Consider the following 72,089-nt stretch of genomic DNA (forward strand, 5'->3'; position numbering starts at 1 on the left):
CAAATCACATCCATGCTGCTGTAATTCAAACAATTTTGTTTCTTTTACTATTCTACAGGAATATATCCTGTAATTTATCAGATGAGATTCTACAGTGAATAAAGATAAAGATAAAGACGCGACTTGATTTGTAATGTGTCATAGGTAATCCTCGACCCAAAGTAACATGGTCAAGAATGGTGAAAGAAATTGGTCGTGTTATAATCCACAAATTGTAGAAACGTAAGTTCCTAACTATTACTTAGAATAATGGAACAACTCTTATTATTTGGGCGTTGATATTTCACATTCAGGAAACTACAATGCTGCAAAAACCAGTTAAGAAACGTCACCTTGGCTGTTTATCTTAGTGTTACTGATTGGTTGACAATGTTTACATATTTTACAATGTTTACACGAACCATCAACACAATAGATGAGAGTCTTTTTGCCAATGTAAAAAACGTTTGGTTGTGTAGCAAGCGGTAATCCTATACCTTGGGTACAATGGATTTCTATCGATAGTGATGTAAACTCGTAGCTATATGAAGCGAAATAGTTTGACAGTTGAAAAAATGAATAAATCTTACATCGGAATTATTCTTGTAAGGTGGAACTCGTTTGGTATTACAGAGAAGCGTTTGTTATCACTAAGACTTCGACCTCAAGGTTAGTTGGAGACAAATATTATTTTTATGATTTAGGGATTTGCAGATTTTCATTTAAGGATGTTATTAGTATTGACTTTGCACTTATGAATATTTTTCTTCATGCAGCGAAGTTTTGTATTAAAATATGAATTTTACAATTAGCACCTTGTGTCTCAAATTTAGTAGTTCCAGCTGATTAAAATCATTGATTTAGAATGCGTTTTCAAACTCTAGACAAGAACATGGGCCATGCACATACCTAAATATTTTTAACATCTTCTGTTTTTGTGTAAGATCCTACATGACGATCAAAACGACGATGGTACATCCCAGGAACCATTGCAGGATAGTTATTGTGTTTCCATATTCATCATATTAATTATCATCATTATTCTCTATAGAAAACAAAAACAAAATTATCATTCATACAAACATCAATGTTTCTACGTACACAAATTATTCAGTTTGAGTTTTACACGTCAGTCGTCTTTTACAAGCATCTGTTTTACACATACGCATTGTAACAAATGTTGCAACATTTTCTTTTAGTTTAACGGTAATCGTTTCATTGTTTTTCTTCTGACTTTTGTTTCAAGATCGACCCCAGTATAGCAATGAGCAAAGTATGATTTACCGTCAATGACTCTGATTGGGAATTTCCTTTTAAAGACTCGTTATGGGTGATCGTCTTTGCAGAGCCTTTGGAGAAGTTTAAAGCTGAAGCAATGGGTACCTAGCTTTAAATCCCTCGCGATAAAGCAGCATTGTTGGTAAGAGAAGATCGAATACTCGTACTTTAAGGGCAAGTCAAGACCTAAAAAGAAAGACCATTTTACAGCCTAATTCATATTGACAATGCCATTGTTGCTGTAAAAACATTAAAGGTAAACTTTCTTTTAAGAGCATATCATTTACAAATCTTTTGAGTTTTTGTTGTTCTCTTTGAAAAAAGTTTGTTCTTCCCTAACTCATGCAACAGAAATAAAATGCGTGATTTAGAGAGGAACTGAAACTAATGATTCACATTGAATTGAAAATAAAATATCGTTAATTTACTCGGCAGCTTGTGCCAAGGGACATGCAACTTTATGTAATCTTAGATTTTGTCCCTCATGGAAACTTTTGTTTTTCAAAAGAGATTTTTATGAAATCCAGAATTTGTGATCAAGAAGAGTTTACTTTAATTGATATTTTGTTGTGCTGCTTTTCAAATTAGCAAAGATGGAGTTCTTGTACGAAGGTAAAATTATCAATAAGCATTTTATGAAATACATTTCTTACATGAAGTTTATGAATTTAAAAACAATTTCTAATCCTATAATAACTATTCATTAAGTAACTAACGCTATTTAGCTTACAATAGTTTGTAATAAAACTAGAACATTGATAGAAGATTTATGAAAATCTTTAATTATTTCAGTTAATACATCGTGATCTTGCCCTTGTAACATTTTGTTGCTGAAAGAATACGTCATGAAAATATCAGATTTTGGTCTGGCACGGATATATATAAAAGCATATTTATGTAAAAGACATCAGTGTTATGTTACCTATGAAATGGATGGCTGAGAATCTTTTATTTATCATATATACTCATCAAAGTGATTGTAAGTTATAAATATGTTATTTTTGACATGCAGGTTTTCTCAACTTTGTTCATAGAATATTTTTTTATTCCATTTATTCCTAACGTATGTTGAGTGACACAGATTTGTTTACTAACTTTAGTTGGTCCTTCGGTGTTCTACTGGCAGGAGATGATGACTCTTGGAGGTGCATGTATCCTGATCTACCAGCTGAACAATTGCTGGATTTTTAAACCAAGGAAAACGTATACCCACACTAAATGTCTGCATTGGAAATCATGTCTAATCCTTGAGAGATGATTTGGCAGGAACAACCACAAAATGAACCAACATTTTCAATTTGAGTAGAGCATTTTGAAGAATATTAGGAACGACATTTGGAAAGAATTGTAGTTCTAACAATTGAATTGGAATATTTCACCATCATGGATTTCATCACATTGGCTTCTCAGTAAAATTGGATTTGTGTCCTAAATATACATGCTAAAACAGATTTAAGATGGAGAATTAGAAAATCTAGTTCTTTTCATGTCGACATAATCTACGCTATTTAATATTACTTAGTATACGTTACAATAATTAGAATACTTCCCCTTACCACCTGAATTCATTTGATTCTTGTGCTCAAATTGAACCTGCATATGTTTGCAATTCTTGATTGTATTCTCTAGTGAACATTGCTGTTTATACAATGTCTGGTCAACCATTTACCATACTGCCTTTATATAACACAGTTGATGTTTCAATGTTATTTAAAATTTTTTAGACGAATGCATATTTACACATTAAAGGCAAGTGCTGAGGAGATTAGGCAACCAAAGGGAGAAAGATGAATTATTGGAAAAAAATCAACTAATCCTGGCAATTGCTCATTTCCAATAAATTACATGGTGTTTGTACTTCTTTATGTACAGTTCTCTCTTACTATTTACAATAAGCATGTTTATTGAAGATATTTACTGTATAGTTAACTGCATTATAATACGTTCATTTTTTGGTTGCGAGTCCAATGCACCACATTACCTACCCTACACAGATGCATATACGGCACCTACAGTTTCCTTTATAAGGGTTGCTGTTGAACCATCAACACAGAAATTAAAAGATGCTGTAGTTCTTACGAGGCGCCATAAATACCTCATCCACGGGCATCTTTCAGGGCGAAACGCAATAAGATTAGAAAATGATTGTGACAAATCATGACTTTTAAAAGATGAAAGCTGGGAAGATGAGAACAGTAATCGAGAGCATATTGTTTATTGTTTGGTGCGATCGAGGTAGGAACTGCAATTCAAGAAGAGATTTTAAGGTGCAAAACATCCTTCTTATGTAATTTTGTTGAAGATAAACGTTTGTACTTTCTGAAATCCGTGTACAAAGTGAAGGAAAGCTAGGATTATTTGGACGGACTTACCCTTTGAAACCCATGTAAATCTCAAACTTCCATGGTTGGCTTTGTGCAATCTATCATCTTGATTGTACCATATAAATTTCTACCTGAACCATGGATTGGCTGATATAGTTTCTACGCCATGGATTTGGCGCAGTATATGAGTTTCACCATGGTTGGCACAATGTAAGTTTCTACCTTCATAGTTTGGCTGATGTAGTTTCTGCCATAGTTGGCTGAAATTACAGGTTATTCACCGCCATGGTTGGCACAGTGATGCTGAAGTATCACGCTTGTGAACGAGACGTAGAAGTGCCACACGGTTTCCGAAACTTTTCTCCCAACACACCATGGTTAGTATGAGATCTCACAATGAAAGCAACTGACATTTTACATTGTTTGCTAGAATAGTTTTGGCTTAATTAGAAACTGATTCCTGTGTAATATAAGGAGCAACCCTATAAAATTTATGTGTTGTGATAATTATAGTTTAGAAATCATTAATTGTTACATACCTAATGATTTCATGTTATAAAATTATCCCCAAACATTACATGTTTCATAATGTCCCTCTAGGTCCCTCTCATGTTTTTATGTACCACTGAAATCCATCAACGATTTCAATGCGACTTTAAGGTTTGAGTTAGTTACGATAACAAGTAAAAGTTTTTTTCAATTGAAATTTAAGCCTTGTACTTGGATGATTATTTGGGCGTAATCATTTTTGATCCAAACTACAGATAAATCATCTCTAAAAAATAAATTTAATTTTAAACTGGAATCTGAAGGAGGAAGCGTTTGTTTATTTCTCAGAATCGTGATCTGCATTGATCTTATATATTTTGCAAAGATGCAGATTTTAGGTTAAATTTTTAAATTTTAGGCGAAGGACAATGAACACTTATTGCAATATAAACTAGAATTATATCATAAAGTACTTTCTTTCAAACAACTAACTTCTGAACTTCAAACATGTGGATGTTTAAGAGGTTTTATGAAATTACATTAAATTTACTTGTTATATGCTCTTAGTTTTATTTTATAAATTGAAACCGATTTTAAAATTAATTTGTTTTTAATTTTCATTCGAACCTAGATTCTTTATATTGCATTTATTTGTAACACATTTTCCCAGGAGACCAATTTATAGGAGTCAAAATATCACCAAATGGAATTATTGTGTGCCAGTTTTTCTTTAACTCATTTAACAGTTTTAGGTATACTGTTGTCATCAGAGTATGTTTCATTCTTTTTGTCCATTACCTGAAGCTTGAATAATGAAATTGAAATTTCCATTCAATAATCAGCAAATAACCTTCGAATTTAAATTGTACTTTTTATTGGTATCCAGTGAGCCATTGACCAAGAATTTATGAATTATGTTCAAACGGTCCATTCTCTTCATGTATTTATTCTTAGAAGAGGGCATCTCGATGAAGATGCTTAAAGTTTGATTTGAGTTTATGCTTCTTCTAACTTAACGAGATATTGAATGGCAGCTGTCTGAGCTAAGAGTTTATTTAGTATTAGAAAAGATTACTGGGAATAACATGAATGAGTTTAATTCGAAAGATTGGATTCAGCAAGGTATCGTTGGAGTGATTTAATATTTGTGACATTTTCGTAGTATTTCAAGTTTTCCTTTTATAATGTAAAATGATAATTGGTAATATGATTGCTCAATTTATATTGTTTCATTAGAATTTAAAATAAAATTTTCATTCTAGCAAAATTTAGCGTAAAATTGGAAAAAGTCATTTGCCTGCATATATATTTCAAATATCCAAAGTCCTGAGGAGCCACGTTTGCAAAGTAACTTGTTAGTCAAAATAGATTTAATCTTGTGTTGCTGCTAAGATTTCCACCAAATTTATTGCTCATACATCAAGTTTATATGAAATGTAAAACTGTATAGGAACGAAGATGTAGTTGCAATGGCGCAGCTGTCAATTTTTATTGGAGGGGAGGTGGGGGTCGCAAAAACCAATATGGGTAAAGAATTTTTGAATAGAGGACAGAAAATTTTCATACTTGTAACATTTCATCAAGTTATAGGTGTTGATTGAGAGAAAATGTAGAAAACTAAAGTTACATCGTGGATCCATATTTGTAAAATTCTCCTTTATTAGTTGAAAATATTTACCTAAAATTGAATTGCAATGAACTATATCAACAGAACAGATGGAAACACATGCTCTAAGATTAATATTGAGCAACACCATATTATTGGTGTATAATTTCATCAGACACAAAATACTCATAAAGAAGTATACCTACAGCATAGTTTACTCTAAAAGTTTCCTTGTATTTTAAATGTTTAATGAGATTATTGAGTGTATCACCGAATCGTTAAATTGGCTTTGTTTCGTTGGGAAATTGTCTGAAACAAAAGGTAAGTAGATATTAAGATAGTATTTGTGATTAGATTTCCAGTTTAGATGAAATGCTTAATGCAGCTTGCTTAACTAGAAATTCATGATAAGTTAAATTGCTAAACTCTTATTCTGTTTCATGTTAGTTTTTTGTGAGCTTTACCGAATTAAATTTAGAAAACTATATAAAGCTCGTGGATCGTTTTTTGTAAAATTCTCCTTTATTAGTTGAAATGTTACTTTCTAAAATTGAATTGCAATGAACATATCAACGGAACAGATGGAAGCACATGCTGCAAGATTAATATTGAACGCTTGCTTTTCAACATAATTGGTGTATAATTTCGTAGGAGCACAATACTCATAAAGTATGCCTAAACATAATTATATATAAAGAAATTTGTCGTGTATGTTAAATGTTTAATGATTATTGGTGTATCACCTAATCGTTAAATTAGCTTCATTATCGTTGGGAAATTGTCTGAGAGACAAAAGGTAAGTAGATATTAAGATATGATAATTTATGATTAGATTTCCAGTTTAGATGAAACATTAATGCTTTAGCATTGAAATTCATGATGGTTAAATTGCTATAAGCTCTATATTCTGTTTCTGCATCTTACGTTTTTGCTTGAAGCTGAAGGCATCGACATGGATTTTTGTAAACAATGAGAAAAATGTAAGGTGCAGTCGTTTAAAGAGAATCATTCACCTAGAAGACATTATTTGGGCTTGTTTCTTATAAGGACAGAACATTTTATGATCAAACTTAAGATTAAAGCATAGGCAAATGTAATTCTACTTCAGTTGTTATTTTGCAGATCCATTGCTACTTTTTTGTTTGTAATTAGATATTTGTATTCGAAATTTTCGACGGAATAAACAGTTTTAAAACGTTTATGAAAAAAACTCGTTTCTATCTAAAATTTAGAAAATATGTTTGTTACTCCTATTCATACATAAGATTTAGAAATAGATAAATATTTAGTAAGCAAAGTATAAAAAAAAGCTTTAAGCTGACTGGTTAATTTTCTTCATGTTGTCCCTCGTTAAAAGACACGGCGGACGACTTATAAAAAAAATAAATAACAACATCAATTTTTTGATATTTTTCCTATATAATAGATGATACTGTATGCATAAACAAACATGATCTACAGCAAAAAATTCATGAAGAATATGATTCATTACCAAAAATGTTTACTACCAAATTTCTTATTCATTTCAAGAACAATTTCCTAATCCACTTTGTTGTGCTGTAAAACCAATAAATTCTAAAAGAGGCTTAATTTCCACGCTTGTATAGAGATACAAGGAGATGTGTATGGAGTGACGTATATAATTTCTGCGTTGCGGTTTGCATTTAAAGTTTTCGCTATCAACAAATATAAAACAGATAAACCAAATATAAACCAAATGTTTCGATATTTTGATATTTACGATAATAATAGTTGTAATTTCAGTGTTCTATCATCGAACTTGTGCAGCTATGATTTTCATACAATTGCAGTTTTTAAGGATAAAAAATGATGCGTTTTGTTGTCATCTTGTGGTTGATGCTGGCCGTGACTCTTAAATGTGCCGTTAAATGGGGATGGAACAAAAAGTTTGAATTTTGTGAACATAAATGGAATGTGTTTGTTCAGGAAAAAAATCAATCGGAAGAAAGGTGCGGAAATTTGTCTTTAACTAATGGTTGCATCGAGAGAAAAATTATCTTTTGGAACGATTCAGGATGTTCAGTGAATTTTGTCCACTTGAAGGTAATCTATATATTTTACATTTGCCTTTACATACGTATTTTCATAAAAAGTTTACTTACTGTTGAAGAAGAGTTAATTTGCAAAAGCCTAAGGTAGAAAAAGGTATACTTGTATTTTTACATATCTATTGCGTATGCAAAACTGCAGAGACCTACGTACATTGGTAACATGCTGTATCAGAAACATGGATTTCCTCACTAAAGACAAGTTTAGCAAGATCAAATGATTAAGTCGTTGGCTTTTTAGTCTAAAAATAGAAATTAAACTGTTTTCAGTTTTATTCCGTAGCTACGTTCATCGTTAATGGATGTAGCTTGTCATAGTCTGTTTCTTATGCAGATCGAATGACTTTGTTATACATCACTCTCCTGCTACATATAGTAATACGACCCTGCATGTCTATTTTTATTTATTAAATAAAATTTTTCAGGTAAATGTTGGTGTGCAAAAAATGTCGTGAGCAAAGGGATCAAAACAATTCGTGGAATTGTGGCAAATATATCTTTAAGTGAACCGGAAAACTTCACTTGTCCTCATAAATACATATAAAAGAAGGAGAAAAAAGCCGAACATTAGTTCTCCACAGTCGTTCTCAATAGGACAGCACGAAATTCCGTACAAGCACTTTCTGTATGGTTGAAAAACTTCAACATGCTATGTTCGTATTAACGTTGGAAGTAAGTATAACCATGTTTGGAAATTGGTATGAACATATCGATCATATATATAGGACTGTTTTGGGAAAGATACAACTCGCGGTTTTCGTCAATTATGCACTCATACTTTGGAATTTTAATTACACATAAAGAGAGAGTCCCGATAAGCACACTAGACATCGTTTTGGCTTCAATATAAAGTTGAATTATGTCATGCATGTCAAAACGTTGATCTACCTGAAAAATGAATTCATCAATTTAAGTTGAACTAGGAATGCGGTACAAAATTTCAATGTAAGAAGTCGAAGTTCATTCGTAAAATCATAGTAAAATGTAGCTTTAGCTCAATTATAGTTAAATTATCGTTTTGTTACAAACAAATTTTATCAGCTCAAAATTGTGATCATTTCGCAATTGTTATATTTTTAAGCAAACATTACAACTAAAAGCATGGCGTGGTCTCATAAAGTTAACGCAGCAATTCTCGGTTATTTCTTACTAAAGTGAAGCTAGATGAACATGATTGCGCTCAGCTACTTTAGTCTCATATTCTGTTTTGTTGCTTTGTCCTCAGCTTCGTCTTGAAATCCGTGAGTAAATGAAATGCTATAGTCTTTCCACCACTGTATTACTAATTTGTTATGCAGTTAAGAGCATGTCTTACTAATAGAGATGTTTTAAATTTCAAATTTATATTGAATATTTTTGAAATTCCGGCAGTGCTGAATATGTAAATATTCACCCCCAATTAACGTTTTAGTTTCGGCTCTGGGTACTGCCTTGAGAAACACCTGTTTATAGTAATATGCCGTCTGCTTTGGAAGTACCTAGTGCATCACCACATGTATAATATGTGTATTGACCACATCCGGATCGGATGCAACTGCACAGTATCCACCTATTTGTTTATGCAAAACATGCATGATCAATTTTGACATACGTTCAGCAACTATTATTATATTATGCTATCATTACTTAACAATTTCAGTTGCAACTTTGTGTTGTATGTTTGGTATTTTGAGACAGGTTATGAACTCGATTTTGGCCTTTTAAATTTCATTGGCCTTTCAAAACAAATTGGCTATTTAAATTTGGTCTCTTGTCAAGTCGTGAGTGTTGCTTGATAAAAAGCTTTTTCGTTTTAATTCAACTGCTAATAGACTTCAAAAACATATATTTACCATTTTATACCGTAAAATGGAGTTGTAAAAACAGAATACGGAAGAACGACATATGTTTTCATCGCTTATAGTTTAATGAAAACATATGATCAAGAATACAGGCCATTAAAACACATAATTATTATGTAACAGATATATACTAACTCTTTAAATTGATAAAATTTCTTGATTTTAAGACAAAAGAAAAAAACAAGAAACACTTACACTCGAGATTGGAAAAAAATCCGAAACTCAGAAACAGATGGCAAAAGTTTATTTGGGTCCTTCGTGTTTACTAAGCGATACACTGATGGGACCTAAACATACACCCACCCTACCCCCAACTCTGCATCCTCCTAATTCTTCAGCAATGCAGCCTCTTGTATTATGCATAATCTGTATGGTTCATAAACGTCTGTGTCATAAACATTCAGTTGTGGTCAGTGATGATCATTTTGTAAAACTTTGCTAAACCCTCTTAGCTAAACCCACATTTTGCAAAACCTAAGTGGGTTTTCTTATTAGTAATAGGTTGATTCATGTTACCAATTTTTTCAGTGCCACCATCCATCAGCAGCAGAAAATAGTGAATATTTACAGCACGACACAACACTGAAGGCGAGATTAAATGTATGATAAGATGGTCTATTCCAAGACCAAATATAACTTGGGATCAACAGATTGTTAGCAACAATGAACCTGTCTCGAATAACTGGATCTCTTCACAGTATAAGTCTTCGTTTAAAAGGAAAACACAACTACAATATGAAAGTGTTTAAAGATACCCGCGACTGCTAAACAAGCTTCAATGTTGTTCAGATGTTTTGCTCAAAACATTCATGGAAATGACAGTAGAATGTTTAGGTTTATGCGATTCGGTAAGATTTTCTTTTGTTTACATGGTAAATATTGTTTATTATTATTACATTGATTGATGGTGAAACGTTTCGTTTCTTTCTTTAGGAGATGATCCTTTAATGTTTTTCCTTCTGGGATGTAATTTTAAATGAAAACGAGGACTTTATGGTAATTTGCAGAGTAGATGTTTCGATTCGTGCTAATATTGCGTTTTACAAACAAAATCCTGGTCGTGAAGTGATAAATAATGAAAGAACAAACATCACCATAAGTAGAAATCCTCAATATCGTAGTGTTACAATGAAAATACGAAATATCAACATCATTGATTCTGGAACTTACAGATGTAGTGAAAAAAATGCTCTCAGTAATGAATATGCTGCTGTAACGTTGAATGTACGAGGTTAGTTGCTTTGAAATTTTTATCACCAAAAACATAAAAAAAAGTTCGTAAAAAATATTGCGAATTCTCGCTGTTTAACACAAGGAACATACTTTTATCTTAGCATGAACTATCTAAACGTGTGAAATTTTGATATTATTTTTCTTTGACTTTGAAAGGTTATTCAGTAACCACTTATGTATCTTTTTTGCATAGGTTTTCTTTGATTGCGATATAAATACAGTATGACAGTTGACCTTTTAAAACGAAAGTAAGACTTAATAATTTTTGTAAAACATTGAGTTGAAATTTTAACGAACGATTATCTTAAACGATTATATATAAATTATACTTTATAGTTAAAAACGTTCACAATAAGTACGACTAGCTCTTCCTTACGTAGGTTTGATAGAAAATGTCGATGTGTTTGGCTACCTACAGTAATTGTTTGTTTGCAAATCACATCCATGCTGCTTGTAATTCAAACAATTTTGTTTCTTTACTATTCTACAGGAATATATCCTCCTGTAATTTATCAGATGAGAGATTCTACAGTGAATAAAGATAAAGATAAAGACGCAGACTTGATTTGTAATGTGTCAGGTAATCCTCGACCCAAAGTAACATGGTCAAGAAATGGTGAAGAAATTGGTCGTGTTATAATCACAAATTGTAAAACGTAAGTTCCTAACTATTACTTGAAGAATAATGGAACAACTCTTATTATTTGTGGCGTTGATATTTCACATTCGGGAAACTACACATGCTTTGCAAAAAACCAGTTAGGAAACGTCACAGCAACTGTTTATCTTAGTGTTACTGATTGGTTGACAATGTTTACACTGTTTACAATGTTTACACGAACCATCAACTTTAATAGATGAAAGTCTTTTGCCAATGAAAAGAAACGTTTAGTTGTGTAGCAAGCGGTAATCCTATACCTTGGGTACAATGGATTTCTATCGATAGTGATGTGAAGCTCGTAGCTATAGCAAAGAAGGAAATAGTTTTGACAGTTGAAAAATGAATAAATCTTACATCGGAAATTATTCTTGTAAGGCATGGAACTCGTTTGGTATTACAGAGAAGCGTTTGTTGTCACTAAGACTTCGACCTCAAGGTTGGTTGGAGATATTATTTTATGATTTAGCAGGATTTGCAGATTTTCATTTAAGGATGTTTTATATTGACTTTTGCACTTATGAATATTTTTCTTCATGCGGCGAAGTTTTGTATTAAAATATGAATTTTACAATTAGCACCTTTGTCTCAAATTTAGTAGTTCCAGCTGCATTAAAATCATTGATTTAGAATGCGTTTTTCAAACTCCTAGACAGAACATGGGCCATGCACATACCTAAATATTTTTAACGTCTTCTGTTTTTTGTGTAGATCCTACACCGACGATCCAAAACGACGATGGTACATCACCAGGAACCATTGCAGGGATAGTTATTGGTGTTTCCATAGTCATCATATTAATTATCATCATTGTTCTCTATAGAAAACAAAAACAAAAATTATCATTCTACAAACATCAGTATTTTCTACGTACTGGAAATTATTCAGTGAGTTTTTACACGTCAGTCGTCTTTTACAAGCATCTGTTTTTACATACACGCACTGTAACAAATGTTGCAACTTTTTTTCTTTTTTAGTTTAACGGTAAGCTCGTTTCATTGTGTTTTCTTCTGACTTTGTTTCAGATCGACCCCAGTATAACGCTTAATGAGCAAAGTATGAATTTACCGTACGACTCTGATTGGGAATTTCCTTTTGAAAGACTCGTTATGGGTGATCGTCTTGGTGCAGGAGCCTTTGGAGAAGTTTACAAAGCTGAAGCAATGGGAATTTTAGCTTTAAATCCTCGCGATAAAAGCAGCATTGTTGGTAAGAGAAGATCGAAAATACGTCGTACTTTAAGGGCAAGTCAAAGACCTAAAAAAGAAAGACCATTTACAGCCTAATTCAACCAATGCCATTGTTGCTGTAAAAACTGTTAAAGGTAAAACTTTCTTTTAAGGAAACTTACATATCATTTTACAAATCTTGAGTTTTTGTTGTTCTCTTTTGAAAAAAAAACTTTGTTCTTCCTGTAGCTCATGCAACAGAAAGCGAAATACGTGATTTAGCAGAGGAACTGAAACTAATGATTCACATTGGTGAAAATAAAAATATCGTTAATTTACTCGGCGCTTGTACCAAGGGACGGCAACTTTATGTAATCTTGGAATTTTGTCCTCATGGAAACTTGCTGACATTTTAAGATCCAAAGATCTTTTATGAAAGCACCTGGGAAAAGAAAATTTGTGATCCAGAGAAAGAGTTTACTTTAATTGATATTGTTGGTGCTGCTTTTCAAATTGCCAAAGGAATGGAGTTTCTTGCTTCACGAAAGGTAAAAATTATCACGTAAACATTTTATAAAATACATTTTTAACAGATCTTACATGAAGTTTATGAATTTAAAACAATTTCTAATCCTATAATAACTATTCATAAGTAACTAACGCTCATTGCTTTCACAATAGTTTGTATTAAAACTAGAACATTGATAGAAGATTTATAATCTTTAATTATTTTCAGTTAATACATCGTGATCTTGCTGCCCGTAACATTCTTGTTGCTGAAGAATACGTCATGAAAATATCAGATTTTGGTCTGGCACGAGATATATATAAAAGCGATGTTTATGTAAAGACATCCAGTGGTATGTTACCTGTAAAATGGATGGCTGTAGAATCTTTATTTATCGCGTATATACTCATCAAAGTGATGTGTAAGTTATAAATATGTTATTTTGACATGCAGGTTTTCTCAACTTTATTCATAGAATGTTTTTTATTCCATTTATTCCTAACGTATGTTAATTGACACATTTTGTTTACTAACTTTAGTTGGTCCTTCGGTGTTCTACTGTGGGAGATGATGACTCTTGGAGGTACGCCTTATCCTGATCTACCAGCTGAACAATTGCTGGATTTTTTAAACCAAGGAAAACGTATGCCACAACCCACTAAATGTCCGTTGGAAATCTATACAATCATGAGAGATTGTTGGCAGGAACAACCACAAAATAGACCAACATTTTCCAATTTGGTAGAGCATTTTGGAAGAATATTGGAACGACATTTGGAAAAGGTATGGTTCTAACTTCAATTGAATTGAAATTTATTTCACCATCATGGATTTCATCATTGACTTCTCAGTAAATTAGTTGTGTCTAAATATACATGCTAAAACAGTTTAAGATGGAAATTGAAAATCTAGTTCTTTTATGTCGACATAATCTGCGCTATTTAATATTACTTAAGTATACGTTACAATAATTGAAGATACTTCCCCTTACCCTGAATTCATTTGATTCTTGTGCTCAAGTGAACCTGCATATGTTTGCAATTCTTGATTGTATTCTCTAGTGAACATTGCTGTTTATACAATGTCTTTGGTCAGCCATTTACCATACTGCCTTTATAACACAGTCCCTGTTTTCAATGTTATTTCATCATTTTTAGACGAATCCATATTTACACATTGAAGCAAGTGCTGAGGAGATTGAGGCAGCAAGGGAGAAAGATGAATTATTGGAAAAAAAATCTGACTATTACTTACAACCATTGCTCATTTCCAATAAATTACATGGGTTAGTACTCTCTTTATGTACAGTTCTCTTACTATTTACAACGTAAGCATGTTTTTATTGAAGAATATTTACTGTATAGTTAACTTTAACAATATATTACGTTCATTTTTAGCTATGACTCCAATGCACCATTACCTACCCCTCCCACAGATGCATACACGGCACCTACAGTTCCTTTACCTGAGGTTGCTGTTGAACCATCAACACAGAAATTAAAAGATGCTGGTTCTTACGAAAGGCTAGCAGACAATACCTCTCCACGAAAAGGAGCATCTTATAAGAATGAAGACGCAATAAGATTAGAAAATATGACAGCGACAAATCACAACGACACTAAAGATGTTCAAAAGCCTGAGAAGATAGAGTCCATTGTTCGAAGCATATTGTTTACATTATTTTGTGAATTGGAAACGAAGATACGTAGGAACTGCCAATTGAAGAATTTTAAGAATTGCAAAACATCACCTTCTTATATTTTGTTGAAAATCAACAATTTGGTAAACTTTCTGAAATCGTTAATACCACAGGTGAAGGAAAGCTAAGTTATTTGGACGGACTTACCTTTCTTAAAACCCATGTAAATCTCAAACTTCCATGGTTGGCACAATGCAAGTCTATACATCATGATTAACACCATGTAAATTTCTACACCATGGTTGGCACAATGTAAGTTTCTACACCATGGTTGGCACAATGTAAGTTTCTACACCATGGTTGGCACAATGTAAGTTTCTACACCATGGTTGGCACAATGTAAGTTTCTACACCATGGTTGGCACAATGCAAGTTTCTTCTACACCATGGTTGGCACAATGCAAGTATCCACACCATAGTCAACAACATATAAGTCTCCACACCATGGTTAGCAACATGAAAGTCTCCACACCATGGTTAGCAACATGAAAGTCTCCACACCATGTGAAAACAGCATTTTACACATTGTTTGCTTCAAATAGTTATAAGCCAATTTAAACTGATTTCACCAATGTAGTATAAGGAGCAACCCCTATAAAATTTATGTGTTGTGATAATTATAGTTTAGAAATCATTAATTGTTACGTACTAATGATTTCATGTTATAAATTATCCCCAAACGTACATGTTTCATAATGTCCCTCTAGGTCCTCATGTTTTGTATGCCACTGATATCCATCAACGATTGAAATTTAAGCTGACTAACTTGGATGATTATTTGTAGTCGCGTAATCATTTTTGATCAAGCTACAGATAAGAAATCATCTCTAAAAAATAAATCTTAATTTTAAACTGAAACGCTGAAGGAGAAATTATTTGGTTTATTTCTCAGAATCGTGATCTGCATTGATCTTATATATTTTGCAAAGATACGAATTTTTTAGGTTAAATTTTTAAATTTTAGGCGAAGGACAATGAACACTTATTGCAATATAAACTAAATTATATCATAAAAAATTGCACTACTTTCAAACAACTAACTTCTGAACTTCAAACATGGATGTTTAGAGGTTTTATGAAGTACATTAAATTTACTTGTTATGTCTTAGTTTATTTTATAAATTAAAACCGATTTTAAAGTAATTTGTTTTTTAATTTTCATTCGGACCTAGATTCTTTATATTGCATTTGTTGTTAACATTTCCCAGGAGACAATTTATAGAGTCAAAATATCACCAAATGAATTATTGTGTCTTGATTTTTCCATGGAACTCATAGCTATGTTGAGTTTGCAAGATGTCTTTGTTTGTCGTAGTATGTTTCATTCTTTTTGTCCATTACCTGAAGCAGATAATGAAATTGAAATTTCCATTCAATAATCAGCAAATAACCTCCGAATTTAAATTATTGCTTTTGCTATTGTCAGTGAGCCATTGACCAAGAATTTATGAATTGTATTTCAAACGGTCCAATTCTCTTCATGTATTCTTAGAAGAGAGGCATCTCCGATGAAGATGCTTAAAGTTTGATTTGAGTTTATGCTTCTTCTAACTTAACGAGATGTTAGATGAGTTGTCTGAGCTAAGAGTTTATTTAGTGAAAAGATTACTGGAATAACATGAATGAGTTTAATTCGAAAGATTGTAGCGTTCCTTTTCAAGCAGGTATCCGTTTGGATAGATTTAATATTTGACATTTTCGTAGTATTTAAAAGTTTTCCTTTTATAATGTAAACATGATAATTGGTAATATGATTATGATTTGTATTATTTCATTAACAAAAATAAAAGTGCTCATTTCTAGCAAAATTTAGCGTAAAATAGGAAAAATTGTTGCCATATATATTTAAATATCCAAAGTCCTGAGAGGCACACGTTTGCAGTAACGACAGTCAAAATAAGATTTATAATGATAATATTTATATATTTTCACTAAAAGACTTTCTCCATTGTGCTCTTATCGTTTATTGTAGAAGCTATCATTCATCACTAGGGCAAGCATATGGTGCAATGGCGCGCTGTCAATTTTTGTTGGAGGAGGGGTCGCAAAACCAATATAGGTAAAATTTTGAATAGAGGACAGAAAATTTTTCTATACTTGTAACATTTCATCAAGTTATAGGTGATTGAGAAAATGTGAAAACTATAAAAGTTACACATCGTGGATCATATTTGTAAAATTCTCCTTTATTAGTTGAGAAATATTTTACTAAAATTGAATTGCAATGGACATATCAACGGAACAGATGGAAGCACATGCTGCAAGATTAATATTGAACGCTTGCTTTTCAACATTATTGGTGTATAATTTCGTAGGAGCACAATACTCATAAAGTATGCCTAAACATAATTGCTCTATAAAGAAATTTGTCGTGTATGTTAAATGTTTAATGATTATTGGTGTATCACCTAATCGTTAAATTGGCTTCATTATCGTTGGGAAATTGTCTGAAGACAAAAGGTAAGTAGATATTAAGATATGATAATTTATGATTAGATTTCCAGTTTAGATGAAACATTAATGCTGTAGCATTGAAATTCATGATGGTTAAATTGCTATAAGCTCTATATTCTGTTTCTGCATCTTACGTTTTGCTTGAAGCTACGAAGGCAACATCGACATGGATTTTTGTAAACAATGAAAGAATGTAAGGGTGCAGTCGTTTAAAGAGAATCATTCACCTAGAAGACATTATTTGGGCTTGTTTCTTATAAGGACAGAACATTTTATGATCAAACTTAAGATTAAAGCATAGGCAAATGTAATTCTACTTCAGTTGTTATCAGCAGATCCGTGCTACTTTTTTGTTTTTGTAATTAGATATTTGTATTCGTAATTTTTCGACGGAATAAACAGTTTTAAAACGTTTATGAAAAAAAACTCCGTTTCTATCTAAAATTTAGAAAATATGTTTTGTTACTCCTATTCATACATAAGATTTAGAAATAGATAAATATTTAGTAAGCAAAGTATAAAAAAAAGCTTTAAGCTGACTGGTTAATTTTCTTCATGTTGTCCCTCGTTAAAAGACACGGCGGACGACTTATAAAAAAAATAAATAACAACATCAATTTTTTGATATTTTTCCTACCATATAATAGATGATACTGTATGCATAAACAAACATGATCTACAGCAAAAAAATTCATGACGAAGATATGATTCATTACCAAAATGTTTACTACCCAAATTTCTTATTCATTTCCAAGAACAATTTCCTAATCCACTTTTGTGTGTGCTGTAAAACCAATAAATTCTAAAAAAGAGGCTTAATTTCCACGCTTGTAAGAGAGATACAAGGAGATGTGTATGGAGTGACGTATATAATTTCTGCGTTGCGGTTTGCATTTAAAGTTTTCGTCTATCAGCAAATAAAAAACAGATAAACCAAATATAAACCAAATGCTTCGATATTTTGATATTTACGATAATAATAGTTGTATGTTTTCAGTGTTCTATCATCGAACTTGTGCAGCTATGATTTTTCATACAATTGCAGTTTTAAGGATAAAAAATGATGCGTTTTGTTGTCATCTTGTGGTTGATGCTGGCCGTGACTCTTAAATGTGCCGTTAAATGGGGATGGAACAAAAAGTTTGAATTTTGTGAACATAAATGGAATGTGTTTGTTCAAGAAAAAAATCAATCGGAAGAAAGGTGCGGAAATTTGTCTTTAACTAATGGTTGCATCGAAGAGAAAAATTATCTTTGGAACGATTCAGGATGTTCAGTGAATTTTGTCCACTTGAAGGTAATCTATATATTTTACATTTGCCTTTACATACGTATTTTCATAAAAAAGTTTACTGTTGAAGAAGAGTTAATTTGCAAAAGCCTAAGGTAGAAAAAGGTATACTTGTATTTTTTTACATATCTATTGCGTATGCAAAACTGCAGACCTACGTACATTGGTAACATTGCTGTATCAGAAACATGGATTTCCTCACTAAAGAGTCAAGTTTAGCAAGATCAAATGATTAAGTCGTTGGCTTTTTAGTCTAAAAAATAGAAATTAAACTGTTTTTCAGTTTTATTCCGTGGCTACGTTCATCGTTAATGGATGTAGCTTGTCATGGTCTGTTTCTTATGCAGATCGAATGACTTTGTTATACATCACTCTCCTGCTACATATAGTAATACGACCCTGCATGTCTATTTTTATTTATTAAATAAAATTTTTCAGGTAAATGTTGGTGTGCAAAAAATGTCGTGAGCAAAGGGATCAAAACAATTCGTGTGAAACGAGTGGCAAATATATCTTGGAGTGAACCGGAAAACTTCACTTGTCCTCATAAATACATAAAAGAAGGAGAGGAAAAGCCGAACATTAGTTCTCCACAGTCGTTCTCAATAGGACAGCACGAAATTCCGTACAAGCACTTTCTGTATGGTGGAAAAACTTCAACATGCTATGTTCGTATTAACGTTGGAAGTAAGTATAACCATGTTTGGAAATTGGTATGAACATATCGATCATATATATAGAATAAGTTGTTTGGGAAAGATACAACTCGCGGTTTTTCGTCAATTATGCACTCATATTACTTTGGAATTTTAATTACATAAAGAAGAGGAGTCCCGATAAGCACACTAGACATCGTTTTGACTTCAATATAAAGTTGAATTATGTCATGCATGTCAAAACGTTGATCTACCTGAAAAATGAATTCATCAATTTAAGTTGAACTAGGAATGCGAGTACAAAATTTCAATGTAAGAAGTCGAAGTTCATTCGTAAAATCATAGTAAAATGTAGCTTTAGCTCAATTATAGTTGAAATTATCGTTTTGTTACAAACAAATTTTATCAGCTCAAAATTGTGATCATTTCGCAATTGTTATATTTTTTAAGCAAACATTACAACTAAAGCATTGGCGTGGTCTCCTTAAAGTTAACGCAGCAATTCTCGGTTATTTCTTACTAAAGTGAAGCTAGATGAACATGATTGCGCTCAGCTACTTTAGTCTCATATTCTGTTTTGTTGCTTTGTCCTCAGCTTCGTCTTGAAATCCGTGAGTAAATGAAATGCTATAGTCTTTCCACCACTGTATTACTAATTTGTTATGCAGTTAAGAGCATGTCTTACTAATAGAGATGTTTTAAATTTCAAATTTATATTGAATATTTTTGAAATTCCGGCAGTGCTGAATATGTAAATATTCACCCCCAATTAACGTTTTAGTTTCGGCTCTGGGCTAGGGTACTGCCTTGAGAAACACCTGTTTATAGTAATATGCCGTCTGCTTTGGAAGTACCTAGTGCATCACCACATGTATAATATGTGTATTGACCACATCCGGATCGGATGCAACTGCACAGTATCCACCTATTTGTTTATGCAAAACATGCATGATCAATTTTGACATACGTTCAGCAACTATTATTATATTATGCTATCATTACTTAACAATTTCAGTTGCAACTTTGTGTTGTATGTTTGGTATTTTTGAGACAGGTTATGAACTCGATTTTGGCCTTTTTAAATTTCATTGGCCTTTGAAAAACAAATTGGCTATTTAAATTTGGTCTCTTGTCAAGTCGTGAGTGTTGCTTGATAAAAAAGCTTTTTTCGTTTTAATTCAACTGCTAATAGACTTCAAAAAACATATATTTACCATTTATACCGTAAAAATGGAGTTGTAAAAACAGAAGAATACGGAAGAACGACATATGTTTTCATCGCTTATAGTTTAATGAAAACATATAAAGAATACGGAGGCCATAAAAAACACATAATTATTATGTAACAGATATATACTAACTCTTTAAATTGATAAAATTTCTTGATTTTAAGACAAAAGAAAAAACAAGAAAACACTTACACTCGAGATTGGAAAAAAATCCGAAACTCGAAACAGATGGCAAAAGTTTATTTGGGTCCTTCGTGTTTACTAAGCGATACATGCGGGACCTAAATTTGCCACACCCGCCCCTACCCCCCAACTCTGCATCCTCCTAATTCTTCAGCAATGCAGCCTCTTGTATTATGCATAATCTGTATGGTTCATAAACGTCTGTGTCATAAACATTCAGTTGTGGTCAGTGATGATCATTTTGTAAAACTTTGCTAAACCCTCTTAGCTAAACCCACATTTTGCAAAACCTAAGTGGGTTTTTCTTATTAGTAATGAGTTGATTCATGTTACCAATTTTTTCAGTGCCACCATCCATCAGCAGAAGAAATAGTGAATATTTTACAGCACGACACAACACTGAAGGCGAGATTAAATGTATGATAAGATGGTCTATTCCAAGACCAAATATAACTTGGGATCAACAGATTGTTAGCAACAATGAACCTGTCTCGAATAACTGGATCTCTTCACAGTATAAGTCTTCGTTTAAAAAAGGAAAACACAAACTACAATATGAAAGTGTTTTAAAGATACCCGCGACTGCTAAACAAGCTTCAATGTTGTTCAGATGTTTTGCTCAAAACATTCATGGAAATGACAGTAGAATGTTTAGGTTTATGCGATTCGGTAAGATTTTCTTTTTGTTTACATGGTAAATATTGTTTATTATTATTACATTGATTGATGGTGAAACGTTTCGTTTCTTTCTTTAGGAGATGATCCTTTAATGTTTTTCCTTCTGGGGATGTAATTTTAAATGAAAACGAGGACTTTATGGTAATTTGCAGAGTAGATGTTTCGATTCGTGCTAATATTGCGTTTTACAAACAAAATCCTGGTCGTGAAGTGATAAATAATGAAAGAACAAACATCACCATAAGTAGAAATCCTCAATATCGTAATGTTACAATGAAAATACGAAATATCAACATCAATGATTCTGGAACTTACAGATGTAGTGAAAAAAATGCTCTCAGTAATGAATATGCTGCTGTAACGTTGAATGTACGAGGTTAGTTGCTTTGAAATTTTATCACCAAAACATAAAAAAGTTCGTAAAAATATTGCGAATTCTCGCTGTTTAACACAAGGAACATACTTTTATCTTAGCATGAACTATCTAAACGTGTGAAATTTTGATATTATTTTTCTTTGACTTTGAAAGGTTATTCAGTAACCACTTATGTATCTTTTGCATAGGTTTTCTTTGATTGCGATATAAATACAGTATGACAGTTGACCTTTTAAAACGAAAGTAAGACTTAATAATTTTGTAAAACATTGAGTTGAAATTTTAACGAACGATTATCTTAAACGATTATATATAAATTATACTTTGTAGTTAAAACGTTCACAATAAGTACGACTAGCTCTTCCTTACGTAGGTTTGATAGAAAATGTCGATGTGTTTGGCTACCTACAGTAATTGTTTGTTTGCAAATCACATCCATGCTGCTTGTAATTCAAACAATTTTGTTTCTTTTACTATTCTACAGGAATATATCCTCCTGTAATTTATCAGATGAAGAGATTCTACAGTGAATAAAGATAAAGATAAAGACGCAGAGTTGATTTGTAATGTGTCAGGTAATCCTCGACCCAAAGTAACATGGTCAAGAAATGGTGAAGAAATTGGTCGTGTTATAATCACAAATTGTAAAACGTAAGTTCCTAACTATTACTTGAAGAATGATGGAACAACTCTTATTATTTGTGGCGTTGATATTTCACATTCGGGAAACTACACATGCTTTGCAAAAAACCAGTTAGGAAACGTCACAGCAACTGTTTATCTTAGTGTTACTGATTGGTTGACAATGTTTACACTGTTTACAATGTTTACACGAACCATCAACTTTAATAGATGAAAGTCTTTTGCCAATGAAAAGAAAACGTTTAGTTGTGTAGCAAGCGGTAATCCTATACCTTGGGTACAATGGATTTCTATCGATAGTGATGTGAAGCTCACAGCTATAGCAAAGAAGGAAATAGTTTTGACAGTTGAAAAAATGAATAAATCTTACATCGGAAATTATTCTTGTAAGGCATGGAACTCGTTTGGTATTACAGAGAAGCGTTTGTTGTCACTAAGACTTCGACCTCAAGGTTGGTTGGAGATATTATTTTATGATTTAGCAGGATTTGCAGATTTTCATTTAAGGATGTTTTATATTGACTTTTGCACTTATGAATATTTTTCTTCATGCGGCGAAGTTTTGTATTAGAATATGAATTTTACAATTAGCACCTTTGTCTCAAATTTAGTAGTTCCAGCCGCATTAAAATCATTGATTTAGAATGCGTTTTTCAAACTCCTAGACAGAACATGGGCCATGCACATACCTAAATATTTTTAACGTCTTCTGTTTTTTGTGTAGATCCTACACCGACGATCCAAAACGACGATGGTACATCACCAGGAACCATTGCAGGGATAGTTATTGGTGTTTCCATAGTCATCATATTAATTATCATCATTGTTCTCTATAGAAAACAAAAACAAAAATTATCATTCTACAAACATCAGTATTTTCTACGTACTGGAAATTATTCAGTGAGTTTTTACACGTCAGTCGTCTTTTACAAGCATCTGTTTTTACATACACGCACTGTAACAAATGTTGCAACTTTTTTTCTTTTTTAGTTTAACGGTAAGCTCGTTTCATTGTGTTTTCTTCTGACTTTGTTTCAGATCGACCCCAGTATAACGCTTAATGAGCAAAGTATGAATTTACCGTACGACTCTGATTGGGAATTTCCTTTTGAAAGACTCGTTATGGGTGATCGTCTTGGTGCAGGAGCCTTTGGAGAAGTTTACAAAGCTGAAGCAATGGGAATTTTAGCTTTAAATCCTCGCGATAAAAGCAGCATTGTTGGTAAGAGAAGATCGAAAATACGTCGTACTTTAAGGGCAAGTCAAAGACCTAAAAAGAAAGACCATTTACAGCCTAATTCAACCAATGCCATTGTTGCTGTAAAAACTGTTAAAGGTAAAACTTTCTTTTAAGGAAACTTACATATCATTTTACAAATCTTGAGTTTTTGTTGTTCTCTTTTGAAAAAAACTTTGTTCTTCCTGTAGCTCATGCAACAGAAAGCGAAATACGTGATTTAGCAGAGGAACTGAAACTAATGATTCACATTGGTGAAAATAAAAATATCGTTAATTTACTCGGCGCTTGTACCAAGGGACGGCAACTTTATGTAATCTTGGAATTTTGTCCTCATGGAAACTTGCTGACATTTTTAAGATCCAAAAGATCTTTTTATGAAAGCACCTGGGAAAAGAAAATTTGTGATCCAGAGAAAGAGTTTACTTTAATTGATATTGTTGGTGCTGCTTTTCAAATTGCCAAAGGAATGGAGTTTCTTGCTTCACGAAAGGTAAAAATTATCACGTAAACATTTTATAAAATACATTTTTTAACAGATCTTACATGAAGTTTATGAATTTAAAAACAATTTCTAATCCTATAATAACTATTCATAAGTAACTAACGCTCATTGCTTTCACAATAGTTTGTATTAAAAACTAGAACATTGATAGAAGATTTATGATCTTTAATTATTTTCAGTTAATACATCGTGATCTTGCTGCCCGTAACATTCTTGTTGCTGAAGAATACGTCATGAAAATATCAGATTTTGGTCTGGCACGAGATATATATAAAAGCGATGTTTATGTAAAGACATCCAGTGGTATGTTACCTGTAAAATGGATGGCTGTAGAATCTTTATTTATCGCGTATATACTCATCAAAGTGATGTGTAAGTTATAAATATGTTATTTTGACATGCAGGTTTTCTCAACTTTATTCATAGAATGTTTTTTATTCCATTTATTCCTAACGTATGTTAATTGACACATTTTGTTTACTAACTTTAGTTGGTCCTTCGGTGTTCTACTGTGGGAGATGATGACTCTTGGAGGTACGCCTTATCCTGATCTACCAGCTGAACAATTGCTGGATTTTTTAAACCAAGGAAAACGTATGCCACAACCCACTAAATGTCCGTTGGAAATCTATACAATCATGAGAGATTGTTGGCAGGAACAACCACAAAATAGACCAACATTTTCCAATTTGGTAGAGCATTTTGGAAGAATATTGGAACGACATTTGGAAAAGGTATGGTTCTAACTTCAATTGAATTGAAATTTATTTCACCATCATGGATTTCATCATTGACTTCTCAGTAAATTAGTTGTGTCTAAATATACATGCTAAAACAGTTTAAGATGGAAATTGAAAAATCTAGTTCTTTTATGTCGACATAATCTGCGCTATTTAATATTACTTAAGTATACGTTACAATAATTGAAGATACTTCCCCTTACCCTGAATTCATTTGATTCTTGTGCTCAAGTGAACCTGCATATGTTTGCAATTCTTGATTGTATTCTCTAGTGAACATTGCTGTTTATACAATGTCTTTGGTCAGCCATTTACCATACTGCCTTTATAACACAGTCCCTGTTTTCAATGTTATTTCATCATTTTTAGACGAATCCATATTTACACATTGAAGCAAGTGCTGAGGAGATTGAGGCAGCAAGGGAGAAAGATGAATTATTGGAAAAAAAATCTGACTATTACTTACAACCATTGCTCATTTCCAATAAATTACATGGGTTAGTACTCTCTTTATGTACAGTTCTCTTACTATTTACAACGTAAGCATGTTTTATTGAAGAATATTTACTCTATAGTTAACTTTAACAATATATTATGTTCATTTTAGCTATGACTCCAATGCACCATTACCTACCCTCCCACAGATGCATACACGGCACCTACAGTTCCTTTACCTGAGGTTGCTGTTGAACCATCAACACAGAAATTAAAAGATGCTGGTTCTTACGAAAGGCTAGCAGACAATACCTCTCCACGAAAAGGAGCATCTTATAAGAATGAAGACGCAATAAGATTAGAAAATATGACAGCGACAAATCACAACGACACTAAAGATGTTCAAAAGCCTGAGAAGATAGAGTCCATTGTTCGAAGCATATTGTTTACATTATTTTGTGAATTGGAAACGAAGATACGTAGGAACTGCCAATTGAAGAATTTTAAGAATTGCAAAACATCACCTTCTTATATTTTGTTGAAAATCAACAATTTGGTAAACTTTCTGAAATCGTTAATACCACAGGTGAAGGAAAGCTAAGTTATTTGGACGGACTTACCTTTCTTAAAACCCATGTAAATCTCAAACTTCCATGGTTGGCACAATGCAAGTCTATACATCATGATTAACACCATGTAAATTTCTACACCATGGTTGGCACAATGTAAGTTTCTACACCATGGTTGGCACAATGTAAGTTTCTACACCATGGTTGGCACAATGTAAGTTTCTACACCATGGTTGGCACAATGTAAGTTTCTACACCATGGTTGGCACAATGCAAGTTTCTTCTACACCATGGTTGGCACAATGCAAGTATCCACACCATAGTCAACAACATATAAGTCTCCACACCATGGTTAGCAACATGAAAGTCTCCACACCATGGTTAGCAACATGAAAGTCTCCACACCATGTGAAAACAGCATTTTACACATTGTTTGCTTCAAATAGTTATAAGCCAATTTAAACTGATTTCACCAATGTAGTATAAGGAGCAACCCCTATAAAATTTATGTGTTGTGATAATTATAGTTTAGAAATCATTAATTGTTACGTACTAATGATTTCATGTTATAAATTATCCCCAAACGTACATGTTTCATAATGTCCCTCTAGGTCCTCATGTTTTGTATGCCACTGATATCCATCAACGATTTAAGGCGACTTTAGGATTTTGAGTTAGTTACAAATAACAAAGTAAAAGTTTTTTTCAATTGAAATTTAAGCTGACTAACTTGGATGATTATTTGTAGTCGCGTAATCATTTTTGATCAAGCTACAGATAAGAAATCATCTCTAAAAAATAAATCTTAATTTTAAACTGAAACGCTGAAGGAGAAATTATTTGGTTTATTTCTCAGAATCGTGATCTGCATTGATCTTATATATTTTGCAAAGATACGAATTTTTTAGGTTAAATTTTTAAATTTTAGGCGAAGGACAATGAACACTTATTGCAATATAAACTAAATTATATCATAAAAAATTGCACTACTTTCAAACAACTAACTTCTGAACTTCAAACATGGATGTTTAGAGGTTTTATGAAGTACATTAAATTTACTTGTTATGTCTTAGTTTATTTTATAAATTAAAACCGATTTTAAAGTAATTTGTTTTTTAATTTTCATTCGGACCTAGATTCTTTATATTGCATTTGTTGTTAACATTTCCCAGGAGACAATTTATAGAGTCAAAATATCACCAAATGAATTATTGTGTCTTGATTTTTTCCATGGAACTCATAGCTATGTTGAGTTTGCAAGATGTCTTTGTTTGTCGTAGTATGTTTCATTCTTTTTGTCCATTACCTGAAGCAGATAATGAAATTGAAATTTCCATTCAATAATCAGCAAATAACCTCCGAATTTAAATTATTGCTTTTGCTATTGTCAGTGAGCCATTGACCAAGAATTTATGAATTGTATTTCAAACGGTCCAATTCTCTTCATGTATTCTTAGAAGAGAGGCATCTCCGATGAAGATGCTTAAAGTTTGATTTGAGTTTATGCTTCTTCTAACTTAACGAGATGTTAGATGAGCTGTCTGAGCTAAGAGTTTATTTAGTGAAAAGATTACTGGAATAACATGAATGAGTTTAATTCGAAAGATTGTAGCGTTCCTTTTCAAGCAGGTATCCGTTTGGATAGATTTAATATTTGACATTTTCGTAGTATTTAAAAGTTTTCCTTTTATAATGTAAACATGATAATTGGTAATATGATTATAATTTGTATTATTTCATTAACAAAAATAAAAGTGCTCATTTCTAGCAAAAATTTAGCGTAAAATAGGAAAAATTGTTGCCATATATATTTAAATATCCAAAGTCCTGAGAGGCCACACGTTTGCAGTAACGACAGTCAAAATAAGATTTATAATGATAATATTTATATATTTTCACTAAAAAGACTTTCTCCATTGTGCTCTTATCGTTTATCGTAGAAGCTATCATTCATCACTAGGGCAAGCATATGGTGCAATGGCGCGCTGTCAATTTTTTTTGTTGGAGGAGGGCGGGGGGGTCGCAAAAACCAATATAGGTAAAGAATTTTGAATAGAGGACAGAAAATTTTTCTATACTTGTAACATTTCATCAAGTTATAGGTGATTGAGAAAATGTGAAAACTATAAAAGTTACATCGTGGATCATATTTGTAAAATTCTCCTTTATTAGTTGAGAAATATTTTACTAAAATTGAATTGCAATGGACATATCAACGGAACAGATGGAAGCACATGCTGCAAGATTAATATTGAACGCTTGCTTTTCAACATTATTGGTGTATAATTTCGTAGGAGCACAATACTCATAAAGTATGCCTACACATGTTTGCTCTAAAGAAATTTGTCTTGTATTTTAAATGTTTAATGATTATTGGTGTATCACCGAATCGTTAAATTGGCTTCATTATCGTTGGGAAATTGTCTGAAGACAAAAGGTAAGTAGATATTAAGATATGATAATTTATGATTAGATTTCCAGTTTAGATGAAATATTAATGCTGTAGCATTGAAATTCATGATGGTTAAATTGCTATAAGCTCTATATTCTGTTTCTGCATCTTAAGTTTTTGCTTGAAGCTACGAACTAAATTTGAAAACTATAAAAGCTACACATCGTGGATCGTTTTTGTAAAATTCTCCTTTATTAGTTGAGAAATATTTTTCTAAAATTGAATTGCAATGAACATATCAACGGAACAGATGGAAGCACATGCTGCAAGATTAATATTGAACGCTTGCTTTTCAACATAATTGGTGTATAATTTCGTAGGAGCACAATACTCATAAAGTATGCCTAAACATAATTGCTCTATAAAGAAATTTGTCGTGTATGTTAAATGTTTAATGATTATTGGTGTATCACCTAATCGTTAAATTAGCTTCATTATCGTTGGGAAATTGTCTGAAGACAAAAGGTAAGTAGATATTAAGATATGATAATTTATGATTAGATTTCCAGTTTAGATGAAACATTAATGCTGTAGCATTGAAATTCATGATGGTTAAATTGCTATAAGCTCTATATTCTGTTTCTGCATCTTACGTTTTTGCTTGAAGCTACGAAGGCAACATCGACATGGATTTTTTGTAAACAATGAAAGAATGTAAGGGTGCAGTCGTTTAAAGAGAATCATTCACCTAGAAGACATTATTTGGGCTTGTTTCTTATAAGGACAGAACATTTTTATGATCAAACTTAAGATTAAAGCATAGGCAAATGTAATTCTACTTCAGTTGTTATCAGCAGATCCGTGCTACTTTTTTGTTTTTGTAATTAGATATTTGTATTCGTAATTTTTCGACGGAATAAACAGTTTTAAAACGTTTATGAAAAAAAACTCCGTTTCTATCTAAAATTTAGAAAATATGTTTTGTTACTCCTATTCATACATAAGATTTAGAAATAGATAAATATTTAGTAAGCAAAGTATAAAAAAAAGCTTTAAGCTGACTGGTTAATTTTCTTCATGTTGTCCCTCGTTAAAAGACACGGCGGACGACTTATAAAAAATAAATAACAACATCAATTTTTGATATTTTCCTACCATATAATAGATGATACTGTATGCATAAACAAACATGATCTACAGCAAAAAATTCATGACGAAGATATGATTCATTACAAAAATGTTTACTACCCAAATTTCTTATTCATTTCCAAGAACAATTTCCTAATCCACTTTTTTGTGTGCTGTAAAACCAATAAATTCTAAAAAAGAGGCTTAATTTCCACGCTTGTAAGAGAGATACAAGGAGATGTGTATGGATTGACGTATATAATTTCTGCGTTGCGGTTTGCATTTAAAGTTTTCGTCTATCAGCAAATAAAAAACAGATAAACCAAATATAAACCAAATGCTTCGATATTTTGATATTTACGATAATAATAGTTGTATGTTTTCAGTGTTCTATCATCGAACTTGTGCAGCTATGATTTTTCATACAATTGCAGTTTTAAGGATAAAAAATGATGCGTTTTGTTGTCATCTTGTGGTTGATGCTGGCCGTGACTCTTAAATGTGCCGTTAAATGGGGATGGAACAAAAAGTTTGAATTTTGTGAACATAAATGGAATGTGTTTGTTCAAGAAAAAAATCAATCGGAAGAAAGGTGCGGAAATTTGTCTTTAACTAATGGTTGCATCGAAGAGAAAAATTATCTTTTGGAACGATTCAGGATGTTCAGTGAATTTTGTCCACTTGAAGGTAATCTATATATTTTACATTTGCCTTTACATACGTATTTTCATAAAAAAGTTTACTGTTGAAGAAGAGTTAATTTGCAAAAGCCTAAGGTAGAAAAAGGTATACTTGTATTTTTTTACATATCTATTGCGTATGCAAAACTGCAGACCTACGTACATTGGTAACATTGCTGTATCAGAAACATGGATTTCCTCACTAAAGAGTCAAGTTTAGCAAGATCAAATGATTAAGTCGTTGGCTTTTTAGTCTAAAAAAATAGAAATTAAACTGTTTTTCAGTTTTATTCCGTGGCTACGTTCATCGTTAATGGATGTAGCTTGTCATGGTCTGTTTCTTATGCAGATCGAATGACTTTGTTATACATCACTCTCCTGCTACATATAGTAATACGACCCTGCATGTCTATTTTTATTTATTAAATAAAATTTTTCAGGTAAATGTTGGTGTGCAAAAAATGTCGTGAGCAAAGGGATCAAAACAATTCGTGTGAAACGAGTGGCAAATATATCTTGGAGTGAACCGGAAAACTTCACTTGTCCTCATAAATACATAAAAGAAGGAGAGGAAAAGCCGAACATTAGTTCTCCACAGTCGTTCTCAATAGGACAGCACGAAATTCCGTACAAGCACTTTCTGTATGGTGGAAAAACTTCAACATGCTATGTTCGTATTAACGTTGGAAGTAAGTATAACCATGTTTGGAAATTGGTATGAACATATCGATCATATATATAGAATAAGTTGTTTGGGAAAGATACAACTCGCGGTTTTTCGTCAATTATGCACTCATATTACTTTGGAATTTTAATTACATAAAGAAGAGGAGTCCCGATAAGCACACTAGACATCGTTTTGACTTCAATATAAAGTTGAATTATGTCATGCATGTCAAAACGTTGATCTACCTGAAAAATGAATTCATCAATTTAAGTTGAACTAGGAATGCGAGTACAAAATTTCAATGTAAGAAGTCGAAGTTCATTCGTAAAAATCATAGTAAAAATGTAGCTTTAGCTCAATTATAGTTGAAATTATCGTTTTGTTACAAACAAATTTTATCAGCTCAAAATTGTGATCATTTCGCAATTGTTATATTTTTTAAGCAAACATTACAACTAAAGCATTGGCGTGGTCTCCTTAAAGTTAACGCAGCAATTCTCGGTTATTTCTTACTAAAGTGAAGCTAGATGAACATGATTGCGCTCAGCTACTTTAGTCTCATATTCTGTTTTGTTGCTTTGTCCTCAGCTTCGTCTTGAAATCCGTGAGTAAATGAAATGCTATAGTCTTTCCACCACTGTATTACTAATTTGTTATGCAGTTAAGAGCATGTCTTACTAATAGAGATGTTTTAAATTTCAAATTTATATTGAATATTTTTGAAATTCCGGCAGTGCTGAATATGTAAATATTCACCCCCAATTAACGTTTTAGTTTCGGCTCTGGGCTAGGGTACTGCCTTGAGAAACACCTGTTTATAGTAATATGCCGTCTGCTTTGGAAGTACCTAGTGCATCACCACATGTATAATATGTGTATTGACCACATCCGGATCGGATGCAACTGCACAGTATCCACCTATTTGTTTATGCAAAACATGCATGATCAATTTTGACATACGTTCAGCAACTATTATTATATTATGCTATCATTACTTAACAATTTCAGTTGCAACTTTGTGTTGTATGTTTGGTATTTTTGAGACAGGTTATGAACTCGATTTTGGCCTTTTTAAATTTCATTGGCCTTTGAAAAACAAATTGGCTATTTAAATTTGGTCTCTTGTCAAGTCGTGAGTGTTGCTTGATAAAAAAGCTTTTTTCGTTTTAATTCAACTGCTAATAGACTTCAAAAAACATATATTTACCATTTATACCGTAAAAATGGAGTTGTAAAAACAGAAGAATACGGAAGAACGACATATGTTTTCATCGCTTATAGTTTAATGAAAACATATAAAGAATACGGAGGCCATAAAAAACACATAATTATTATGTAACAGATATATACTAACTCTTTAAATTGATAAAATTTCTTGATTTTAAGACAAAAGAAAAAAAACAAGAAAACACTTACACTCGAGATTGGAAAAAAATCCGAAACTCGAAACAGATGGCAAAAGTTTATTTGGGTCCTTCGTGTTTACTAAGCGATACATGCGGGACCTAAATTTGCCACACCCCTACCCCCAACTCTGCATCCTCCTAATTCTTCAGCAATGCAGCCTCTTGTATTATGCATAATCTGTATGGTTCATAAACGTCTGTGTCATAAACATTCAGTTGTGGTCAGTGATGATCATTTTGTAAAACTTTGCTAAACCCTCTTAGCTAAACCCACATTTTGCAAAACCTAAGTGGGTTTTTCTTATTAGTAATGAGTTGATTCATGTTACCAATTTTTTCAGTGCCACCATCCATCAGCAGAAGAAATAGTGAATATTTTACAGCACGACACAACACTGAAGGCGAGATTAAATGTATGATAAGATGGTCTATTCCAAGACCAAATATAACTTGGGATCAACAGATTGTTAGCAACAATGAACCTGTCTCGAATAACTGGATCTCTTCACAGTATAAGTCTTCGTTTAAAAAAGGAAAACACAAACTACAATATGAAAGTGTTTTAAAGATACCCGCGACTGCTAAACAAGCTTCAATGTTGTTCAGATGTTTTGCTCAAAACATTCATGGAAATGACAGTAGAATGTTTAGGTTTATGCGATTCGGTAAGATTTTCTTTTTGTTTACATGGTAAATATTGTTTATTATTATTACATTGATTGATGGTGAAACGTTTCGTTTCTTTCTTTTAGGAGATGATCCCTTTAATGTTTTTCCTTCTGGGGATGTAATTTTAAATGAAAACGAGGACTTTATGGTAATTTGCAGAGTAGATGTTTCGATTCGTGCTAATATTGCGTTTTACAAACAAAATCCTGGTCGTGAAGTGATAAATAATGAAAGAACAAACATCACCATAAGTAGAAATCCTCAATATCGTAGTGTTACAATGAAAATACGAAATATCAACATCATTGATTCTGGAACTTACAGATGTAGTGAAAAAAATGCTCTCAGTAATGAATATGCTGCTGTAACGTTGAATGTACGAGGTTAGTTGCTTTGAAATTTTATCACCAAAACATAAAAAAGTTCGTAAAAAATATTGCGAATTCTCGCTGTTTAACACAAGGAACATACTTTTATCTTAGCATGAACTATCTAAACGTGTGAAATTTTGATATTATTTTTCTTTGAATTTAAAAGGTTATTAACCACTTATGTATCTTTTTTGCATAGGTTTTCTTTGATTGCCATATAAATACAGTATGACAGTTGACCTTTTAAAATGTCTTCAAAATGAAACTAAAACTTAATAATTTTTGTAAAACATTGAGTTGAAATTTTAACAAACGATTATCCTAAGCGATTATATATAAATTATACTTTGTGGTTAAAAACGTTCGCAATAAGTACGATTAACTCTTATTTACTTAGGTTTGATAGAAAATGTCGATGTGTTTGGCTACCTACAGTAAATGTTTGTTTGCGAATCACATCCATACTGTTTGCAATTCAAACAAATTTTTCGTTTTACTATTCTACAGGAATATATCCTCCTGTAATTTATCAGATGAAAGATTCTACAGTGAATAAGGATAAAGATAAAGACGCAGAGTTGATTTGTTATGTGTCAGGTAATCCTCGACCCACAGTAACATGGTCAAGAAATGGTGAAGAAATTGGTCGTGTTATAATCACAAATTGTAAAACCCAAGTTCCTAACTATTACTTGAAGAATGATGGAACAACTCTTATTATTTGTGGCGTTGATATTTCACATTCGGGAAACTACACATGCTTTGCAAAAAACCAGTTAGGAAACGTCACAGCAACTGTTTATCTTAATGTTACTGGTAGGTTGACAATGTTTACACTGTTAGATTTTCTAAATGATAAAGTTTCATTGTGTTGCAATGAAAGTATATACGTCCTTCAACAAGGTTCATATGAAAATGTTGTAAGAATAGTTGTGCAATTTTTATTTAGGTAAACCAAAGATCGACGAACCATCAACTTTAAGAGATGAAAGTCTTTTTGCCAATGAAAAGAAAACGTTTAGTTGTGTGGCTAGCGGTAATCCTACACCTTGGGTACAATGGATTTCTATCGATAGTGATGTGAAGCTCACAGCTATAGCAAAGAAGGAAATAGTTATGACAGTTGAAAAAATGAATAAATCTTACATCGGAAATTATTCTTGTAAGGCATGGAACTCGTTTGGTATTACAGAGAAGCGTTTGTTGTCACTAAGACTTCGACCTCAAGGTTGGTTGGAGATTTTGTTTTATGATTTAGCAGGATTTGCAGATTTTCATTTAGGGATGTGTTATATTGACTTTTGCACTTATGAGTATTTTTCTTCATGCGGCGAAGTTGTGTATTAGAATATGAATTTTACAATTAGCACCTTTGTCTCAAATTTAGTAGTTCCAGCTGCATTAAAATCATTGATTTAGAATGCGTATTTCAAATTCCTAGACAGAACATGGGCCATGGGCCATGCAAATACCTAAATATTTTTAACTTCTGTTTTTTGTGTAGATCCTACACCGACGATCCAAAACGACGATGGTACAACACCAGGAACCATTGCAGGGTGAACAGAATTCATTACGAAATTTAAATATACGTAAATGTAAATAAGTATGCCCATTATTTAAGGAGCCTTTGCATTGAACTCCAGCAGTGTTGTGTAAAACCTCCTTAGGTTAGTATATAGAAGATTTAATAAATATTTAATAAAACTTTTACATCAATTTACACAACACTCAGAATCTTGGTGCTCCCACTAGTCAATCCTATCAAGTGTCTTCCGCATCTTATGCTGTGATGGAGAAAGTTATAAGACCACAACGTTTTGACACCAATCCTAACGCTCAAGACGCTGCTAGATCGTGGTTGCACTGGTTTGCTACTTTCCAAAATTTTGTAGCTGCTATACCTAACGAAGAAGTGAACAAATTAATGGTTCTAGTCAATTATGTTTCTGCCGACGTTTATCAACTTTTCTGTGAAGCGACAACCTACGAGGAAGCTATAGAATTGTTAAAAAATCTCTATGTTAAGGTTCCTAATGAGATATTTTCGCGACATAAGTTAGCTACTCGTAAACAACAATCTGGCGAGAGCCTGGATGAGTATTTGCAAGAATTAAAATCGCTAAGCAAAGATTGTAATTTTCGTAGCGTGACATCCAATCAATATCGAGACGAAGCTGTACGAGACGCGTTTATAGCAGGTCTTTTCAACTAACATCCGCCAACGTCTTCTTGAGAATAAAACATTAGACCTTCAGACAGCTTTTGATCAAGCCCGAGCCTTAGATACAGCACAGAGAACTTCTGAAACTTATGCAGACGGAATTCCAATAACAGCGGCTGCTCTATCAAACAAGGACGGGGAGAATTCGTTTATTAATCAACGGGCATTCGAAAACCAAGATAAAACTGATCAATCTGACGGACATCGAGAGAACAACGGCATAGAAAGGTACGTTGCCGCCTCTTCTAGATCAGCGAAATGTTTCTTCTGCGATAATCGACCACACCATCGTTCCGCATGCCCGGCTAAAGACGCCTATTGTTATAAATGTAAAAAGAAAGGACATTTCCAAAGAGTATGTAAATCGGTCGCTCCTCAGGCCTCGTATATAGCATTAGCATCAACTAAACATACAGTAGCAAAGTCACTAAAGAAAGCCTGTATTGATGTCTTGATTAATGGAAAATCTTGCGAAGCTCTAATTGATTCGGGAAGTACGCATAATTTTATACATCCTAAAGTTGCAAGTAATCTGGGATTGAACGTTTATACAACTCAAGAGAAAGTAACAATGGCTGCATCCTCGTTTTCTTCTAAAATTCAAGGCTATTGTCTTGCCGATATTATACTTAAAGAGCGAGAGTATGCGAAAGTAAAACTGTTTGTCTTAACAAATTTATGTACGAACGTGATATTAGGACAAAATTGGCAGGAAAAACATGAAAGCATAATTGTTGAGTATGGGAGAAAATCGCCCTCTTTAACGATATGTGGTTTATCAACTATAAATATAGGGCCACCGCCGTTGTTTCAATTTTTGTCTGAAGATTGTAGACCTGTAGCTGCAAAATCACGAAGATACAGTGCCGAGGACAGAGCGTTCATCGCAACGGAAGTGTCGAAATTGCTTGAAGAAGGGATTATTGAAGAAAGTGACTCTCCCTGGAGAGCCCAAGTCGTTGTAACCAAGAACGAAAGACAAAAGAAAAGACTAGTAATCGATTACTCTGAAACAATTAATAAGTTTACTCAGTTGGACGCTTATCCGATGCCAAGAATAGATGACACAGTAAACGCAGTTGCCCAATATAGTGTCTTTAGCACTGTAGATCTTAAAAGTGCATACCGTCAAGTACCTATCAAAAATAAAGAGAGAAAGTACACGGCTTTTGAAGCTAACCATCGACTTTATCAGTTCCGTAAAATCCCATTTGGTGTAACTAATGGAGCGGCGGCCTTTCAACGATCAATGGATACTTTCATATCCGAAGAAGCTTTAGAAGATACTTTCGCGTATTTAGACAATATTACTATATGCGGTTACAATCAGGAGCATCATGATAAAAATTTGGAACTTTTTATGAAAGCAGCGAGGAAGCGTAACCTAACATTTAATGAAAGCAAGTGCGTTTTTTCGGTAACTTCAATTAGTATACTCGGAAGTGTTGTATCTCAAGGAGAGATTAAGCCAGATCCGGAGAGACTAAAACCTTTGCGGGAGCTGCCAGCCCCACGTGATGCAAAAGCTCAAAGGCGTGTCATTGGTTTGTTTTCATATTACTCCCAATGGATTAAAGATTTTTCAACTAAAATTAGACCTTTGTCTCACAATTTAGCTTTTCCATTATCAAATGATGCGTTGCAAGCGTTTGATTTACTGAAAAATGATATTGAGAATGCTGTAGTAGGATCAATTGATGAATCTTATCCTTTCCAAATAGAGACCGATGCATCAGAATTTGCACTTTCAGCGACATTAAATCAACAAGGACGACCAGTAGCATTCTTCTCAAGAGCACTAAATGGTTCAGAACTAAAACACTCGTCAGTAGAAAAGGAAGCAGCTGCTATCGTGGAGGCCGTTCGTAGGTGGAAACATTATCTAACAGGTAAACATTTCAAACTAGTAACGGATCAGAGGTCAGTAGCTTATATGTTCAATTTGAAACGTCATGGTAAGATTAAGAACGATAAAATAATGCGGTGGAGATTGGAACTTTCTATGTATGATTTTGACATAGTATATAGAACAGGAGAAGAAAATATACCAGCGGATACCTTATCGAGAGTGAAGGTTATGTCGCTTACACTGGATAAACTTTTCGAACTTCATAAAGCACTGTGTCATCCTGGAGTATCTCGCATGACTCACTTTGTAAAAAAGCCGAAATTTACCATTTTCGATAGAAGAAATTAAGCGCATGACCGAATCATGTAGAGACTGCCGAGAATGTAAACCCCAATACTATCGACCTGCACAGTCACATCTGATAAAAGCAACACAGCCGTTTGAAAGACTGAACCTAGATTTTAAAGGTCCGCTGCCTAGTACGGACAAGAAACGATATATATTGACTATCATAGATGAGTATTCTAGATTCCCATTTGCGTTCCCATGTGAAGATGTTAGCGCTCGGACTATTGTTGCTTGTCTATCAGAATTATTCTCGGTTTTTGGTATGCCTACGTACATTCATTCTGACCGAGGGTCAGGATTTATGAGTGCTGAACTAAAGAGTTTTCTCTTACAGAAGGGTATTTCAAGTAGTAGAACAACAAGTTATAATCCTGCAGGAAATGGCCAAGTAGAAAAATTCAATGGAACGTTGTGGAAAACAGTTTGCCTCGCTTTACGATCGAAAAATCTACCCATTAACCACTGGCAAGAGGTGATGCTGGATGCACTCCATTCGATTAGGTCCTTGTTATGTACGGCTACAAACGCTACTCCTCATGAACGATTATTTTCTTTTCAACGTAAGTCAACGAGCGGGGTGTCTGTCCCTTCATGGTTAGCTACACCAGGAAAGGTTCTATTAAAACGTCAAGCGCGAAATTCAAAGTTTGAACCATTAGTGGACGAAGTACATCTAATACAAGCAAACCCTCAATATGCTCACATTCGACACGCTGATGGAAGAGAGGATACCGTATCAACAAAATACTTAACACCTCAAGGAGACCTAGGATTTCAAGACGGTACAACAACTTCTGCCCCTCCAATAGAAGTTCAAGACACTACAATACGTCCCACAGAAGACGCAAAAATAGAGATATCTACGCCAACGGAAGAAGCGAGAGGAACAAATTCATATGATGAGAGTGTTGAACAGCAGTCGTCGCAATTACGACGTTCGGAAAGAAGAAGAAGAGCACCAGATCGATTAACTTATGATTAAAATAAAATAAAACAGAACGAATCAACTAACATTTATTAAAGTCATTCTATTACCTTGAGTTAGTTAAGGACAATTATATTAAATTTAGCTACATATATGTTTAGGAATTTTTTTGTTGTTAGGGTGAATGAACAGAATTCATTACGAAATTTAAATATACGTAAATGTAAATAAGTATGCCCATTATTTAAGGAGCCTTTGCATTGAACTCCAGCAGTGTTGTGTAAAACCTCCTTAGGTTAGTATATAGAAGATTTAATAAATATTTAATAAAACTTTTACATCCCAGGGATAGTTATTGGTGTTTCCATAGTCATCATATTAATTATCATCATTGTTCTCTATAGAAAACAAAAACAAAAATTATCATTCTACAAACGTCAGTATTTTCTACGTACTGGAAATTATTCAGTGAGTTTTTAACATCTCAGTCGTAAGTCCTATACAAGCATCTATTTTTACATACACGAACTGTAACAAATGTCACAACTTTTTTTTCTTTTTTAGTTTAACGGTAAGCTCGTTTCATTGTGTTTTCTTCTAACTTTGTTTCAGATAGACCCCAGTATAACGCTTAATGAGCAAAGTATGAATTTACCGTACGACTCTGATTGGGAATTTCCTTTTGAAAGACTCGTTATGGGTGATCGTCTTGGTGCAGGAGCCTTTGGAGAAGTTTACAAAGCTGAAGCAATGGGAATTTTTGCTTTAAATCCACGCGATAAAAGCAGCATTGCTGGTAAGAGAAGATCGAAAATACGTCGTGCTTTAAGGGCAAGTCAAAGACCTAAAAAGAAAGACCATTTACAGCCTAATTCAACCCATGCCATTGTTGCTGTAAAAACTGTTAAAGGTGAAAATTACTATTGAGAAAATTATGTGTTATTTTACAAACATTGAAATTTTGAGTTTTTGTTGTTCTCTTTTGAAAAAAAACTTTGTTGTTCCTGTAGCTCATGCAACAGAAAGCGAAATACGTGATTTAGCAGAGGAACTGAAAATAATGATTCACATTGGTGAAAATAAAAATATCGTTAATTTACTCGGCGCTTGTACGAAGGGACGGCAACTTTATGTAATCTTAGAATTTTGTCCTCATGGAAACTTGCTGACATTTTTAAGATCCAAAAGATCTTTTATGAAAGTACCTGGGAAAGAAAATTTATGATCCAGAGAAAGAGTTTACTTTAATTGATATTGTTGGTGCTGCTTTTCAAATTGCCAAAGGAATGGAGTTTCTTGCTTTACGCAAGGTAAAAATTATCATGTAAACATTTCATAAAATACATTTATTTAACCGATCTTACATGAAGTTTATGAATTTAAAAACAATTTCTAATCCTATAATAACTATTCATAAGTAACTAACGCTCATTGCTTTCACAATAGTTTGTATTAAAAACTAGAACATTGATAGAAGATTTATAATCTTTAATTATTTTCAGTTAATACATCGTGATCTTGCTGCCCGTAATATTCTTGTTGCTGAAGAATACGTCATGAAAATATCAGATTTTGGTCTCGCACGAGATATATATAAAAGCGATGTTTATGTAAAGACATCCAGTGATATGTTACCTGTAAAATGGATGGCTGTAGAATCTTTATTTGATCGCGTATATACTCATCAAAGTGATGTGTAAGTTATAAATATGTTATTTTGACATGCAGGTTTTTTCAACTTTATTCATAGAATGTTTTTTATTCCATTTATTCCTAACGTATGTTAGTTGACACATTTTGGTTCACTATCTTTAGTTGGTCGTTCGGTGTTCTACTGTGGGAGATGATGACTCTTGGAGGTACGCTTTATCCTGATCTACCAGCTGAACAATTGCTGGATTTTTTAAACCAAGAAAAACGTATGCCACAACCCAATAAATGTCCGTTGGAAATCTATACAATCATGAGAGATTGTTGGCAGGAACAACCACAAAATAGACCAACATTTTCCAATTTGGTAGAGCATTTTGGAAGAATATTGGAACGACATATGGAAAAGGTATGGTTCTAACTTCAATTGAATTGAAATTTATTACACCATCATTCTCCTCTCTGCAAGATGTAGTGCTTTAAACATATATAGAGGACATTGTTGTACATGTACATATACGTATTTATATTTGTTGTATGTATGATTAAGACTCTATTGAGTTCTCCGTAAATTATTTGTGTCTAAATATACATGCTAAAACAGTTTAAGATTGAAATTGAAAAATCTAGTTTTTTATGTCGACATAATCTGCGCTATTTAATATTACTTAAGTATACGTTACAATAATTGAAGATACTTCCCCTTACCCTGAATTCATTTGATTCTTGTGCTCAAGTGAACCTGCATATGTTTGCAATTCTTGATTGTATTCTCTAGTGATCATTGCTGTTTATACAATGTCTTTGGTCAGCTATTTATCATACTGCCTTTATTACACAGCTCCTGTTTTCAATGTTATTTCATCATTTTTAGACGAATCCATATTTACACATTGAAGCAAGTGCTGAGGAGATTGAGGCGGCAAGGGAGAAAGATGAATTATTGAAAAAAAAATCTGATTATTACTTACAACCATTGCTCATTTCCAATAAATTACATGGGTTAGTACTCTCTTTATGTACAGTTCTCTTACTATTTACAACGTAAGCATGTTTTTATTGAAGAATATTTACTCTATAGTTAACTTTCACAATATATTATGTTCATTTTTAGCTATGACTCCTATGCACCATTACCCACCCCTCCCACAGATGCATACACGGCATCTACAGTTCCTTTACCTGAAGTTGCTGTTGAACCATCAACACAGAAATTAAAAGATGCTGGTTCTTACGAAAGGCTAGCAGACGATACCTCTCCACGAAAAGGAGCATCTTATAAGAATGAAGACGCAATAAGATTAGAAAATATGACAGCGACAAATCACAACGACACTAAAGATGTTCAAAAGCCTGAGAAGATAGAGTCCATTGTTTGAAGCATATTGTTTACATTATTTTGTGAATTGGAAACGAAGATACGTATGAACTGCCAATTGAAGAATTTTAAGTATTGCAAAATATCACCTTCTTATATTTTGTTGAAAATCAACAATTTGGTAAACTTTCTGAAATCGTTAATACCACAGGTGAAGGAAAGCTAAGTTATTTGGACGGACTTACCTTTCTTAAAACCCATGTAAATCACAAACTTCCATGGTTGGCACAATGCAAGTCTATACATCATGATTAACACCATGTAAATTTCTACACCATGGTTGGCACAATGCAAGTTTCTTCTACACCATGGTTGGCACAATGCAAGTTTCTTCTACACCATGGTTGGCATAATGCAAGTTTCTTCTACACCATGGTTGGCACAATGCAGGTTTCTACATCATGGTTGGCACAATGCAAGTTTCTACATCATGGTTGGCACAATGCAAGTTTCTTCTACACCATGGTTGGCACAATGCAAGTTCCTTCTACATCATGGTTGGCACAATGCAAGTTTCTTCTACACCATGGTTGGCAATGCAAGTTTCTACACCATGGTTGGCACAATGCAAGTTTCTTCTACACCATGGTTGGCACAATGCAGGTTTCTACATCATGGTTGGCACAATGCAAGTTTCTACATCATGGTTGGCACAATGCAAGTTTCTTCTACACCATGGTTGGCACAATGCAAGTTCCTTCTACATCATGGTTGGCACAATGCAAGTTTCTTCTACACCATGGTTGGCACAATGCAAGTCTATACATCATGATTAACACAATGCAAGTTTCTTCTACACCATGGTTGGCGCAATGCAAGTTTCTACACCATGGTTGGCACAATGCAAGTCTATACATCATGATTAACACAATGCAAGTTTCTACACCATGGTTGGCACAATGCAAGTTTCTTCTACACACCATGTTTGGCACAATACAAGTTTCTACACCATGGTTGGCACAATGCAAGTTTCTACACCATGGTTGGCACAATGCTTACCATTCACAATACAAGTTTCTACACCATTTGGCAATTCAATTTCTACAATGGTTTCACACCAGTTTCTAACAAGTTTCTACATCATGTTGCTTCTACACCATGGTTGGCACAATGCAAGTTTCTACACCATGGTTGGCACAATGCAAGTTTCTTCTACACCATGGTTGGCACAATGCAATTCTTCATCATGGTTGGCACAAGTGTTTCTTCTACACCATGGTTGGCGCAATGCAAGTTTCTTCTACACCATGGTTGGCACAATGCAAGTTCCTTCTACATCATGGTTGGCAATGCAAGTTTCTTCTACACCATGGTTGGCGCAATGCAAGTTTTCTACACCATGGTTGGCTTCTACAATGCAGTTTCTTCTACACCATGGTTGGCAATGCAAGTTACTACACCATGGTTGGCACAATGCCATGGTTGGCACACCATGGTTGGCACAATGCAAGTTTCTTCTACACCATGGTTGGCACAATGCAAGTTTTCCATGGTTGGCAATTCTACACCATGGTTGGCACAATGCAGTTTCTTCTACACCATGGTTGGCACAATGCAAGTTTCTTCTACACCATGGTTGGCACAATGCAAGTTTCTTCTACACCATGGTTGGCACAATGCAAGTCTATACATCATGATTAACACCATGTAAATTTCTACACCATGGTTGGCACAATGCAAGTTTCTTCTACACCATGGTTGGCACAATGCAAGTTTCTTCTACACCATGGTTGGCACAATGCAAGTTTCTTCTACACCATGGTTGGCGCAATGCAAGTTTCTACACCATGGTTGGCACAATGCAAGTTTCTTCTACACCATGGTTGGCACAATGCAAGTTTCTTCTACACCATGGTTGGCACAATGCAAGTTTCTTCTACACCATGGTTGGCACAATGCAAGTTTCTTCTACACCATGGTTGGCACAATGCAAGTTTCTACTCCATGTCTGGCACAATGTAAGTTTCTACACCATGGTTGGCTCAATGCAAGTTTCTACACCATGGTTGGCAACATGAAAGTCTCTACACCATGGGAAAACAGCATTTTACACTTTGTTTGTTTCAAATAGTTATAAGCCAATTTAAACTAATTTCACCAATGTAGTATAAGGAGCAACCCCTATAAAATTTATGTGTTGTGATAATTATAGTTTAGAAATCATTAATTGTTACGTACTAATGATTTCATGTTATGAATTATTGCCAAACGTACATGTTTCATAATGTCTCTCTAGGTCCTCATGTTTTGTATTCCACTGATATCCATCAACGATTTGAGGCGACTTTAGGATTTTGAGTTAGTTACAAATCACAAAGTAAACGTTTTTTTTAATTGAAGTTTAAGCTGACTAACTTGGATGATTATTTGTAGTCGCGTAATCATTTTTGATCAAGCTACAGATAAGAAATCATCTCTAAAAAATAAATCTTAATTTTAAACTGAAACGCTGAAGGGAAATATTTGGTTTATTTCTCAGAATCGTGATCTGCATTGATCTTATATATTTTGAAAATATACGAATTTTTTAGGTTAAATTTTTAAATTTTAGGCAAAGGACAATGAACACTTATTGCAATATAAACTAAATTATATCATAAAAAATTGCAGTACTTTCAAACAACTAACTTCTGAACTTCAAACATGGATGTTTAGAGGTTTTATGAAGTACATTAAATTTACTTGTTATGTCTTAGTTTATTTTATAAACTAAAACCGATTTTAAAGTAATTTGTTTTTTAATTTTCATTCGGACCTAGATTCTTTATATTGCATTTGTTGTTAACATTTCCCAGGAGACAATTTATAGAGTCAAAATATCACCAAATGAATTATTGTGTCTTGATTTTTTCCATGGAACTCATAGCTATGTTGAGTTTGCAAGATGTCTTTGTTTGTCGTAGTATGTTTCATCCTTTTTGTCCGTTACTTGAAGCAGATAATAAAAAGTAAAAATTCCATTCATTAATCAGCAAATAACCTAAGGATTTTTAAATTATTGCTTTTGCCAGTTGTCAGTGAGCCAATGACCAAGAATTTATGAATTGTATTTCAAACGGTCCAATTCTCTTCATGTATTCTTAGAAGAGAGGCATCTCCGATGAAGATGCTTAAAGTTTGATTTGAGTTTATGCTTCTTCTAACTTAACGAGATAGTAGATGAGTTGTCTGAGCTAAGAGTTTATTTAGTGAAAAGATTACTGGAATAACATGAATGAGTTTTAATTCGAAAGATTGTAGCGTTCCTTTTCAAGCAGGTATCCGTTTGGATATATTTAATATTTGACATTTTCGTAGTATTTAAAAGTTTTCCTTTTATAATATAAACATGATAATTGGTAATATGACTATGATTTGTATTATTTCATTAACAGAAATAAAAGTGCTCATTTCTAGCAAAAAGTAAGTAGCGTAAAATAGGAAAAATTGTTGCCATATATATTTAAATATCCAAAGTCCCAAGAAGTCACACGTTTGCAGTAACGACAGTCAAAATAAGATTTATAATGATAATATTTATATGTTTTCACTCATAAGACTTTCTCCATAGTGCTCTTTTATCGTTTATTGTATAAGTTATCATTCATCACTAGGGCAAGCATATGGTACAATGGCGCGCTGTCAATTTTTTTTGTTGGAGGAGGGCGGGGGGGTCGCAGAAACCAATATCGGTAACGAATTTTGAATAGAGGACAGAAAATTTTTCTATACTTGTAACATTTCATCAAGTTATAGGTGGTTGAGAAAATGTGAAAAGTATAAAAGTTATACATCGTGGATCATTTTTGTAAAATTCTCCTTTATTAGTTGAGAAATATTTTACTAAAATTGAATTGCAATGGACATATCAACGGAACAGATGGAAGCACATGCTGCAAGATTAATATTGAACGCTTGCTTTTCAACATAATTGGTGTATAATTTCGTAGGAGCACAATACTCATAAAGTATGCCTAAACATGTTTGCTCTAAAGAAATTTGTCGTGTATTTTAAATGTTTAATGATTATTGGTGTATCACCGAATCGTTAAATTGGCTTCATTATCGTTGGGAAATTGTCTGAAGACAAAAGGTAAGTAGATATTAAGATATGATAATTTATGATTAGATTTCCAGTTTAGATGAAACATTAATGCAGTAGCATTGAAATTCATGATGGTTAAATTGCTATAAGCTCTATATTCTGTTTTTGCATCTTAAGTTTTTGCTTGAAGCTACGAACTTAATTTGAAAACTATAAAAGTTACACATCGTGGATCATTTTTGTAAAATTCTCCTTTATTAGTTGAGAAATATTTTTCTAAAATTGAATTGCAATGAACATATCAACGGAACAGATGGAAGCACATGCTGCAAGATTAATATTGAACGCTTGCTTTTCAACATAATTGGTGTATAATTTCGTAGGAGCACAATACTCATAAAGTATGCCTAAACATAATTGCTCTATAAAGAAATTTGTCGTGTATGTTAAATGTTTAATGATTATTGGTGTATCACCTAATCGTTAAATTGGCTTCATTATCGTTGGGAAATTGTCTGAAGACAAAAGGTAAGTAGATATTAAGATATGATAATTTATGATTAGATTTCCAGTTTAGATGAAACATTAATGCTGTAGCATTGAAATTCATGATGGTTAAATTGCTATAAGCTCTATATTCTGTTTCTGCATCTTACGTTTTGCTTGAAGCTACGAAGGCAACATCGACATGGATTTTTGTAAACAATGAAAGAATGTAAGGGTGCAGTCGTTTAAAGAGAATCATTCACCTAGAAGACATTATTTTGGCTTGTTTCTTATAAGGACAGAACATTTTATGATCAAACTTAAGATTGAAGCATAGGCAAATGTAATTCTAATTTAGTTGTTATCAGCAGATCCGTGCTACTTTTTTGTTTTTGTAATTAGATATTTGTATTCGTAATTTTCGACGGAATAAACAGTTTTAAAAAGTTTATGAAAAAAAACTCCGTTTCTATCTAAAATTTAGAAAATATGTTTTGGTATTCCTATTCATACACAAGATTTAGAAATAGATAAATATTTAGTAAGCAAAGTATAAAAAAAGCTTTAAGCTGACTGGTTGATTTTCTTCATGTTGTCCCTCGTTAAAAGACACGGCGGACGACTTATAAAAAAAATAAATAACAACATCAATTTTTTGATATTTTTCCTACCATATAATAGATGATACTGTATGCATAAACAAACATGATCTACAGCAAAAAATTCATGACGAGATATGATTCATTACCAAAATGTTTACTACCCAAATTTCTTATTCATTTCCAAGAACAATTTCCTAATCCACTTTTTGTGTGCTGTAAAACCAATAAATTCTAAAAAAGGCTTAATTTCCACGCTTGTAAAGAGATACAAGGAGATGTGTATGGATTGACGTATATAATTTCTGCGTTTGCGGTTTGCATTTAAAGTTTTCGTCTATCAGCAAATAAAAAACAGATAAACCAAATATAAACCAAATGCTTCGATATTTTGATATTTACGATAATAATAGTTGTATGTTTTCAGTGTTCTATCATCGAACTTGTGCAGCTATGATTTTTCATACAATTGCAGTTTTAAGGATAAAAAATGATGCGTTTTGTTGTCATCTTGTGGTTGATGCTGGCCGTGACTCTTAAGTTGGCCGTTAAATGGGGATGGAACAAAAAGTTTGAATTTTGTGAACATAAATGGAATGTGTTTGTTCAAGAAAAAAATCAATCGGAAGAAAGGTGCGGAAATTTGTCTTTAACTAATGGTTGCATCGAGAAAAATTATCTTTGGAACGATTCAGGATGTTCAGTGAATTTTGTCCACTTGAAGGTAATCTATATATTTTACATTTGCCTTTACATACGTATTTTCATAAAAAAGTTTACTGTTGAAGAAGAGTTAATTTGCAAAAGCCTAAGGTAGAAAAAGGTATACTTGTATTTTTTTACATATCTATTGCGTATGCAAAACTGCAGACCTACGTACATTGGTAACATTGCTGTATCAGAAACATGGATTTCCTCACTAAAGAGTCAAGTTTAGCAAGATCAAATGATTAAGTCGTTGGCTTTTTAGTCTAAAAAATAGAAATTAAACTGTTTTTCAGTTTTATTCCGTGGCTACGTTCATCGTTAATGGATGTAGCTTGTCATGGTCTGTTTCTTATGCAGATCGAATGACTTTGTTATACATCACTCTCCTGCTACATATAGTAATACGACCATGCATGTCTATTTTTATTTATTAAATAAAATTTTTCAGGTAAATGTTGGTGTGCAAAAAATGTCGTGAGCAAAGGGATCAAACTTGAGAAACGAGTGGCAAATATATCTTGGAGTGAACCGGAAAACTTCACTTGTCCTCATAAATACATAAAAGAAGGAGAGGAAAAGCCGAACATTAGTTCTCCACAGTCGTTCTCAATAGGACAGCACGAAATTCCGTACAAGCACTTTCTGTATGGTGGAAAAACTTCAACATGCTATGTTCATATTAACGTTGGAGGTAAGTATAACCATGTTTGGAAATTGGTATGAACATATAGATCATATATATAGAATAAGTTGTTTGGGAAAGATACAACTCGCGGTTTTTCGTAATTATGCACTCATATTACTTTGGAATTTTGATGACATAAAGAAGAGGAGTCCCGATAAACACACCAGATATCGTTTTGACTTCAATATAAAGTCGAATTATGTCATGCATGTCAAAACGTTGATCTACCTGAAAAATGAATTCATCAATTTAAGTTGAACTAGGAATGCGAGTACAAAATTTCAATGTAAGAAGTCGAAGTTCATTCGTAAAAATCATAGTAAAAATGTAGCTTTAGTTCAATTATAGTTGAAATTATCGTTTTGTTACAAACAAATTTTTATCAGCTCAAAAGTTGTGATCATTTCGCAATTGTTATATTTTTTAAGCAAACATTACAACTAAAGCATTGGCGTGGTCTCCTTAAAGTTAACGCAGCAATTCTCGGTTATTTCTTACTAAAGTGAAGCTAGATGAACATGATTGCGCTCAGCTACTTTAGTCTCATATTCTGTTTTGTTGCTTTGTCCTCAGCTTCGTCTTGAAATCCGTGAGTAAATGAAATGCTATAGTCTTTCCACCACTGTATTACTGATTTGTTATGCAGTTAAGAGCATGTCTTACTAATAGAGATGTTTTAAATTTCAAATTTATATTGAATATTTTTGAAATTCCGGCAGTGCTGAATATGTAAATATTCACCCCCAATTAACGTTCTAGTTTCGGCTCTGGGCTAGGGTACTGCCTTGAGAAACACCTGTTTATAGTAATATGCCGTCTGCTTTGGAAGTACCTAGTGCATCACCACATGTATAATATGTGTATTGACCACATCCGGATCGTATGCAACTGCACAGTATCCACCTGTTTGTTTATGCAAAACACGCATGATCAATTTTGACATACGTTCAGCAACTATTATTATATTATGCTATCATTACTTAACAATTTCAGTTGCAACTTTGTGTTGTATGTTTGGTATTTTTGAGACAGGTTATGAACTCGATTTTGGCCTTTTTAAATTTCATTGGCCTTTGAAAAACAAATTGGCTATTTAAATTTGGTCTCTTGTCAAGTCGTGAGTGTTGCTTGATAAAAAAGCTTTTTTCGTTTTAATTCAACTGCTAATAGACTTCAAAAAACATATATTTACCATTTATACCGTAAAAATGGAGTTGTAAAAACAGAAGAATACGGAAGAACGACATATGTTTTCATCGCTTATAGTTTAATGAAAACATATAAAGAATACGGAGGCCATAAAAAACACATAATTATTATGTAACAGATATATACTAACTCTTTAAATTGATAAAATTTCTTGATTTTAAGACAAAAGAAAAAAAAACAAGAAAACACTTACACTCGAGATTGGAAAAAAATCCGAAACTCGAAAACCGATGGCAAAAGTTTATTTGGGTCCTTCGTGTTTACTAAGCAATACATGTGGGACCTAAATTTGCCACACCCACCCCTACCCCCCAACTCTGCGTCCTCCTAATTCTTCAGCAATACAACCTCTAGTATTATCTATAATCTGTATGGTTCATAAACGTCTGTGTCATAACCATTCAGTTGTGGTCAGTGATGATCATTTTGTAAAACTTTGCTAAACCCTCTTAGCTAAACCCACATTTTGCTAAACCTAAGTGGGTTTTTCTTATTAGTAATGAGTTGATTCATGTTACCAATTTTTTCAGTGCCACCATCCATCAGCAGAAGAAATAGTGAATATTTTACAGCAGGACTCAACACTGAAGGCGAGATTAAATGTATGATAAGATGGTCTGATCCAAGACCAAAGATAACTTGGGATCAACAGATTGTTAGCAACAATGAACCTGTCTCGAATAACTGGATCCCTTCACAGTATAAGTCTTCGTTTGAAAAAACAAACGACAATATGAAAGTGTTTTAAAGATACCCGCGACTGCTAAACAAGCTTCAATATTGTTCAGATGTTTTGCTCAAAACATTCATGGAAATGACAGTAGAATGTTTAGGTTTCTGCGATTCGGTAAGATTTTGTTTACATGAAAATATTGTTTATTATTATTACATTGATTGATGGTGAAACGTTTCGTTTCTTTGCTTTAGGAGATGATCCCTTTAATGTTTTTCCTTCTGGGGATGTAATTTTAAATGAAAACGAGGACTTTATGGTAATTTGCAGAGTAGATGTTTCGATTCTTGCTAATATTACGTTTTACAAAGAAAATCCTCGTCGTAAAGTGATAAATAATGAAAGAACAAACATCACCATAAGTAGAAATCCTCAATATCATAATGTTACAATGAAAATACGAAATATCAACAACAATGATTCTGGAACTTACAGATGTAGTGAAAAAAATGCTCTCAGTAATGAATATGTTGCTGTAACGTTGAATGTACGAGGTTAGTTGCTTTGAAATTTTTATCACCAAAAACATAAAAAAAAAGTTCGTAAAAAATATTGCGAATTCTCGCTGTTCAACACAAGGAACATACTTTTATCTTAGCCTGAACTATCTAAACGTGTGAAATTTTGATATTATTTTTCTTTGAATTTAAAAGGTTATTAACCACTTATGTATCTTTTTTGCATAGGTTTTCTTTGATTGCCATATAAATACAGTATGACAGTTGACCTTTTAAAATGTCTTCAAAACGAAACTAAAACTTAATAATTTTTGTAAAACATTGAGTTGAAATTTTAACGAACGATTATCCTAAACGATTATATATAAATTATACTTTGTGGTTAAAAACGTTCACAATAAGTACGATTAACTCTTATTTACTTAGGTTTGATAGAAAATGTCGATGTGTTTGGCTACCTACAGTAAATGTTTGTTTGCGAATCACATCCATACTGTTTGCAATTCAAACAAATTTTTCGTTTTACTATTCTACAGGAAAACGTCCTCCTGTAATTCATCAGATGAAAGATTCTACAGTGAATAAAGATAAAGATAAAGACGCAGAGTTGATTTGTTATGTGTCAGGTAATCCTCGACCCAAAGTAACATGGTCAAGAAATGGTGAAGAAATTGGTCGTGTTATAATCAGAAATTGTAAAACCCATTTTACTAACTATTACTTGAAGAATGATGGAACAACTCTTATTATTTGTGGCGTTGATATTTCACATTCGGGAAACTACACATGCTTTGCAAAAAACCAGTTAGGAAGCGTCACAGCAACTGTTTATCTTAATGTTACTGGTAGGTTGACAATGTTTACACTGTTAGATTTTCTAAACGATAAAGTTTCATTGTGTTGCAATGAAAGTATATACGTCCTTCAACAAGGTTCATATGAAAATGTTGTAAGAATAGTTGTGCAATTTTTATTTAGGTAAACCAAAGATCGACGAACCATCAACTTTAATAGATGAAAGTCTTTTTGCCAATGAAAAGAAAACGTTTAGTTGTGTAGCAAGCGGTAATCCTACACCTTGGGTACAATGGATTTCTATCGATAGTGATGTGAAGCTCACAGCTATAGCAGAAGAAATAGTTATGACAGTTGAAAAATGAATAAATCTTACATCGGAAATTATTATTGTAAGGCATGGAACTCTTTTGGTATTACAGAGAAGCGTTTGTTGTCACTAAGACTTGACCTCAAGGTTGGTTGGAGATTTTGTTTTATGATTTAGCAGGATTTGCAGATTTTCATTTAGGGATGTGTTTTATTGACTTTTGCACTTATGAGTATTTTTCTTCATGCGGCGAAGTTGTGTATTAGAATATGAATTTTACAATTAGCACCTTTGTCTCAAATTTAGTAGTTCCAGCTGCATTAAAATCATTGATTTACAATGCGTTTTTCAAATTCCTAGACAGAACATGGGCCATGCAAATACCTAAATATTTTTAACGTCTTTTGCTTTTTGCTGTTCAACTCAAGGAACATACTTTTATCTTAGCCTGAACTATCTAAACGTGTGAAATTTTGATATTATTTTCTTTGACTTTAAAGGTTATTAACCACTTATGTATCTTTTTGCATAGGTTTTCTTTGATTGCCATATAAATACAGTATGACAGTTGACCTTTTAAAATGTCTTCAAAACGAAACTAAAACTTAATAATTTTTGTAAAACATTGAGTTGAAATTTTAACGAACGATTATCCTAAACGATTATATATAAATTATACTTTGTGGTTAAAAACGTTCACAATAAGTACGATTAACTCTTATTTACTTAGGTTTGATAGAAAATGTCGATGTGTTTGGCTACCTACAGTAAATGTTTGTTTGCGAATCACATCCATACTGTTTGCAATTCAAACAAATTTTTCGTTTTACTATTCTACAGGAATATATCCTCCTGTAATTTATCAGATGAAAGATTCTACAGTGAATAAGGATAAAGATAAAGACGCAGAGTTGATTTGTAATGTGTCAGGTAATCCTCGACCCAAAGTAACATGGTCAAGAAATGGTGAAGAAATTGGTCGTGTTATAATCACAAATTGTAAAACCCAAGTTCCTAACTATTACTTGAAGAATGATGGAACAACTCTTATTATTTGTGGCGTTGATATTTCACATTCGGAAACTACACATGCTTTGCAAAACCAGTTAGGAAACGTCACAGCAACTGTTTATCTTAATGTTACTGGTAGGTTGACAATGTTTACACTGTTAGATTTTCTAAATGATAAAGTTTCATTGTGTTGCAATGAAAGTATATACGTCCTTCAACAAGGTTCATATGAAAATGTTGTAAGAATAGTTGTGCAATTTTATTTAGGTAAACCAAAGATCGACGAACCATCAACTTTAAGAGATGAAAGTCTTTTCCAATGAAAAGAAAACGTTTAGTTGTGTAGCAAGCGGTAATCCTATACCTTGGGTACAATGGATTTCTATCGATAGTGATGTGAAGCTCACAGCTATAGCAAAGAAGGAAATAGTTATGACAGTTGAAAAAATGAATAAATCTTACATCGGAAATTATTCTTGTAAGGCATGGAACTCGTTTGGTATTACAGAGAAGCGTTTGTTGTCACTAAGACTTCGACCTCAAGGTTGGTTGGAGATTTATTTTATGATTTAGCAGGATTTGCAGATTTTCATTTAGGTATGTTTTATATTGACTTTTGCACTTATGAGTATTTTTCTTCATGCGGCGAAGTTGTGTATTAGAATATGAATTTTACAATTAGCACCTTTGTCTCAAATTTAGTAGTTCCAGCTGCATTAAAATCATTGATTTACAATGCGTTTTCAAATTCCTAGACAGAACATGGGCCATGCACATACCTAAATATTTTTAACGTCTTTTGCTTTTTGTGTAGATCCTACACCGACGATCCAAAACGACGATGGTACAACACCAGGAACCATTGCAGGGATAGTTATTGGTGTTTCCATAGTCATCATATTAATTATCATCATTGTTCTCTATAGAAAACAAAACCAAAAATTATCATTCTACAAACATCAGTATTTTCTACGTACTGGAAATTATTCAGTGAGTTTTTAACATCTCAGTCTTAAGTCCTATACAAGCATCTATTTTTACATACACGAACTGTAACAAATGTCACAACTTTTTTTTCTTTTTTAGTTTAACGGTAAGCTCGTTTCATTGTGTTTTCTTCTAACTTTGTTTCAGATAGACCCCAGTATAACGCTTAATGAGCAAAGTATGAATTTACCGTACGACTCTGATTGGGAATTTCCTTTTGAAAGACTCGTTATGGGTGATCGTCTTGGTGCAGGAGCCTTTGGAGAAGTTTACAAAGCTGAAGCAATGGGAATTTTAGCTTTAAATCCACGCGATAAAAGCAGCATTGCTGGTAAGAGAAGATCGAAAATACGTCGTGATTTAAGGGCAAGTCCAAGACCTAAAAAGAAAGACCATTTACAGCCTAATTCAACCAATGCCATTGTTGCTGTAAAAACTGTTAAAGGTAAAACTTTCTTTTAAGGAAACTTACATATCATTTTACAAATCTTGAGTTTTTGTTGTTCTCTTTTGGAAAAAAACTTTGTTGTTCCTGTAGCTCATGCAACAGAAAGCGAAATACGTGATTTAGCAGAGAAACTGAAATTAATGATTCACATTGGTGAAAATAAAAATATCGTTAATTTACTCGGCGCTTGTACGAAGGGACGGCAACTTTATGTAATCTTAGAATTTTGTCCTCATGGAAACTTGCTGACATTTTTAAGATCCAAAAGATCTTTTTATGAAAGTACCTGGGAAAAGAAAATTTATGATCCAGAGAAAGAGTTTACTTTAATTGATATTGTTGGTGCTGCTTTTCAAATTGCCAAAGGAATGGAGTTTCTTGCTTCACGCAAGGTAAAAATTATCACGTAAACATTTTATAAAATACATTTATTTAACCGATCTTACATGAAGTTTATGAATTTAAAAACAATTTCTAATCCTATAATAACTATTCATAAGTAACTAACGCTCATTGCTTTCACAATAGTTTGTATTAAAAACTAGAACATTGATAGAAGATTTATAATCTTTAATTATTTTCAGTTAATACATCGTGATCTTGCTGCCCGTAATATTCTTGTTGCTGAAGAATACGTCATGAAAATATCAGATTTTGGTCTCGCACGAGATATATATAAAAGCTATGTTTATGTAAAGACATCCAGTGGTATGTTACCTGTAAAATGGATGGCTGTAGAATCTTTATTTGATCGCGTATATACTCATCAAAGTGATGTGTAAGTTATAAATATGTTATTTTGACATGCAGGTTTTCTCAACTTTATTCATAGAATGTTTTTTATTCCATTTATTCCTAACGTATGTTAAATTACACATTTTGTTTACTAACTTTAGTTGGTCCTTCGGTGTTCTACTGTGGGAGATGATGACTCTTGGAGGTACGCCTTATCCTGATCTACCAGCTGAACAATTGCTGGATTTTTTAAACCAAGAAAAACGTATGCCACAACCCAATAAATGTCCGTTGGAAATCTATACAATCATGAGAGATTGTTGGCAGGAACAACCACAAAATAGACCAACATTTTCCAATTTGGTAGAGCATTTTGGAAGAATATTGGAACGACATATGGAAAAAGGTATGGTTCTAACTTCAATTGAATTGAAATTTATTACACCATCATTCTCCTCTCTGCAAGATGTAGTGCTTTAAACATATATAGAGGACATTGTTGTACATGTTGTACATATACGTATTTATATTTGTTGTGTGTATGATTAAGACTCTATTGAGTTCTCAGTAAATTATTTGTGTCTAAATATACATGCTAAAACAGTTTAAGATGGAAATTGAAAAATCTAGTTCTTTTATGTCGACATAATCTGCGCTATTTAATATTACTTAAGTATACGTTACAATAATTGAAGATACTTCCCCTTACCCTGAATTCATTTGATTCTTGTGCTCAAGTGAACCTGCATATGTTTGCAATTCTTGATTGTATTCTCTAGTGATCATTGCTGTTTATACAATGTCTTTGGTCAGCTATTTACCATACTGCCTTTATTACACAGCTCCTGTTTTCAATGTTATTTCATCATTTTTAGACGAATCCATATTTACACATTGAAGCAAGTGCTGAGGAGATTGAGGCGGCAAGGAGAAAGATGAATTATTGAAAAAAAAATCTGATTATTACTTACAACCATTGCTCATTTCCAATAAATTACATGGGTTAGTACTCTCTTTATGTACAGTTCTCTTACTATTTACAGCGTAAGCATGTTTTTATTGAAGAATATTTACTCTATAGTTAACTTTCACAATATATTATGTTCATTTTTAGCTATGACTCCAATGCACCATTACCCACCCCTCAAACAGATGCATACACGACACCTACAGTTTCTTTACCTGAAGTTGCTGTTGAACCATCAACACAGAAATTAAAAGATGCTGGTTCTTACGAAAGGCTAGCAGACGATACCTCTCCACGAAAAGGAGCATCTTATAAGAATGAAGACGCAATAAGATTAGAAAATGACAGCGACAAATCACAACAACACTAAAGATGTTCAACAGCCTGAGAAGATAGAGTCCATTGTTTGAAGCATATTGTTTACATTATTTTGTGAATTGGAAACGAAGATACGTAGGAACTGCCAATTGAAGAATTTTAAGAATTGCAAAATATCACCTTCTTATATTTTGTTGAAAATCAACAATTTGGTAAACTTTCTGAAATCGTTAACACCACAGGTGAAGGAAAGCTAAGTTATTTGGACGGACTTACCTTTCTTAAAACCCATGTAAATCTCAAACTTACATGGTTGGCACAATACAAGTCTATACATCATGATTAACACAATGTAAGTTTCTACACCATGGTTGGCAAAATGCAAGTTTCTTCTAGACCATGGTTGGCACAATGCAAGTTTATACATCATGATTAACACAATTTAAGTTTCTACATCATGTTTGGCACAATGCAAGTCTATACATCATGATTAACACAATTTAAGTTTCTACATCATGTTTGGCACAATGCAAGTCTATACATCATGATTAACACAATGTAAATTTCTACACCATGGTTGGCACAATGCAAGTTTCGTCTACACCATGGTTGGCACAATCTGAAGTTTCTACACCATGGTTGGCTAATGCAAGTTTCTACACCATGGTTGGCACAATGTAGTTTCACACCATGGCACAATGCAAGTTTCTACACCATGGTTTGCAATCTGTTTCTACACCATGGTTGGCACAATAAATTTCTACACCATGGTTGGCACAATCTGAATTTCTACACCATGGTTGGCACAATGCAGTCTATACATCATGATTAACACAATGTAAGTTTCTACACCATGGTTGGCAGTTTCTTCTACACCATGGTTGGCACAATGCAAGTTTCTACACCATGGTTGGCACAATGCTGGTTTCTACACCATGGTTGGCACAATGCAAGTTTCTTCTACACCATGGTTGGCACAATGCAAGTTTATACACATCATGATTAACACAATGTAAGTTTCTACACCATGTTTGGCACAATGCAAGTTTTACACATCATGATTAACACAATGCAAGTTTCTACACCATGTTTGGCACAATGCAAGTCTATACATCATGATTAACACAATGTAAGTTTCTACACATCATGATTAACACAATGTAAGTTTCTACACCATGGTTGGCACAATGTAAGTTTCTACACATCATGATTAACACAATGTAAGTTTCTACATCATGTTTGGCACAATGCAAGTCTATACATCATCATTAGCACAATGTAAGTTTCTACACCATGGTTGGCAGAATGCAAGTTTCTTCTAGACCATGGTTGGCACAATGCAAGTTTCTACACCATGGTTGGCACAATGCAAGTCTATACATCATGATTAACACAATGTAAGTTTCTACACCATGGTTGGCAAAATGCAAGTTTCGTCTACACCATGGTTGGCACAATGCAAGTTTCTACACCATGGTTGGCTGCAATACAAGTTTCTACACCATGGTTGGCACAATCAAGTTTCTACACCATGGTTGGCACAATGCAAGTTTCTACACCATGGTTTGCACAATGCAAGTTTCTACACCATGGTTGGCACAATGCAAATTTCTACACCATGGTTGGCACAATCAAGTTTCTACACCATGGTTGGCACAATGCAAGTCTATACATCATGATTAACACAATGTAAGTTTCTACACCATGGTTGGCACAATGCAAGTTTCTTCTACACCATGGTTGGCACAATGCAAGTTTCTACACCATGGTTGGCACAATGCAAGTTTCTACACCATGGTTGGCACAATGCAAGTTTCTTCTACACCATGGTTGGCACAATGCAAGTTTTTACACATCATGATTAACACAATGTAAGTTTCTACACCATGTTTGGCACAATGCAAGTTTTTACACATCATGATTAACACAATGTAAGTTTCTACACCATGTTTGGCACAATGCAAGTCTATACATCATGATTAACACAATGTAAGTTTCTACACCATGGTTGGCACAATGCAAGTTTCTACACCATGGTTGGCACAATGCAAGTTTCTACACATCATGATTAACACAATGTAAGTTTCTACACATCATGATTAACACAATGTAAGTTTCTACATCATGGTTGGCACAATGCAAGTCTATACATCATCATTAGCACAATGTAAGTTTCTACACCATGGTTGGCAGAATGCAAGTTTCTTCTAGACCATGGTTGGCACAATGCAAGTTTCTACACCATGGTTGGCACAATGCAAGTCTATACATCATGATTAACACAATGTAAGTTTCTACACCATGGTTGGCACAATGCAAGTTTCTTCTAGACCATGGTTGGCACAATGCAAGTCTATACATCATGATTAACACAATTTAAGTTTCTACATCATGTTTGGCACAATGCAAGTTTCTACACCATGGTTGGCACAATGCAAGTTTCTACACCATGGTTGGCACAATGCAAGTTTCTACACCATGGTTAGCAACATGGAAGTCTCTACACCATGGCTAGCAACATGAAAGTTTCTACACCATGGTTGGCAACATGAAAGTCTCTACACCATGGTTAGCAACATGAAAGTCTCTACACCATGGGAAAACAGCATTTTACACATTGTTTGTTTCAAATAGTTATAAGCCAATTTAAACTGATTTCACCAATGTAGTATAAGAAGCAACCCCTATAAAATTTATGTGTTGTGATAATTATAGTTTAGAAATCATTAATTATTACGTACTAATGATTTCATGTTATAAATTATCCCCAAACGTACATGTTTCATAATGTCCCTCTAGGTCCTCATGTTTTGTATGCCACTGATATCCATCAACGATTTAAGGCGACTTTAGGATTTTGAGTTAGTTACAAATAACAAAGTAAAAGTTTTTTTCAATTGAAATTTAAGCTGACTAACTTGGATGATTTTTTGTAGTCGCGTAGTCATGTTTGATCAAGCTACAGATAAGAAATCATCTCTAAAAAGTAAATCTTATTTTTAAACTGAAACGTTGAAGGAAAAATTATTTGGTTTATTTCTCAGAATCGTGATTTGCATTGATCTTATATATTTTGCAAAGATAGGAATTTTTTAGGTTAAATTTTTAAAGTTTAGGCAAAGGACAATCAACACTTATTGCATATAAACTAAATTATATCATAAAAAATTGCACTACTTTCAAACAACAAACTTCTGAACTTCAAACATGGATGTTTAGAAGTTTTATGAAGTACATTAAATTTACTTGTTATGTCTTAGTTTATTTTATAGACTAAAACCGATTTTAAAGTAATTTGTTTTTTAATTTTCATTCGGACCTAGATTCTTCATATTGCATTTGTTGTTAACATTTCCTAGGAGACAATTTATAGAGTCAAAATATCACCAAATGAATTATTGTGTCTTGATTTTTTGCATGGAACTCATAGCTATGTTGAGTTTGCAAGATGTCTTTGTTTGTCGTAGTATGTTTCATCCTATTTGTCCATTACCTGAAGCAGACAATGAAATTGAAAATTCCATTCTATAATCAGCAAATAACCTACGGATTTTTAAGTTATTGCTTTTGCTATTGTCAGTGAGCCATTGACCAAGAATTTATGAATTGTATTTCAAACGGTCCAATTCTCTTCTTGTATTCTTCGAAGAGAGGCATCTCCGATGAAGATGCTTAAAGTTTGATTATAGTTTATGCTTCTTCTAACTTAACGAGATAGTAGATGAGTTGTCTGAGCTAAGAGTTTATTTAGTGAAAAGATTACCGGAATAACATGAATGGGTTTTAATTCGAAAGATTGTAGCGTTCCTTTTTAAGCAGGTATCCGTTTGGATAGATTTAATATTTGACATTTTCGTAGTATTTAAAAGTTTTCCTTTTTTAATGTAAACATGATAATTGGTAATATGATTATAATTTGTATTATTTCATTAACAAAATAAAAGTGCTCATTTCTAACAAAAGTTAGCGTAAAATAGGAAAAATTGTTGCCATATATATTTAAATATCCAAAGTCCCAAGAAGTCACACGTTTGCAGTAACGACAGTCAAAATAAGATTTATGATGATAATATTTATATGTTTTCACTAAAAAGACTTTCTCCATTGTGCTCTTTTATCGTTTATCGTACAAGTTATCATTCATCACTAGGGTTGGGGGAAGGGGTCGCAGAAATCAATATAGGTAAAGAATTTTGAATAGAGGACAGAAAATTTTTCTATACTTGTAACATTTCATCAAGTTATAGGTGATTGAGAAAATGTGGAAACTATAAAAGTTATACATCGTGGATCATATTTGTAAAATTCTCCTTTATTAGTTGAGAAATATTTTACTAAAATTGAATTGCAATGGACATATCAACAGAACAGATGGAAGCACATGCTGCAAGATTAATATTGAACGCTTGCTTTTCAACATAATTGGTGTATAATTTCGTAGGAGCACAATACTCATAAAGTATGCCTAAACATGTTTGCTCTAAAGAAATTTGTCGTGTATTTTAAATGTTTAATGATTATTGGTGTATCATCGAATCGTTAAATTGGCTTCATTATCGTTGGGAAATTGTCTGAAGACAAAAGGTAAGTAGATATTAAGATATGATAATTTATGATTAGATTTCCAGTTTAGATGAAACATTAATGCTGTAGAATTGAAATTCATGATGGTTAAATTGCTATAAGCTCTATATTCTGTTTCTGCATCTTAAACTTTTGCTTGAAGCTACGAAGGCAACATCGACATGGATTCTTTGTAAACAATGAAAGAATGTAAGTGTGCAGTGGTTTAAAGAGAATCACTCACCTCGAAGACATTATTTAGGCTTGTTTCTTATAAGGACAGAACATTTTTATGATCAAACTTCAGATTGAAGCCTAGGCAAATGTAATTCTACTTCAGTTGTTATCAGCAGATCCGTGCTACTTTTTTGTTTTTGTATTTAGATATTTGTATTCGTAATTTTTCGACGGAATAAACAGTTTTAAAAGTTTATGAAAAAACCCGTTTCTATCTAAAATAGAAAATATGTTTTGGTATTCCTATTTATACACAACATTTATAAAAAATAATGAAAAAGATTTAGAAAGCAAAATATAAACAAAGCTTTAAGCTGACTGGTTGATTTTCTTCATGCTGTCCCTCGTTAAAAGACACGGCGGACGACTTATAAAAAAATCAATAACAACATCAATTTTTTGATATTTTTCCTACTATATAATTGATGATACTGTATGAATAAACGAGCATGATCTACAGCAAAAAACTTCGTGATGAAGATGTGACTCATCACCAAAAATGTTTACTACCCAAATTTCTTATTCATTTCCAAAAACAATTTCTTAATCCACTTTTTTGTGTACAGTAAAACCAATAAATTCTAAAAAAGAGGCTTAATTTCCACGCTCTTAAGAGAGATACAAGGAGATGTGTATGGATCGACGTATATAATTTCTGCGTTTGCGGTTTGCATTTAAAGTTTTCGTCTATCAGCAAATAAAAAACAGATAAACCAAATATAAACCAAATGCTTTGATATTTTGATATTTACGATAATAATAGTTGTATGTTTTCAGTGTTCTATCATCGAACTTGTGCAGCTATGATTTTCCATAAAAGGGCAGTTTAAAGGATAAAAATGATGCGTTTTGTTGTCATCTTGTGGTTGATGCTGGCCGTGACTCTTAAATTGGCCGTTAAATGGGGATGGAACAAAAAGTTTGAATTTTGTGAAGATAAATGGAATGTGTTTGTTCAAGAAAAAAATCAATCGGAAGAAAGGTGCGGAAATTTGTGTTTAACTAATGGTTGCATCGAAGAGAAAAATTACCTTTTGGAACGATTCAGGATGTTCAGTGAAATTTGTCCACTTGAAGGTAATCTATATATTTTACATTTGCCTTTACATATGTATTTTCATATAAAAATTTACTGTTGGAGAAGAGTTAATTTGCAAAAACCTAAAGTAGAAAAAGGTATACTTGTATTTTTTTAAATATCTATTGCGTATGCAAAACTGCAGACCTACGTACATTGGTAACATTGCTGTATCAGAAGCATGGATTTCCTCACTAAAGAGTCAAGTTTAGCAAGATCAAATGATTAAGTCGTTGGCTTTTTAGTCTAAAAAATAGAAATTAAACTGTTTTTCAATTTTATTCCGTGGCTACGTTCATCGTTAATGGATGTAGCTTGTTATGGTCTGTTTCTTATGCAGATCAAACGAGTTTGTTATACATCACTCTCCTGCTACATATAGTAATACGACCATGCATGTCTATTTTTATTTATTAAATAAAATTTTTCAGGTAAATGTTGGTGTGCAAAAAATGTCGTGAACAAAATGCTCGAACGTGGGAAAATAGTAGCAAATATATCTTGGAGTGAACCGGAAAACTTCACTTGTCCTCATAAATACATAAAAGAAGGAAAGGAAAAGTCGAACATTAATTCTCCACAGTCGTTCTTAGTAGGACAGCACAAAATTCCGCACAAGCACTTTCTGTATGGTGGAAAAACTTCAACATGCTATGTTCATATTAACGTTATAGGTAAGTATAACCATGTTTAGAAATTGGTATGAACATATAGATCATATATATAGAATAAGTTGTTTGAGAAAGATACAACTCGCGGTTTTTCGTAATTATGCACTCATATTACTTTGGAATTTTGATGACATAAAGAAGAGGAGTCCCGATAAGCACACCAGACATCGTTTTGACTTCAATATAAAGTTGAATTATGTCATGCATGTCAAAACGTTGATCTACCTTAAAAATAAACTCATCAGTTTAAGTTGAACTAGGAATGCGAGTACAAAATTTCAATGTAAGAAGTCGAAGTTCATTCGTGAAAATCATAGTAAAAATGTAGCTTTAGTTCAATTATAGTTGAAATTATCGTTTTGTTACAAACAAATTTTTATCAGCTCAAAAATTGTGATCATTTCGCAATTGTTATATTTTTCAAGCAAACATTACAATTAAAGCATTGGCGTGGTCTCCTTAAAGTTAACGCAGCAATTCTCGGTTATTTCTTACTAAAGTGAAGCTAGATGAACATGATTGCGCTCAGCTACTTTAGTCTCATATTCTGTTTTGTTGCTTTGTCCTCAGCTTTGTCTTGAAATCCGGTTGTCGAAACGTCAGTCAACAACAACTAAACAGTCCTTCTCAGGACTATACCAACCTGGACAATCTACATTTACAAACATGTAACGATACTCCCGGGTTCAAACCATTTACTTTAATGACTGAAATGTTGCTCGCGAGATCGTCTTTGCCAAGCATTTAAAATTTATCCAAAAATTCACAGTTTGGACAGCAGCATTCATGTCAATATATGAATTTGTAAAAGATTTCCATAAATTCCATCTGATTGTAGTTTAGTTTCTATCATGCTTTAGAAAATTACTATGAAACGATCAAACATTCAATTCAGACAGTGAGATTGACTATGTTAGCTCAGTTGACTATCAGTCGAAATCGGTCAAACCAATCACAGTAAGACAAAAATTTTAACGAATCAATTACACGATAGCAATTGGACTCCCTTATAGGTCCGGCCACCCCGCTTATCGGTCGAGATTATTCCTGATCGTCCACTGATCTGGCTATTGACCAATGGAATGGCTTAAATAAGCGTTCTTGAACTCCGTTATCGGTCGAACCTGTCGAGCCATCCCGCTTATCCAGTGTTGCCAGATTGCGAACAAAGTTCATAGATTTATGAACTTTTGATTTTTATTTTGAATTTTTTTGAACAAAAAGAATTTTGTGAACATTTCATGAACTTTTACTAAAAATTAAAAACATTTTATGAACTTGTCAGTTATAAATGACAAGGTTGTTCAAAATGAATATACACTGGTTTAGAATTTCGAGACAAACCATAATTCATTCTTCAATGTTGATGTGGAGAGAATTTTTTCTTCTGTGAATGCAATCAAAACTGTAAGAAAAAATAGGTTGCACACAAAGTCAGTGTACGGTATTCTAAAAGTTAAGCAAGGAGTGAAAGAGTCAGGAGGCTGTGTCAAATATTCTCGTTTGACCAATGCTTTAAGTCGTATGACACCCAACATTCTTCATGCTCAAGCCTCTGACTCAAGCGACAAATCTAAATCGAACTAAATAATTGTTTTTCATTGTTATTTTTTTGTTATTTTGTACAAATGTGCAATGTGCATCAATTTAAATCTACATTTGATTTGGCTTATTTCATTCATTTGGTGCAAATTATTTTTGTCGATTTGTGAACATTGAAGGATAATATGTGAACTTTTGAACATGCCGACATGAACTTATTTAAAATTCATCTGGCAACACTGCCCTTATCAGTCAGCCAGTTAATATAATTCTAGATATGTTTTTATCTACTGATCTGTTTACTAAGGTGGTATTTGTATAAGTTTTCATACATAAAACAGAATTTTGACGATGAAATCCAAACGATTACAGAACGAAAATTTAGTGATAAAAAAAAAATTGTAATCATTAAATTTGATAAATAATTTTTGAGCTATAAACATATGTCGCGTGACTGATTTGACATACCCTAGATCGTCTTTTGCACATGAAAGAAACTGGAACTCAACAAATTTTTAAGTGTGATGTAACCTTGACTGGCAACAGCACTGTGAAATTTTTTCGTAACAATAAGGCGATAATTGCAATCAACAGAATCAAAGTCAACGGAAATTTTCTCATCATTTCTAATTTAAAAGTGTTCGATAATGGGCAATATTTATGTATTTTTGATCAAAATGGTAAAAAGACAACTATTCATTTGGGATTTCTTTCCGTCCGACCAGGTATGTGTATTGTTTGAAATGGCTATACCTTTTCCGTCACATAAACCAGTGTAGATATAAATTTAATTTCTCCAAAATTGTAAACATATGCACCTTCTCCAAGGCAAACTGTTCAGTTTTGTCTTAATTCCTCAAATAAAGTAAAGTAAATTTAACATCAAGTCTTTGAAAATTTTGTTGGATGTTTTGTTAAACGTTACGTTCTTATCTTGGGACTTCACCAAAGATGTTTTTAAAGTTTTTTTACGAACTTCTCGTAGCTATATTTTATGTGCGTTAAACATGTTACTCATGACAGTCTATCCTCATGTATATGTTGCATACTTATGTTTTACCATGTAAGCATTTTGCTTTTTTATTCTTGATTCATGATTTTGATTCATAACTTTCGAGAGTTGTTTCAGTTTCATTATTGCCAACTTTTAAAAAGGATATTTTTTAATATATTCGAAATATGCCGAAAAGTTCACACGTTGATAACTTGGAAATCATCATTGGATCTTCATTTGTAAATAAGCAGTTATATTGTAATGCAATGTCTCAAAGGGATTGCAAATCGGTAAATACTTCGTGCGTTTTGTTTGTTTGGCAAAGTGTTGTCTCGCTCCCTCCACTTGAAAATTGTCACTAGCCACTCAACTGCTACTGCCATGTATGATGACAAGGAGTGGGCACTTTTCTACGTGTTGGATACTTTATGTATGTGTGATTATTTAATTTGGAAATGCATTTATAAAGTTGGCAAGTTCTAAACTGCCTAAAGTGACGTGATTGTCTTATTATTAGATTATAAACCATTGTAGTTATTGGTCGTTATAGAGTTTTGGTGATTTTGTCAATTTTCTCAATAGAGTGCACCTCTTGTCTTCGTATCTCATTTTACATAACGCCGTGTTAATTTGTGTTGGAATTAAACGGAAACAATTATCGCTCAAGCAGTACAAACGTTTTCATGACAAACAAAGTATTAGTTAGTGCACTAGTACTCTACTATACGATTTCAAATGAATTCGATGAAATAAAGATATTGTTCCAGGTCATTCTTAGCGAGATTTGTGCTGCTCTTCGTGTTTCTTTTGTGATTGATTTTATTAAATGCCATCAAGCTGATTGCTTTGATATTACACGATCACGTACCGTACTAAATTGAACTCTACGTCGAGAACTACACGTCGAATCAGCTGACTGGGTGTTATGATAAATCAACCAAGATACCATCGTTTCTTCAAACAAAATTGTAAGTGTGGCATGACAAGAATTGGAAATGCGTAAGATAGTCTCACTAAAGTTTCACTAAACTGACTAAAGTGTCTTCGTTTAATACAAAAATGAGCGTTACGCACATTTACAATCAATCACTACACTTGTGTGATGCGTCTTCCTTACAGACAAATGATAAATGGTTTGTTTATATGTACCCGTTATTGATTGCTTCATCAGTGTTCATTCTCAGCATTCTCAGTAACAAACTGGCTGGAAATATGACAACTACTACGAAAAATGTGGATATTTTCAAAAGGCGAAATAAGTTTGTTGAAGAGATAGAGAAAATTAAACGTTGGGGAAATTCGTTAAAGCCAAACGTTATCTACAAACAGGATTGGAAGCTTGACTGGACGTCAAATATACGGCTAGGTATCGACAATAATGTGGAAGCTTTTTCTACTGTATTCATTCATTATAAAAAGACACAAATAAAGACTCTAACCGGTCTTCCTACAGATCAATATTACTCTCGTATGGATGGCTAAATTCCTGTTCAAGAAGCGACAAAATCTGACGTTTAGTTGATTTATCTATAATAGACTAAAACCACAATTACTGGGACACGTTTTGGATATATTTATGAAACAGTGGTTGACCTTTTTGATTCTTAATTAACGATATATTAAAATACATCAGCATAAAACAAAAGCGCGTTTATGACAAACTGTGTTTAAACAATAAGTTATTTATATTTACGCAGATGGAACGACCACTAACTTTTATTTACATAGTTCATTGTTTGTGAATCGATTAATATTTCATTCATTTGAGAGAACGTTATAATGTCATTATAACGTTCTACGATGGGTATAATTCTTCTTGAAAGTTAGGAATATTTAGCGACATATGTGGTTTTATTCACAATAATTTCACTGCAAAAAAACTTTAGAAATCAGCTACTTATGTCGAATGACTTGAAAGTAATTCTACGTCAAAATTTTATTTCATCAGTCATCTGGCCCATCACCATTTTCCTTCATTATTCTTGCCCATTATGTATGTAATATAATATTTGGTTTTGTTAAACAAGGTAGCATTGCTAGGAAAACGTTCGAAGGTCAACTTTTATTTAAGATGACGTTTTTCTATTCTTGTTTTTTAAGCCTCCAATGTATACATGGAATAATCTAATTATACGATTATACTATAAACGTTTTAGTTATTAAATGAAAACTTTTTAAAGCTTTGAATCATTTTAAGCAATTTTGACGCGCATTATAAATATGACTAAAAAGGTCATCTATTCCTGAATGCTTCAGTAGATAAATAATAATATTCACTGAACTTGTAAAAAATTTGTTTATTGATGTTGTTTCAGTCTTACATAGAGAATAAGAATGACAAAATACTTTTACCTTCGTGTCTGTCTTTGTGTCTATACCATTCTGTCTATCTTTTGTTTACTTTTTTATATATCTTTTTTTCTAACTTTAAATCAATCTTAATGTCTATCTTTTTGTCTATTTTGTGTCTACCTTTATTTATATATATCCTTTTGCCTACTTTTTGGTTTATTTTTTGTGTACATAATTCTTCAATAGTTCACCTTTATGTTTACCTTTTTGTCTACATGTGTCACTAACTCAAGTGTTACCAATTCAACCTTTGCAAGCCATATCTATGTGTGTTTGCTATAACTTACAAAATAGAACTAATTGGCCTTTGCAATTTGATTTGATTGTAAAATAAAAAAAATTCAGGTCTGCCTGATTGTTGAAGTGCATGTACGTCGTGGCCGCCATGTTGGATGATTTTTTACAACCATTGATTTTCAACAATGATTTAAATGCAAATGTCGTCAAACAGGACGAAAGTCCATTGTTCTCTCACTCCCTGGGGAATGGTTGCACGCCACCTATATGAATGTGTCTTCAAATTGGGTTAACGACACAATATCTCTCACCCTTTAGATTTATCATTTTTGTAATGCATTGTTTTTCTTTGTACTTAGAACCAATCATATACTCTGATTATGTAGGTGGATAGGGATGAAATATTTTTGATTAACTAGTCTGCATGTAGTTTTTAGATTGATATTTGTCGAGTGAGTATGTCTAGCTGTAGAAATCGAGATTTTTGACGTGCTGATGAAAAGTTTGGGAAAGTGATACATGCTCAGTGTATTTTAAAGAGATGGGATGAAGGTGGAATCATTCCATGGTTGTCAATGTGGCTGAAGAGAAGTTCTGTATCAATCCCAAAAGAAGGTGGATAGTGATAATTAAGCAATCGTTTGGAAGATTTTGGTATTGGAACTGGGATTTGAGATGGTAATATATCTAAATTACGATTATAAAAATGTCGTTGTAAGGTTTACGTTGTATAAATGAGAGAATTTAAATAGTTTTAATAAAAGCAGGTATTTATAAAGTAATTGAGATTGTAAAGCCCAATTGTCTACAGTCATTATAAAAATAAGCGTTAGCGAGAAAACTTTAGTTTCTTATTCTCGTGAGACTCAAAAAGACAAAGAAACGGAATTTTATTTTTATTCATTGCATCGGTTTGAGCTTAGTCTTGCTTATGTTTTTGCTTACGTCAAACTTTCTTTAATATTTTACTGTGGTATTTCCATTTAAGAATATTTGCAAAACGGTTCAAACAAAGGACAACACACCTGTTCAAATACAGCCATCAGATAAGCCACACAGAATGATGAAAGGATCGTGATTGCTGCCTTTTATCTCATGTGCTTAGGAAAAAGTGGAAATTGTTGCCTTACAAAGACTTCAGTTTGTACAAAAAAGATCTTTTTCTGATTTCTTGTTTGCCATAAACAGGAAATTCTCAAATCTTGAAACACTACAACTTTTTGGCGTCAGAGCTAGACAATGATGCTGCAAATTATCAATTGGAATTTGTCCAAACGTTTTGCATTTTTTTACTTTGAAAACACTTGCCATTGCAAATAGACTATAGACTTCGTTTTCTAAATTTTTGGTGTAATATCTATTTAAACAAAAGCGTTGTGACCGTTATTTACACGTAGCACTCACGCATAATACAGTAAATCCTTATGAACAGTGTTTTTTAAATAAATGGTGAGCTTTGTGGCAGATTTAGGTACTAGAATATAGGTCGAAGTCCGTTTTATACCAATGGGATTGGCTATTAAGTATTTTGAATTCGAAATACATTTCTGACCCAGTGCTAAAGATGTTTGGAAATTTCTCGCTAGTGAAATTATTTCTGAGAAAGACTTACACTCGTATTCTAAAAACTCACTCACATTCACACTCACTAAGTGGTGCTTCAAAATCACTTCATAATTATTCAAAGAACGCAATTTCACACAACTGATTGCTTGATTTGAAATATCTAGGAGAAAATCTTGCCATAGATGGAGAAATGACTTTGCCAATGATTACATAGAGTGTGATTTTTATTCAGTCGCACACAATGAGTGTGAGTCAGTGAGTGTCAGTGAGTGAACTTTTATTTCAATATTCGAGCATTAGTATAAGACCTTGACGTCACAACACGAAAATCCGGATGTCGAGTGTTACCAGTTCAGTATTTAGACGGTTTTTCTAAATGAATTTTTGCCTCAGTATTTCAATTTGGCAGTGAAACTACACAAAGAATACTGGCAAGTTCTGAAATTTAGATTATTGAAATTGAGAAAATCTAATAATTCATTACCAAATTTTACTTTGTAATGAAGTGAAAGCTCAGAAACAGAATTATTTTATTTTCCATTTCAAAATTTGCACGTGCAGGGAAACATATTTTAGTAACATATGTCGGGCTTGATTTGTCTAACGATTAAAAACTTTTTCTAGATTTAGTTGCTTTAAAATGTCTTGGTTTGCTGATACGAAAATGAAGTTGCTAGCTGTTTCGAAAGCAATTTATTAAATGAGTCATTGCATTAAAAATTTTTAATTTTTCACCGTTTCATGACAGTAAAGTCTTCGAACATGGCGATTATCTTGAGCAACTCTGGGTGTACTGATGGCTTAATATTGTTTAGGGATAGATTTTGGTTTTGTAGTTATATTTACATTGAATTTAATTCACTCATTTCCCCCTTCCAAAATTTGGTCAAAGGCTGCACAGCTTCATTAAAATTAGAAGTAATTTAGAAAAAACAAAAACGAAAATATATAGGGAAACAAAGATCTTACAACTGTTCCTACTTGTAAAACATGAATAACGTCAATGAAAACACTTGTTATCAACACTTCAGTTTTTTTATGCCAAATATCTCGACAAATATTTACATGTTTGGCGAAAGCTTTTTGTAAAAACAAAAAAGATGCTGTTAATGCATGATGTTAATATTTACATATTCAAACTGATACTGATGAGCATTTGCAATGTACTATTTTTGTTTCTCTTTTTATAAAGAAACAACATTTGTGATCATCAGATCATCACTGTCTTATAATTTCGGTGGTTTTCAAGTACAATATACTGCCACCCTGCTACAAGCACTAATGAAAGCACGTAGTTTTCGAGTCAATTTTGTAAATTTTTTATACGAGGTAAACCCTTTATGGCAAAATCGAATGGACTGGACTAGATTTAGATATTTTCAACCGATCAAAATTAAGTTTGTTGGTTTACATGGAAATAGTGATAAAATATTTTCTTTGTTTGCTATTTCTAAGTGCCGTGGTTTAATATGTGAATGGTTTTGTTGGTTTGATAAATAAAAATTTTATTAACATCTTCATTTATAAATTTCATTAATTGTAAATGTTTCAAGTTTATAATTTAAATGTTTATATCATTTGTGTGCAAAAAAAAACATGGTCAGCTATGTGCATATATTACATTGTGTTACTTGTTGAGATGTTCGTGCAAAAAATGGAAAGGGGAAATCAGCTGTTTTGGACGTACGACACAAACCCTAGACAAAGTCATAACTTACATCCGGATGGCAAGTGGTGTTCGTCTGTTTTACCCAAACCACTTACATCATTGGTTTTTTTGGACTACATGATAATGGTTGAATATTTACTTTCCTTTTAAGGTCTGTTCTATCTAGACAAAGAAGACACGATACTTGTGTGGCATCATATAAGCCTTGAAAAAGATCTTTCTATATCGATGCATCTTAAAAGTTTGGTGTATTATCACTCAAAATTCACACAAGCTTGATCGCACGTAGACTTTGTAATATTGCTTCAATACATCTTAACTCCGAAAACTAATTTCCTCTTCTCTTACACCTGTCAGCTTTTTTTATTTAATAAAGAAGTCATGTTTATTTTCATGCATAAAACATTAATTAACCAAGAGACCCTCACAACACTTTCAACCAAAACTACTTCTATCTTTAATTATATTATGATATTTCTATTTGGTAATGTTTACACCCAAAATTATATTCGGCCGTTTTACGTAACTAAGAAAGATTGAAGATTAAAAGGAAAGTTACAAAAACACGCACGAACTAAAAATATCCAGTAAGGTAAATTATTGTTTACACGTACAAGTTTTAACAAAATGTATTTGACTTTTTCCTCGACTTTTTATCCTCTATCCCGACATTTATACATACAACTGACAATTTCTAACCCATTGGGCGCAAACCGTCTTTATTTCTACTTTTTACAGCACACTTATTATGACCCTCAAAACGCGTAAACAGTGAAAACAGCGAGTTTCTGTTTTCTATCTCGACATGTATACAGAAACTGCTATAGCCTTTTTTATTATAATGTACCAGTCGTTTCAGCTTTTTTCTTTCAGGATAGAGTCTGAACCCAACTGTTTATTATGTCTGAACGCTGACTGTCTTTGTGCTCTTCATACGTGCTTAAAAAGAGTCCTTGTCAACCGACCATGTTTGTGTTCAAATGCAGCAATGTCAATTTGCATTATAGCATAAGGAGGAAACAAGAAATGCATAATTAGAAAATAGTCGACGCTATAATCACGTTCGGAATGCCTGCTTTTTTTGTTGATTACTTTATCACAATACTCCCGAAAAAAAACATTCCTCTCTAACTCTACACTCAAGACCTTACAATTTTATTTGGTTCGGAGAG

The 72,089-nt window shown here is 32.9% G+C and overlaps 3 protein-coding genes, 4 long non-coding RNA genes and 2 pseudogenes across 7 annotated transcripts; all 9 read left to right on the forward strand.

Annotated features, from left to right (window-relative positions):
- The first annotated feature begins 10,589 nt into the window (after window positions 1-10,589).
- On the forward strand, window positions 10,590-18,546 carry LOC124445346. The gene is made up of 3 exons (XR_006948122.1): window positions 10,590-10,600; window positions 17,169-17,313; window positions 18,353-18,546. It is a non-coding gene; the product is annotated as an uncharacterized LOC124445346 (long non-coding RNA).
- Window positions 11,709-16,097, forward strand: LOC124445344 (annotated as a pseudogene).
- Window positions 18,547-18,566: 20 nt separating the features above from the next.
- Window positions 18,567-21,459, forward strand: LOC124445218. Its single transcript, XM_046995926.1, has 4 exons — window positions 18,567-18,604; window positions 19,037-19,285; window positions 21,012-21,335; window positions 21,422-21,459. Exons 1-4 carry the CDS (start codon window positions 18,577-18,579, stop codon window positions 21,457-21,459), a joined length of 639 nt encoding a protein of 212 aa, XP_046851882.1. The 5' UTR covers window positions 18,567-18,576.
- Window positions 21,460-21,509: 50 nt separating this feature from the next.
- LOC124445347 lies at window positions 21,510-22,248 on the forward strand. Its single transcript, XR_006948123.1, has 2 exons — window positions 21,510-21,720; window positions 22,205-22,248. It is a non-coding gene; the product is annotated as an uncharacterized LOC124445347 (long non-coding RNA).
- A 335-nt stretch (window positions 22,249-22,583) lies between these two features.
- Window positions 22,584-25,554, forward strand: LOC124445219 (fibroblast growth factor receptor 3-like). The gene is given in 9 exon segments (XM_046995927.1): window positions 22,584-22,814; window positions 23,087-23,262; window positions 23,401-23,698; window positions 23,791-24,092; window positions 24,284-24,446; window positions 24,449-24,476; window positions 24,595-24,838; window positions 25,214-25,341; window positions 25,452-25,554. Coding segments are annotated over 9 exon segments (1,539 nt in total). The 5' UTR covers window positions 22,584-22,717.
- Window positions 25,555-32,776: 7,222 nt separating this feature from the next.
- LOC124445220 lies at window positions 32,777-41,678 on the forward strand (annotated as a pseudogene).
- Window positions 41,679-47,324: 5,646 nt separating this feature from the next.
- On the forward strand, window positions 47,325-50,248 carry LOC124445348. Its single transcript, XR_006948125.1, has 4 exons — window positions 47,325-47,368; window positions 47,801-48,043; window positions 49,777-50,093; window positions 50,174-50,248. It is a non-coding gene; the product is annotated as an uncharacterized LOC124445348 (long non-coding RNA).
- Window positions 50,249-52,640: 2,392 nt separating this feature from the next.
- On the forward strand, window positions 52,641-55,272 carry LOC124445222 (fibroblast growth factor receptor 1-like). The gene is made up of 8 exons (XM_046995928.1): window positions 52,641-52,688; window positions 52,821-53,097; window positions 53,368-53,543; window positions 53,688-53,985; window positions 54,079-54,380; window positions 54,573-54,766; window positions 54,885-55,129; window positions 55,214-55,272. The coding sequence occupies exons 2-8, from the start codon at window positions 52,857-52,859 to the stop codon at window positions 55,270-55,272; spliced, it is 1,515 nt and encodes a 504-aa protein (XP_046851884.1). The 5' UTR covers window positions 52,641-52,688; window positions 52,821-52,856.
- Window positions 55,273-55,654: 382 nt separating this feature from the next.
- On the forward strand, window positions 55,655-56,621 carry LOC124445345. The gene is made up of 2 exons (XR_006948121.1): window positions 55,655-55,725; window positions 55,838-56,621. It is a non-coding gene; the product is annotated as an uncharacterized LOC124445345 (long non-coding RNA).
- The last annotated feature ends 15,468 nt before the right edge of the window (window positions 56,622-72,089 follow it).

The sequence above is a fragment of the Xenia sp. Carnegie-2017 genome, unplaced genomic scaffold (assembly GCF_021976095.1).
Source record: "Xenia sp. Carnegie-2017 unplaced genomic scaffold, XeniaSp_v1 HiC_scaffold_22, whole genome shotgun sequence".
In the NCBI taxonomy this organism is placed as follows: domain Eukaryota; kingdom Metazoa; phylum Cnidaria; class Anthozoa; order Malacalcyonacea; family Xeniidae; genus Xenia; species Xenia sp. Carnegie-2017.

Excerpts from the sequence above, each read along its gene's own strand:
- LOC124445222 (XM_046995928.1), top strand. The coding sequence starts at position 52,857 with ATGAAAGTCTTTTCCAATGAAAAGAAAACGTTTAGTTGTGTAGCAAGC. Across the intron at positions 53,098-53,367 it reads ACTAAGACTTCGACCTCAAG|ATCCTACACCGACGATCCAA; the intron begins GTTGGTTGGAGA and ends CTTTTTGTGTAG. Across the intron at positions 54,381-54,572 it reads AGTTTCTTGCTTCACGCAAG|TTAATACATCGTGATCTTGC; the intron begins GTAAAAATTATC and ends AATTATTTTCAG.
- LOC124445218 (XM_046995926.1), top strand. The coding sequence starts at position 18,577 with ATGTTCAGTGAATTTTGTCCACTTGAAG. Across the intron at positions 18,605-19,036 it reads TGAATTTTGTCCACTTGAAG|GTAAATGTTGGTGTGCAAAA; the intron begins GTAATCTATATA and ends AAAATTTTTCAG. Across the intron at positions 21,336-21,421 it reads GTTTAGGTTTATGCGATTCG|GAGATGATCCTTTAATGTTT; the intron begins GTAAGATTTTCT and ends TTCTTTCTTTAG.